Source organism: Mya arenaria, chromosome 6, assembly GCF_026914265.1.
Source record: "Mya arenaria isolate MELC-2E11 chromosome 6, ASM2691426v1".
Taxonomy (NCBI): Eukaryota; Metazoa; Mollusca; class Bivalvia; order Myida; family Myidae; genus Mya; species Mya arenaria.
The window spans coordinates 5050076-5111023 of NC_069127.1; the positions used below are offsets into that span (position 1 = coordinate 5050076).

A 60948-nucleotide genomic window follows, 5' to 3' on the forward strand; every position below is an offset into this window, starting at 1 on the left:
TGTTTGCACGATGTTACGCAACAGTGTGGTCTTGTGTTGTGGGGGAAACCGGAGTACCCGGTGGAAACCGACTTGTCAGGCTTGGTGACCACAAACCAATTTCTTTGCAAAAACATAGATAAGGAACTCTTATTTTAAGTACAAATATCGTCTCAAAGTTCGTTCAATTGTCGCGATTGTTCTTCACGCGCACAAATGTGTTATATTCTATCATAAAGTGGGTTTTGTTAGTGGGTGGCTATTTCCGTGCTGAACGATTTTCAAATTGAACTGTTTAATTTCCGGGCGGTCGGGCATTCGTCAAGCTGGTGTATGTAAAGTTATTAATTGTAAAATGTTGCGTTTCTTAATGCCAAACCCTTTTACATACACCGCTAATCGTGTTTATGAGTTGTTTTGTTAGTACTTGCAATACGCTCTATAAACTTTGTTATGTTTCGGGTCTATTCAATTTTTACGTATGATGTTTTTATTTGTTGAATCACTAATGTTTAATGAACTTTCTTATTGAATTAAATTCATCTTCAAGAACATGACATATCTGAAATTTTCTCGGCTTCCATTAACAGGTGTAGAGTAAAATTTATGCTATCTACCGGCTATAATCCAATCTAATCTATGTGATGAAAGTCTTAGTCTTGTTAATATTGTTTTTTTTTCCGAAATGTTCAACATCAACTTCATACAAGTAAGTTTGTAACTTAACTGCAATAAGAACACACGTTTTAGCTCTGTATAAAATATTAAACTCTGCAACCCAATTATGTACATATTATACATCCTCGAATATCTTTTTCAATTCATATAAAAACATATTCGCATCTCCAGCACCTTGAAATAACCAAACAGCATAAAATCCTAATGACTGTAGTATGTCTCTTACCGTGACGGTGTGTCAATGATTAACATTTGAGTGATCTACAGTATTTTAAAATCTGGAGAGGAACCTTAGATCGAGGATTGCATTTTGGAGTATATAGGGTCAAAGTCAACGTCGTTGTTATTTGAAAATGACACCAGTTACCGTTCATTAATTTATTCGTGATACTATAGCATGTTCATGTGGAGACTAACAGTATTATTTCATTTTGGGTATGGTGGGTCATGGTCAAGGTCGCTGGTTTAGAAAAAAACAAAACAAGTTTCCACAGAATAACGTTATAGTTTACTTATCAGGTTCACGTGGAGGGGTACCTTAATTGGGATTGCATGTGGGGTCAATAAGATCAATGCCAATGTCCCTGTTACTAAATATTAATTATTCGTGGTACAACTTTGTGAAAAACAAGTTCATGTAAAGATGTGCTTTCGGATTTCATCTGGGGTCAGTTGGACCAATGTCAAGGCTGTTGCTACTAAACCAGAAATGGTTTCCGATCAGTAACTTGAGTATACAAAGATGTAAAATAATGAAGCTTAGTCTATAGCAAGGCACTGTTGAGATGTACCTGTGATTTAATTTGGGGAATGTAAGGTCACGGTCACTGTTACTTAAAATAGAAAATAATTTTCGCATTATAACTTAAGTTAGGAATGATGTACAGTGATTGCATTGGGTCCGTATCCGTACTGTATGAACATGCAGATGCGGATACATGGAACAGACCCAACAATGTTTGAATATCCCTTTTCTAACGGTACACGGCTTAAGGATGCCGGCTGCGGATGCGAACTGTGTGCAGATGGAATGCGTAGGTCTGCGGCGAAAAATGGATGACTCGATATTTGTTAGTACATATGAGAATCTAAAGGGCATGCTCAAATATTAATGAAATTGCAAATACAAATGTACTCTCGGAATTTGTCGTCCTACATTTAAAACTGTTGATTCAAAATCCGCCATTGAACTCGCGGATACGTAGACATCTGACATACCTACCCGAAATATATGGCATGTGTCCGGCCAGTCTGAGTATAGTTTTGTTGCACTTAACAATGCTTCAAAGGTTTCTCTTTACAGTAAGTGGCTCGTAAACAAACGCCCGATGTAGGATATTGGGCCCACCCGATGATGGTTGCCATATTAATCAAAGCCAAGTTTAAAGTATAGTTTAAAGCACCACTCTCTACGCATTTGTTTATTTTACGAAAAAAGATACAAGAAAAAACAGCTCTGGGTCGATATACCGTTGAAATATGCCTGTTGAAAGCGTGTCATCTTTGTACTTCGTACGGGTTGAATACCGGCTGTCCATAATTATGATTTGTTCTAAAGTATATTCACTTCTATAACAAAATAGCGAAATGTCACGGTACCGATACCTACACATGTGGTGAGGAGGTGTGTAAGCGGTCCGGTAGCTCACGGTCGGTACTAGTAGAGCACTCGCCCTGAGAGCGAGGATTCCCAGGTTCGAGCCCCGGTCAGGCTGCACATTTTTCTCACCCTGTGACATTTGGCGCCAAACGAGGAACCGTGGCGGCATTGGTTGGCAGCATAACGCGCTCTCATTGTTAATTATGTATATCTTATGCACCAGTCAATTGTAACCACGGCCCCCAGGTCCGGGGGTATACCGGGGATAGCCGGGGAAATGGGCCGTGTTTTTACCTCCCAGGTGACTCCACAGTGCTGGGTGAATGTGGTGATTTTGTCTTCGTGCCAAATTTAGCGGGGGATGGGCTTAACCAGGAGTCCCTGGGGTGCGGGGGCATTTGGCAGGGGTTTCATCAGCAGTTCGTCCCCGCAGGGCGGAAATTTTGCCCGGGCTTTGCTGGACCGAAAGTCAAAGTCCCCGCTATTCCCCGGACCTGTTGGGGCCGTGGTTATAATTGACTTGTGCATAGCCACATAAGATGATTTTTTGCATGACTATATTCGGTTGGTGTTCCGATCGATAATACAAACCGTTTTAAGACTGGACGTTTTTGACAGAAGGACGCGCATGCGCAGTGATTATTGCGTAAGTTCCGGCACGTTGGAAAACATGGCAGAAAAAGACGACCAAAAAGCAGCGTTGCTTCCTGCTGTGTTCGACTTTATCAGTCGGCGATGTAAAGAAGTTCTCCCCTTTATATCAAAGTCGCCATCGGTAAGTATTTTTTATTATCTTTCGGAATGTGTCGTTGAAATATCTATGTTTTAGAAGAAATCCGTCAACACGTGTTTGTTTCACCAGGGTGGTGAAACTTTATAATGCTTGATATGGCACGTGTTTTTCACCAGGGTGGTGAAACTTAACATTGCTTGATCTGGCAATAATGGCCAGATCGACCAATAATGAAAAAAAAAGAAATATTTTATGCATTGTTTACAAAGAAGCAACAATTAGCGATGTTTTGCCCAGTCAATAGAGATGTGTCTAAGCGAATGTAGGACGAAGTGAACCACTTCCTAAGTGAACCAGGACTAAGTGAACCACTTGGTGAGACGAAGTGAACCATCTATATGTTATATAGGGAATATTCTCTTAATGAAATATTATGTTTCAGAGTTTATTTTCCTGAGTACAAATGATTTAATAGATGGGTAATTCTATATTTTAAGTGATTTTCTCAAATTTTATTTACAAATTTAAAGAAATAAAATTCCACACTAAAAGAAAGAAAGTTTGCTTCCATTAACTATTCTGAATATTGAAGTATTTGTTGCAGAGCACACTTTTGACCATTAGTGCTAAAATGGAGGTGGAAAATATATGACGACCGGACAAAATGTCATTACCGCAACATATTTCAAAGTACGAAATATTCCCAGATTTTAAAATAAAATGTCCATTTTTTCTTATTGTTATGATATGGATAAATTGTTAATCATATCGAAGTGTTTATTTATTAAAATTATGTATTTTGATATACAGTAACAATGTTTTGAAAAAAGGAAAAGAAAAATGAAAAACAAAATACCTTTTTATTTAATCCTTATAATGAATATATTATCAATACATCCTACTTTGTTGAATTTTATTCCATATATGTTCAAAAAATTTCTATGTTTGTTATTTACACCTCAGTCATGTACCAAAAACAAATAAGTGTGGGTGTTTCATGACATTTCGGCTGGATCCATCTGCATTTCGCTAGCATTTTAAAGATAATCTGAGCCTATGATATAATAATAACAAAATACTGAATTTTTAAACACCTTAGTAATAGCCAATAATGTTGAATGCATCAAGTAATAAATATCATAATGTTTATGCATCTCTTGTATTTATGTTACTATCATAAAATAGCTACTATACTAATTGTCATGAAGCTTAAAAGTCAATTTCTAACAGCTAAATAAACATCTTTAACAGTGTAGCAAATGTGTGAAGTCTTGCATTCAAATGGCTATAATTACTAGTTATTATCACCTTTCGGGCAGTGTGCCATCACATAATAGCCACTATATAATACATATGTGGTTCACTTGGTCCTGAAATGGTACACTAAGGAACTGGTTCACTTGTGAAATGGTTCACTTCGTCCTGCACCCTGTCTGAGCTAAACATTGTTCTGCCTGGATGGCATTTTTGAATGACTATGGCTTACAGTCAAAATAATTGTACGTAGACAGATTTTTTTAAAGATTTTTGATATGACAAATCCTTCATGTACAAGTTGTTTTGTACCAAAAGTGGTTAGTTATTAGTTATTATTATTTCAGTTAGTTATTTCCGATCGGGATTCCAGGTTAAAGTATATTGCGTCTATAAAATATCATAAAAACAAGAAATATTACCAGATAATGTTATTTTATATTAGTTCCATACACTAAAAATAAATATACAACAAATAATGTAGTTCTGGCTTCCATAACTTTAATGTTGATATATTTTTTTTTTGATGTTTACAACACATTAAAGTTATGGCGTAACCCCCATAGTAAAGTCAACCAGAATCAATTGAGTGTGATGATGCAATGCAATCACATGACCATGATGACGTCGATGGATTCGATTGATAGCATCGGATTCTCACTGTGCATTTAGTTGAATCCAATTGCAGTAAGGCTGTAAATACCTTTCGATAAGTAAAAACTATTTATTTATTCCAAATTTGTTATTAATTATTTATTAATTATTCGAAATAGAAAAAAATAACAGCAAAATAAACACTAGGTCACATGGGTATTTTCTGAAAATCTTGGTGTCGCGTGATTAAATTTGAACACAACTATGACCTAGATAAGAAATGCTTGTAATAGGATTTATTAAAATGCTAAATCAACTATCTTTAAAGCGTTTTTTGGTTTTGAAAATGAGTTTGTGAACTACATTTTACTTCATTTACCTAAGGATACAGCTATTTTGTCTGTACAATGCATACAAGTGAAATAACAGCGTGACATAAAAATGTCACGAATTCTGGTAGGGTTTGGATACGGTGTTCTCTTCAGCGAACACGTCCAAAAAGGTAATATATAACGTGTTCGCTGAAGTTCTTTAGCTACAAATAATGATGAGTTTTCTTCATTTCATTCTGTCAAAACATAACAATATTTATATAAGGGGCACATGCAAGGCTGCAGCTCACAGTTTTACAACAATAGGACCACTTTGGCCATGGTCGAGTTGTTATGCCCCCACAAAGTGGCGGCATATAGGGTTGCCCTTGTCCGTACGTACGTCTGTCTGTACGTATGTACGTCCCGAAGATTGTTTCCGATCTAATTCTTGAAAACCGTTTGTCCAATCCTCACCAAACTTTAAACACATGTTTGTGACCATAATATCTTGATCAAGTTCGATATTCATGGAAATCGCTTTAGTCGTTTAGGAGTTACGGCCCTTTTTTGCCAAAAATACTTCAAAAATATATGTTTCCAATCTAATTCTTGAAAACTGTTTGTCCAATCCTCACCAAACTTTAAACACATGTTTGTGACCATAATATCTTGATCAAGTTCGATAGTCATGGAAATCGCTTTAGTCATTTAGGAGTTACGGCCCTTTTTTGCCAAAAATACTTCAAAAATATATGTTTCCAATCTAATTCTTGAAAAGTATGTGTCCAATGTGGATCCAACAAGTTTTTTCCTGCCTGAATGGCGCCATATAACCTATACAGTCTTGCGATGCCGTAAAACCCAACTCAACTCAACTTATCCTATATGTGCAGATTATCCTGAATAATCATTATGGCTTATTTTCTGTGACAAAAAATCGAAGTGGGGGCATCCGTGTCCTATGGACACATTTCTAGTTATTATTGTCTTTACTAGGTCTCGAAGTTGAAATAACATTAAAATTCTTAAAAAAAATCAATTTTTTTGTAACTGCTGTCAAGGAGTTATGTCAGAGTAATTGTCAATTGAAATATTCGGAGTAAGAGTACTGTACTTCCCAATGGCCGTATGCATACATGCCATATCCCCCGGCGGGGAATTTCGACCCATCCCCTGGTTCGCCCTCGGCGGATCCATATTCCCTGGAATTAAAAAAAATAAACAATATTTTTTTATTTATTTTATTTTCAAAACTTGCTTAAGGTTGATAGTGGAAAGCATAAATAATATTATGAGTGTGAAATTCCATGAAGGACCATGATGACTAAGTCCAAAAATTATTATAATTTGAGTGTATTTCTGTATTTATTCTTATATCATAAATGGAGATATTGCGCAAGTTTTCGCCGCGTAAAAATTCCCTGGTGTAATATCAATATATTCTGGAATTCAGACCAAAATCCCCTGGGAAGCCTCTCAAAAATATGGCATGTATGCGTATGTAGCTGTAAATGTATCTTGATACAGATGCTGAATGTCGCGAAGTCCATGTGTTTTGACATACTTAGTTGAATAAATGAACATTTTATGGTACATCTGCTTTTCAGTCACAAAATAATGTATGTGTTTTAAGGACTTCTGTGTATTTTTCAACATCTATGCATCCCCCAATCTACGCTATTAGGTTTGGCCCAGTATTTTCTGTATATCATAAATCTTTGATCACTTTCACAACAGTCTAAATTCTTTCAAATAAAAACATGGCTGTGGCAGAAATGCGAATGCTAAAGGACTAAATTCTCGGGCTGAAATTAAAAGTCATTAATTGAATATGTACTTACAATAATTTCTCTAAATTTTCAGTTCAAGAAAGTTGCAACTGATGGCTCTCCTAAGCTGGAGGAAGTATTTTCTCACTGGGAAAAGTAGGTGTTGTATTCATCTGGAGAAACTTTATAATTTTTGCTTTCATTTTATTAAATATATCAACATTTTAAGATAATCTCTAAATATTGTATAATATAATTGAGACAATAAAACAAGTCTGAATTCACAACGAAGCAGTTATATAATTGTGTGCATACCATTAATTAAAACAATCATCAAAAAGAAGCGTGATACACCCTTAATACCTGATTATACATACCGTTCAGTAAATTATTTTGAGGTTTGTATCACATTGTAGAACCTCGGTAAAACGGAAGGAGCCGCCATCAGGAAGTCCAGGAAAGGAGACAAAGAGGACGAAACAGGAATCTTCTAGTGACTCATCTAGGTAATCTGAAATACATTTGTTAATGAAAGTGTTTGTAAATAAGTAGGGATGGCAACGAGTAGTGAAATTGGTACTTGAGTACTCGGACAATCTTCGGAAAACTTGAATTGGTTTTTACAAGTGTTTGTACAGTGGAAACTCACTAAACCGGATCTCCACAAAACCAGAATCCTCGGGATATTGGACATTTTCCCCTTCTATTTTCAATGTAAGAAAGATCCCTACAAAACCGGAACCCCGGAATTCCGGATCCCGGACAAAAAATCGAGAAAATTTGTTAGTTGTCAACGTAATTTTACCTCACAAAACTGGACGTTTATTTGTTCAAACATGTCGAAATGATTTTGTGTATTAGGAATTCGCGACTCGCGTGTCACTTTGTTTTGACAGCCTGTGCGTCGTTAAATATTACACCTGTGATATTGTGTTAACTCGATAATGATGATTGTGCTGTGGATTGACTGTCGCGCGATAATCAAACTTGTGAAAAGAAAATTGATTGTAACATTAATTTGTTTGTTGCAGAAAATAAAGAACTAGAAACGGTTATTTAGTAATCATTTTGGAGGGTGCTATATCTAAAGACTTCTATGATTCAATCAAATTAGAGCGGTGCGTTAATTAAACTATCAAACATACAAAACAAGCATTAAATTACGCGAGTTGTTTTATTTCAAGACTTGGAAAAAAGATGATTATAAAAACGCTGAAATGTTTAATTATGCTTATCACTTTTGCAAGTGCTTTAATCATGTCTCAACCTCTGTCTAAACGTCGTAGAATTGAACTGTCCCTAGAGGACAAAAGCCTTTAAAGGTTAACTCAGATAATATTTTGAGTAAACGTACATCAAATCCTCACTAAATTGGAATCCTCACTAAACCGGAAATTTTGTCCAGTCCGGACCTTGTCCGGTGTAGTGAGTTTCCACTGTATATATTGGCCATTTTAATCCATCATTTAGTCTGTCATTGTGTTATTTATACAGAAAAACAAATTTAGTCTTGTAATCCCCGATGTAGACTTTGCGAGCTGCATAATTAACACTACAATCTACTGCGATATATGTTCATTTGTTTACTCTACAAAATATTATTTTTAAGGGACAATTCGTCATATACTGTAATATTGTTGTTAACATTATTAATATTCATAATTCCAGATTAAAAATATCCAGCAATCAATGTGATGATCATTGCAAAAAACGCTCATTAATGACTGCTGTCCCTAGTTTCCTCGTCAACGTCCATTGTAACATCACATTTTTATAAAACAGTGAATGGTTATTATGCCCCCCTTCGAAGAAGAGGGGTATATTGCTTTGCACAGGCATGTTGGTCGGTCGGTCCGTCGGTAGACCAAAGCTTGTCCGAGTGATAACTCAACAATTCCTAGACGTATGGTCATCAAACTTCACATGACGGTTGGGCCTGACCAGTAGATGACCCCTAATGATTTTGGGGGTCATCGGGTCAAAGGTCAAGGTCACAGTGATCTTTAATGGTAAAATAATTTTAAAGCTTGTCCGAGTGATAACTCAACAATGCCTGCACCCATGGCCCTCAAACTTGACATGGAGGTTGGGCCTGACCAGTAGATGACCCCTATTGTTTTTGGGGGTCATCAGACCAAAGGTCAAGGTCACAGTGACCTTGAATGGTAAAAGGTTGTCCGAGTGATAACGTGACAATGCCTGCACCCATGGCCCTCAAACTTGACATGGAGGTTGGTCCTGACCAGTAGATGACCCCTATTGTTTTTGGGGGTCATTGGGCCAAAGGTCAAGGTCACAGTGACCTTGAATGGTAAAAGGTTGACCGATTGATAACTCAACAATGCCTGCACCCATGGCCCTCAAACTTGACTTGGAGAATTGGCCTGACCAGGAGATGACCCCTATGGTTTTTGGGGGTCATCTGGCCAAAGGTCAAGGTCACAGTGACCTTGAATGGTAAAAGGTTGTCCGAGTGATAACTCGAAAATGCCTGCACCCATGGCCCTCAAACTTGACTTGGAGGTTGGGCCTGGCCAGAAGATGGTCCCTATTGATTTAAGGGGCCATTGGGCCAAAGGTCAAGGTCACAGTGACCTGGAATGGTAAAAGGTTATCCGAGTGATAACTTGACAATGGCTGCACCCATGGCCCTCAAACTTGATTTGGAGGTTGAGCCCGGCCAGAAGATTGTCCCTATTAATTTAAGGGGTCATTGGGCCAAAGGTCAAGGTCACAGTGACCTTGAATGATAAAAGGTTGTCCAAGTGGTAACTCAACAATGCCTGCACCCATGGCCCTCAAACTTGACATGGAGGTTGGGCCTGACCAGTAGATGACCCCTATTGATTTTAGGGGTCAAAGATCAAGGTCACAGTGACCTTGAAAGCAAACTCGACAATTCTTGGACCTATGGTCATCAAACTTGACATGAAGGTTGGGCCTGCCCAGTAGATGACCCCTATCGACTTTGGGGGTCATCAGGTCAATGTCACAGTAACCTTTAACGCAAAAAAGTTAACAAATCTTCCCCCACTGATATCTCAACAATGCCTGAACCTATGATCATTAAACTTGACATGGATGTTAAGCCTGACCAGTAGATCACCCTTATTGATTTAGGATTCATAGAGCCAAAGGTCAAGGTCACAGTGATCTTGAATGGTAAAAGGTTGTCCGAGTGATAACGCAACAATGCCTGAACCCATGGCCTTCAAACTTGACTCGGAGTTGCATCTGACTTGTAGATGACCCCTTATGATTTAAGGGGTCATGGGGTCAAAGTTCAAGGTCACAGTGACCTTGAACGAAAAAAACTTGTCTTGTGATAACTTGACAATGCCTGCACCCATGGCCCTCAAACTTGACATTTAGGTTTCTGGTGACCAGCTGATGACTCTGGATTTTGAGTTCATAGAGTCAAAGGTCATGACAGTCATAACACACTTTATCCTCACACTTTAATGGTCATAATCTTAAAACAGCAACAAATCAGCTGTCATTTCGGTCCATGCATATTTCATTCATTTGTCCATATAATCCTGACAACATGGCGCTCAGGGGGGGCATAATGTTTGACAAACATCTCTTGTTTTACTTAAGTCGGTGTTACCTGCAATACAGCTTATGCTTTATATATGTTAATTAACTGTAGAAATTCAAAAAAATGTAGTGATAGTGTTGTCCAGAAAACTGACTGTAGCTTGCTTTCCATGTTAAGTTCCAGTGAATCAGATGATGAACCAGTGAAAAAGCCAGTTTCTCACAAGAAAGCACCAGTGGCAACCAAAGAAGCCATAAAGCGTATTCATCAGTCCAGCTCCAGTGACAGCAGCTCAGAAAGTGACTCGGCCAAACCTGCAGCCAAGAAACCTGTACCACCACCTGCTAAACAAGCTAAGAAACAAGAGGCTTCAAGTTCAAGCAGCGAGTCATCGTCCGAGGATGAAAAACCTGCAAATGCCAAGCCAGTTCAACAGAAAGCGCAAGCACCAGTTCAAGCCAAAAAGGCTGATAGCTCAAGTTCTTCAAGCGAAAGCAGTTCTGAAGATGAGAAAACTGCAAAGAAACCAGTGACAGCTGTCACTAAGTCCACTCAGTCTCCTGCAAAAAAGCAAGTCCAATCAGTTGTTAAAAAGGCAGACTCAAGTTCTAGTGATAGTTCAGATTCTTCTGAAGATGAGAAGCCAGTAGCCACAAAAAAGCCAGTAACACCTGTAAAGGGTGTGAAACAAGTCACTAAACCAGATAAGGCTGATTCCTCAAGCAGTGGAACTTCTGATTCTGATGCAGATTCTGAGAGCACTGATGATGAAGGTGCCTCTAAGAAAAACAAGATATTAACAAAGAAGCCGTCAAATCCAGGTAAAGCCTACAACAATGTTCCACCACCTCAGTCAGTAAATACTAAACCTGCTTCAAAGAAAGCAGAACAATCCTCTGATTCCAGTAGTAGTAGTGAATCCAGTGAGGATGAAGCAGTGAAAAAGACTACAGGAAAGCCCTCAACAACAGCAGCTTTGCCAGCAAAGACAGCTACTAAACAGGCTTCGAGTAGTAGTAGTGAAGATTCTAGTTCTAGCGAAGATGAAAAGCCAACAGCCAAAGTAACACCTGGAAAGCCAGTGGCTTCCAAATCTCCAGCAGCAAATAAATCTACACCAGCAAAGAAGGCAGAAAGCAGCAGCAGTGACTCTAGCTCCAGTGAAGATGAAGCACCAGCTGCGAAAACTCCAGCCAAACAGGCACAGCCTGCTAAAGCTACACCAGCAAAGAAGGCTGAAAGTAGCAGCAGTGACTCTAGCTCCAGTGAAGATGAAACACCAGCTGTGAAAACTCCAGCCAAACAAGCACAGCCTGCTAAAGCTACACCAGCAAAGAAGGCTGAAAGTAGCAGCAGTGACTCTAGCTCCAGTGAAGATGAAGCACCAGCTGTGAAAACTCCAGCCAAACAAGCACAGCCTGCGAAAGCTACACCAGCAAAGAAGGCAGACAGTAGCAGCAGTGACTCTAGCTCCAGTGAAGATGAAGCACCAGCTGTTAAAACTCCAGCCAAACAAGCACAGCCTGCTAAAGCTACACCAGCAAAGAAGGCTGAAAGTAGCAGCAGTGACTCCAGCTCCAGTGAAGATGAAACACCAGCTGTGAAAACTCCAGCCAAACAAGCACAGCCTGCTAAAGCTACACCAGCAAAGAAGGCTGAAAGTAGCAGCAGTGACTCCAGCTCCAGTGAAGATGAAACACCAGCTGTGAAAACTCCAGCCAAACAAGCACAGCCTGCTAAAGCTACACCAGCAAAGAAGGCTGAAAGTAGTAGCAGTGACTCTAGCTCCAGTGAAGATGAAGCACCAGCTGTTAAAACTCCAGCCAAACAAGCACAGCCTGCTAAAGCTACACCAGCAAAGAAGGCTGAAAGTAGCAGCAGTGACTCTAGCTCCAGTGAAGATGAAGCACCAGCTGTTAAAACTCCAGCCAAACAAGCACAGCCTGCTAAAGCTACACCAGCAAAGAAGGCAGAAAGCAGTAGCAGCAGTGACTCTAGCTCCAGTGAAGATGAAACACCAGCTGTGAAAACTCCAGCCAAACAAGCACAAACTGCGAAAGCCACACCAGCAAAGAAGGCAGAAAGTAGCAGCAGTGACTCTAGCTCCAGTGAAGATGAAGCACCAGCTGTGAAAACTCCAGCCAAACAAGCACAAACTGCGAAAGCCACACCAGCAAAGAAGGCAGAAAGCAGCAGCAGTGACTCTAGCTCCAGTGAAGATGAAGCACCAGCTGTTAAAACTCCAGCAAAACAAGCACAGCCTGCTAAAGCTACACCAGCAAAGAAGGCAGAAAGTAGCAGCAGTGACTCTAGCTCCAGTGAAGATGAAACACCAGCTGTGAAAACTCCAGCCAAACAAGCACAAACTGCGAAAGCCACACCAGCAAAGAAGGCAGAAAGCAGCAGCAGTGACTCTAGCTCCAGTGAAGATGAAGCACCAGCTGTTAAAACTCCAGCAAAACAAGCACAGCCTGCTAAAGCTACACCAGCAAAGAAGGCAGAAAGTAGCAGCAGTGACTCTAGCTCCAGTGAAGATGAAACACCAGCTGTGAAAACTCCAGCCAAACAAGCACAGCCTGCTAAAGCTACACCAGCAAAGAAGGCTGAAAGTAGCAGCAGTGACTCTAGCTCTAGTGAAGATGAAGCACCAGCTGTGAAAACTCCAGCCAAACAAGCACAGCCTGCTAAAGCTACACCAGCGAAGAAGGCAGACAGTAGCAGCAGTGACTCTAGCTCCAGTGAAGATGAAACTCCAGCTGTGAAAACTCCAGCCAAACAAGCACAGCCTGCTAAAGCTACACCAGCAAAGAAGGCAGAAAGTAGCAGCAGTGACTCTAGCTCCAGTGAAGATGAAGCACCAGCCAAACAAGCACAACCTGCTAAAGCTACACCAGCAAAGCCGGTGCAAACACCTGTGTCTCAAAACAATTCTGTAAATAAAGCACAATCCTCTAGTAGTGATTCAGACAGTTCAGACTCAGATAGTGAGCAAAAAAGCATTTCCAAAACTCCCAAACAAACTCCTAAAACTGTGAATAAAAGCAAGGCAAAGAAATCAGACTCTAGTAGTTCAGAAAGTGATTCAGATTCTAGTAGTACTAAACAGTCAGGTCCTAAAACCCCAGGACTTACACCAGTTTCTGGGAAAAAGCAGAAGACTAATGCAGGTATGGTGACCTCAACACCCAATTTAAAGGTCAACGGGCATGTTGAGTCGGATGATTCCGGAGTGTCGACTGGCTCGAAGGAAAAACAACAACCAGTATCGAACAAAAACCAGCGTGTAAGTATGACAATGACACAATTGTGTTTTAATAGAACATTGGATTTGTTTGCTTTGAAATGTATTAATATTTCATAATATGAATTTAATTGTAAAATAGCATGGCTGATTGCTCTGTCAAAGTATTAACTTGACAATGCCTGGACCTATGGTCATAACGCTTGACATAGAGGTTGGGCTTGACTAGTAGATTACCATTATAAGGTCATGAAGATAAAGGTCAAGGTCACAGTGATCTTGAAAGTGAAAAGCTTGTTCAGGTGATAACTTGACAATGCTTGTGTCCATGGCCCTCAAACATGACTGTAGATTAAAGTAGATTACCCCTATAGATTTTGAGGTCATCAGGTCAAATTGGTTGGCATTTTGGTCCATGCACATTTTATTCCTTTGTCCAAATATCCCTGACAACATGGCGCTCATTGGGGCATAATGTATGACAAAGATGTGGTGTTATAGTTTGAAATATTTTTAAGTAAATATGTCAATTATTCACGACCAGGGTCGAAAGCACTATAATTATCGTTTTAATAATATGATGTGTGTTCAACCCACAATGTAAATTACATTACAAGATAATTATACAACGCATGTTGATCAGTCATTACCTGTTACAGAGGAAGAGTAGTCCATTCCGGCGGGTGAAGTCCGATGAGGTCCAGGTGGATCCAAGGCTGCAGAACAATTCCTTCGATGCCAAGGTCAGTAAATGCTGTTTTTTTTTGAAAATAATCTGCAAGCAGTGTCTGCAACATAGTACCTTAAAATCCTATTAGAAGTGCAAGGGTTGTATTCATTGGTCTGCTTTCAACTCCAATAGATGTGAAGCCATAGTCCGTAGTTGATATTTAAGACTTTAAAAATGACTGGTCCATCAAATTTAGAAGATTGGAAAAATTGCTGAATGGGGTGAAAATGTTCATAAGGGTTTTTAAAAAGACAATCGTTAAAAGTTGTTTATGGTATATGATTATTTCCAAGTGTAAATTTTTCATGAAAAGAATAAATAAAAATTGACACCCATGATGTTTATAAAAAGTTGTTCAGAACTTAACAAACTTTGAGGAAATATTCACAACTGAGGTGTCAATTCTCTCTGTTTTGCATGTTTATGCCAATGTATATCGACCGAATATATATGGTCAAGTTATTGTAAGAGATTTCCTCTAAATGATATGCAATTCTATATGATCTTTTGAAAAATTATTTTCGTCCAATTTTAATTGATAGATATTTAGAAAAAAAATAAGGGGGAGGGGTGCAGTAGATTAAAGGTAGAGATCATTGTTTGCACTTTGCAATGCTATGTAGTTCAAAGGTCAAAATCCTGACTTCCCTGAAAACTAATTGACTACAAATGTACTTAATAATTGATGCATTTCTTTTTCTACCCGTATTTAATCTTCCACATGTGTTTGATGGGGGTATTGAGGGGCAATCAGGGGGCTTGATGATTAAATGATGAACATCACTTGTTCCTTTTGCATATTGTTTGACATTTCTGTTTCATCTCAGTGATTTTGTTCGTTTTGGAAAGTTTTTGTAAAGTAACTATCTAGTATACTTGTAATAAAACAAAGGACAAAAGAACCTACCATAGTTAGTAAATAGGCCGTTAATATATAAAGCTTCAGACATTATGTATGAGGTAGATTATAGTCTGCCTTTCCTGTAAAAGGAATGTCATATCTGTACACAAACATGTAATTTCAAAACCCTGAAATGTTTTTTGACACCAATGATGTTCAATAAAAGTTGTTCAGAACTTAACAAACTTTGAGGAAATATTCACAACTGAGGTGTCAATTCTCTCTGTTTTGCATTTCTTTATGCCAATGTACAACGACCAAATATATATATGGTGAAGTTTTTGTTAGAGATTTCCTCTAAATGATATGCAATTTCATTAGATCTTTTGAAAAATTATTTTTGTTCCATTTGAATTGATAAATATTCATGCCCTGTTTAGAAAAAAAAATGATAAGGGGGAGGGGGTGCAATTGATTAAAGGTCAAGGTCATGGTTTGGAGTGTTATGGAGACGGTGTCTGCAGTTAAAAGGTCAAAATCCTGGCTTTCCTGAAAACTAATTGACGACAAATGTACAACTGATGCATTTCTTTTTTTTCTACCTGTATCCACTCTTCCACATGTGTTTGATGAGGATTTTGAGGGGTGCTCAGGTGGCATGATATTTTAATGGTGAACATCACTTGCTCCTTTTGCATAATATTTAACATTACTGTTTCATCTTATTGATTGTGTTCGTTTTGGAAAGTTTTTGTAAAGTAACTATCTAGTATACATGTAATAAAACAAAGTACAAAAGAACCTACCATAGTTAGTCAATAGGCCGTTAATATATAAAGCTTCAGGCATTATGTATGAGGTAGATTCTAGTCTGCCTTTCCAGTAAAAAGGAGGTCATATATGTACACAAACATGTAATTTCAAAACCCCAAAATGTTTTTGACACCAATGATGTTCAAGAAAAGTTGTTCAGAACTTAATTATATTTGAGGAAAAATTCACAACTGAGGCGTTGTGTCATTCTTGCATTGTATGCATTAAGAATTTGTATAGATCTGCTATAAGTTGAAGCTATTCTGAAAATGTACATCAGGTTTTATTCACACTTTCAAACATAATAGTCATTTGTGAGGCCTCACCATCAGTTTATACTGTGTCTTTTTCAATGTTTACCAATCCTACTTAGACAGGCAGTCAGGGCCTATGTTGTCATGTGCCTTCAGAAGTTGCCAATTATACATGTGTATGATTCTGTGTTTGCAGATGGGTGCCAGGGGTTCATGGGGAGAGAAGGCTAGCAGGGACTTGATTGTGACAAAGGGGAAGTCATTCAGGCATGAGAAGACCAAAAAAAAGCGAGGAAGCTACAAGGGAGGGCCCATAGATATGAACGGGGTTTACTCCATCAAGTTTGATGACTGAAGCCAGCCAGCATGAAAAAGTTCATGCAGTGGCAAGAGAGCATAGACACATGTGTGGTCCACTCCAAGTTTGGTGACTGGAAGTGCACTGTCTGTCATTGTATGTCAGAGGCAGTGTCACACTTAAAATCTGATGGAGGTGACCCTAGAAGCTGGATTCATAATGTTAAAATGACAAAAGTATTACAATCTCATCCTCAAACATTCGGATATGTATAGAAATAGTGATTTTTTCCCTGCTGTTCATTCCTGCATTCAGTTAAGATGTAAAATTGTATTGTTAAAGCCAATAAAGGATTTATAACAATACCAACTTTTGTTTTTGGATGCATTAATTTAGATAGTTATATTAAATGGTGGCACAATTTATTGCTTTGAATTCTTGAATGCTAGTTTATTTGATAACTGTTGATATACTAGCAGTCAAAGTAAGATTGTCTAGTTTATATATTGCCTTATGTCCTTCAATAAATGATTGTTTAATACATACAGATGCTTTAAGGAGGGATGACCATGTTACATACAGTTTATCATTTATGATGTTAAATTTTTAGTTATCAAATGATTTCAAATTGCATAATGTAATCATCAGACTGTAATGGTATTCAATTTCATTTACATGCGTTCATACGTATCCTATGCTTGGTTATGTGTTCAATAAAAAGTTGAATGTTTTAGTATTGCGGTTCATTGGTCAGTGCATGGATAGTGAAGTCCGAAGGTTGGCTTAATTCTCCGTGCACTGACTAAATGTTTTTATACACAGATGAACAGCATTTAAAATCATTCAATGTTTATATTTTTATTATTTGCAAAATTTCTCTGGGATAACCCTACAATGCTGAAAATAAAGCCTCCATGATGTAGGTATTATAAATATGGCTGAACAGTGGCCACTGCGATAATGATGACACTTCACTTGCAACATCAACATAACATCTATTTAAGGGTGATCAAACATCATATGACAATTCACTAGCATCATTAATTTACCTTCAAAGTATTGCGAAGAAGTTGCATCTTCAAAATACGAGTGCAATTGAATTGATATGCATAGATCTAAGGAGTGTAAATATGTGTTAAATGGTTATTGAATATTTGTTATACATGTATGTGTTGTGTTTTGGTAAAGTATTTTACTGTGCCATTAAGCTGTCTGTTAGCAGCCCATTGTATGAAAGTTGGATAATTATGTTGTGCCCACATCTTTTTAGGCTAGTTTACACAACAAATAGATTTGTTATTAGCAATCAATGGATATATATTGACCAATCAAGAATCATTTTGGCCAAACCAACCATTTTTGACATCTACACAATTGACTGAAGTTGTTTATCTTTATAGTACGGGCTATTCCATTTAAACATATAATCTCCGGGGGGAAGGCACTTTTAAAATATACCACCCCCCTACAGAAGCAAATTTACCCTTTCGGGGTCCAAATTAGTGAAAAAAGACACCCTACCAGTACCATATACTATTTAAATAATTGCCTTCCCCCCGTGGGTTATATGTTTTACTGGAATAGTCCTAAACATATTGAACATTTTCTACTGGTTTGGAATAATAAGGTGTACAGAAATCTATGTTTGTGTTAAACATTGGATAATCATTAACAAACAATTTAGGTGTCAATGTGAAAAATTGTTTATGTTACTTATCATTTTTTTTTGGTGAGTAATGGGTAAATTTGACATTTTCCTATTTTTGTTCTTCTATTAATCATGCACTCATTATGTTGAGCGGTCAGTGTGGCTCATTTATTGTTACTGAATGCACATACACATTTATTTGCCTTTTCACGAGATTCACAATCATTTCTGATATGTATGTTTAAATTGCCTTCGAAAGGTTTTCCTGTTAAATAATGGAAACAGTTGTTAATATAAACATTTATTATGAAAGTCTTATGTACTAAGAATGACAGTTATGAAAAAAAATATTTATGAATAAATTTTGAGAGATATTACCGAGTTATGAGCTTGTCTTTTTCTTTAAGATAAAAAGCCCAGGTATAGCCTCGGTTTTGTTGTGCGACAAAAACAAAAGAAGTAAGCTTTTGGTCAGTATTTCAAGTAGTATCATTAGGACAGGCCCTTGCGTTCACTTCATCAAATTGACCTGCAAAGCTGCTTTTTCAGCCAACATCATGAGGAACAGTCCTTTTTTAAGCTTGAACAATATAATTATGTCTCCCCCATGGGGAGACATTTTGTTTTTGCCCTGTCCGTCAGTCTGTACGTCACACTTTGTTTCCGCTCAATAACTATAGAACGCTTACACACAGGAACTTATACTTGGTATGCTGGTTGGTCATGACTAGTAGATGACCCCTATTGATTTTGTGATCAGTAGGTCAAAGGTCACGGTAAACTTGAGGTGATAAAAACAGTTTCGGCTCAATAACTGAAGATCCATTGGGTCCAGGAACTTCATACTTGGTATGCTAGAAGATGACCCCTATTGATTTTGAGATCAAAAGGTCTAAGTTCAAGGTTGCAGTTACCTTTAGATAAAAAACTATGTTGGCAAGACCTTAAGCTTAAAAATGGTTTTTGCTCAATAACTAAAGAACGCTTGTACCCAGGAACTTCATAGTTGGTCATGACTAGTAGATGACTCCTATTGATTTTGAGATTAGTAGGTCAAAGGTCACAGTGACCTTGAGGTGAAGAAACGGTTTCCGCTCAATAACCAAAGAACTCTTGCACCCAGGAACTTCATTCTTGGTATGCTAGTTCTGGGATCAGATGGTCAAGGTTGCAGTGAAAAAACAGTTTCCGCTCAATAATGAAAGAATTCTTGCATCCAGGAACTTCATACTTGATGTGCCAATTGGTCATGACTAGTAGATAACCTCTATAAATTTTAGGATCAGTTGGTCAAGGTTGCAGTGACCCTGAGGGAAAAAACATTTTCCAATAATTACTAAAGAACATTTGCACCCAGGAATTTCATATTTGGTATGCTAGCTGATCATGACTAGGAGATGGCTCCTATTGGAATTGGGATCAATAGGTCAAAGGTCAAGGTCCTGGTAAAGACTGCAGTGATTGTCAGGTAAAAAAATCTGATTAATTACTGAAGAATGCTTGCACATAGGACATTCATACTTGGTATGTCAGTTGGTAATGACTAGTAGATGACCCCTATTGATTTTCAGGCCAGTAGGTAAAAAATCATGGTGACCTTGAGGTAAAATAACGGTTTCTGCAGAATAACTTATGAACACTTGGGCCCAGGAGCTTCATACTTGGTATGATTTTGATTTTTAGGTCAAGGTCACAGTCACCTTCAGGTGAAAAACAATTTGTTGGAAACCAGTCCGTCTGTCCCACTTCTTTCTGCTCAATAACTTGAGAACACTTGGACCCAGAACTTCATACTTTGTATGCAGGTTAGTGCCCAGTCCAGTAGATGACCCGTGTTTGTTCATATCCATTCCATAAGTACAAATTTCAATTCCATCATTGATTTTTTCACACTTATGACCACACAATGGGGGAGACGAGCTCTTTTTCAAAAAAGTCTCTAGTATTGAAGTATTTTTAAGTTATTTGGCACACACATGAATTGATGCATGTTATAGCCACTTTATATACATTTAGAAAGTCTTAATGATGTTCTGGATATGTTTTGAATGGCAATGTTTTATAAGTGGCTGCAAGTGATGGCTTGATTGTCTGCTAATATATGTTATAGAAGATTTGTGAACGATATTTAATGGATGGAATTGCTTTTATGGTTTAAGGTCCTATTACTTTACACTGAACAGTCTTATCAAATCATTTATGTATCCTCTGTGTACAAGAAAAACTTCACTTGCATTGTACACCAATACCTATGTTGGGATTTGATTTGGGCACTTTGGGTCAAGGTGGATAACAGTCTTTATGGAATGGCACCATAAAGTAGTAATCTGACCGTTCGTCAGTAAATTTTTTCCCAGCAGTTTCCGATCAATAACTAAAGAACACTGAGGTCCAGTGACCTCAAGCTTTTTTATGTTGGTTGGTATGAACAACAGAGGAACCCTAACATTGGTGGTTTCAAGGTCTGTTTCAGGTCAATAACAGAAGAATGCTTGGGCTCAATGACTTCAAACGTTGGTCATGAATAGCAGATAAATTCAAAGGTCAAGGACGTCGTGACATTGAGCTGTAAATCCGTTTTCGTTCAATAACTGAAGAGCGCTCGGGCTCAGGGATCTCAAACTGTAGGAATGTTGGTCATGACCTTCACATGACCCCTATTGACTTGGATGTCAGTGGGACAAGGTTGTCATAAAAGTATGATAGAAACTGAAGGCTATCTTTCCATGCATGGCTATCTGTCCATCGAGGCCTTAGGGAGACTTTGTAACATTCCTGTAACTGCTCGTTTAAAATTACTTAGTTAGGTAACTGAAGTGTACATTATACTTATGGGTACCATATGGCTGGCTTTATACAGTTCATTCATAAAGGAAGTACCAGTGACTTAAAGACAAATATAATTGAGTTTCAAGAAACTAGGTTGTGGATGGATTCGCATCAGATTTTCATTATCTAACTCACATTTGATGTTGTATGAGTTACCTATTCCAGGTTTCCTTTTTTTGTCAAAGGGCAAATGAAATCAACTTTCTTTTTTTAATAAGTTTGTCACCGGAAGTGTGCCGCAACTTTGATCATGGAACTTGCTCATCAAATATGAACACAGTTTTTGTTAAATATAGAAGGGAAAACAAATCTAGTTGTGATTTGTCCTAATGCCATTATTCATTGTGAGCTATTGTGGAAGGTGGCTTGTCCTTTGTTAACATTGAATTGGTTTGTTAACACTAGAGGCGCAATTGAAGACCAATGCTTTTAAAAGAATGATTGTCTAGATCTGGGACAAGTTTGAATCTGATTCATTACACAGACTGACGGTTGACCATGCCAAAAGCAATATCTCTCCCTTCAGTGGAAGCAGAGACATACTTATTGTAGGTCTTGTTACTGAAGATTTAGATTTTACTCTGGAACTTTACCAATGAAATTTCAATAACCCACAGAGACATGGTCAATTTTTGAAAAATCAAGGGCCGTAACTCCAAAGTGAACGGAGTGATCTGACTAACAAACTTGGCAATTAAAGGGCAATTACCCCAGAACGAATAGAGTGATGTGGCGGTTGATGGAAACTAGAGGACCGATAAATATGAAACCACGTTTTGTAAATGATAACTCAAAAAGTCTGATCTGGCTGTGATTAAACTTGCTGTCAACAGATTATGCCCTGTCATTGTCATTAAGTTTGGTAAAGATTGAAAAGAATTGTCAAGTTAGGGAGTTGACAAACTTGGTTGAATCTGAATATTCAAGAGCCATAACACTAGAGAGAAAAGTGTGATTTGGCTGTTTATCAAAAATGATCAAGATATCATACCCATAAACATTGTTACGAAGTTTAATAAGGTTGGATAAGAAATGCTTAAGTAAGGCAACATACATGAACATGTGCCACCACCAGACAACATGACCACTGTATGTCTGCTATACTGTCAACTTGTTTACAGTAAACATTTGAAAACAAGGTAATTAAGATTTTGTTTGCTCCTCATTACAACATTATGTGATTATTGATGACTATGTTACATTGCATAGATGATTAGTAAGATGACTAAACCATGAGAAAAAAATGTTATGTTCGGATATTTTATTTTGAAATCAATGCAGTTACAGTGTCAAATAAACGTTTAAAACAGTAAACAGAAAACAGCTATACACCATATATGATAAATCCTACTTTATATCAGTATTGATAGGAATGTAAAAATATTTTGAATCTAAGCTACATTTATGAGACAATATACCATAATAACAGACATAGAGCACAGTCAGGTATTCAACAATCATTCTCATATAATCATGTATCATATAACTATGTACTGGTATTGTAAAGTCATAGTGTACAAGAGCAGAACAAATATCACAGACCAAAATTGTGTAAAATACAAACATACAATATACAGAAATAAAATGATAACATTTTTATTCAAAAGACCCACACTAATGTATATTAGGTACTGATTTTTCGACAGATTAGATGATGACACTAAATACTTCAACTGAAACATTTTATACTTCATAGTAGGCAGTTAAAAGTTCTGTAAAAAAACTATGACAACAGCAACTTTGTCATGACTTAATGTTTCACTAGTCATGAAATTGACCCATAAATATATTCTTTTCAATATTAATAATACAGCAATTTATATTTGGCAGTAATCTGCTTCTTCTTGAATGCAAAAACGGAAAACACATCACACAATAGTAAACATGTAACTTCATAATGAAAGCATTTTAAAATACTGATCAACATCAATGTTATTATCACATTAAACATTTTCTCTGAAAATACACTTTTTGCATAAAATAACTAAATAAGATAACATTAAAAACAATAAATACTTTTTTAATCATCACAGTCTTTTACTAAAATGCATGATTTTGTAGACCATAATGCTAACGAACTGACAATATTAACAGCATTAAATACACAGTTTAGTCCATCAGGTCCATCAGGCCATTTTCACCCTCTGTAAGATGGGCGCCCCCTTGATTGGGGAGGAGACTGCAGTGGTTTTGAGTCGCATGTTATCCAGAATGTAGTTGGTTTTCTCGCGACGGTAACGTGGGTCAGGATGGGGGCCCCTCATTGGTCGAGACGAGATGCCTCGGGGTGGTGCATACTCTGGCAACACACCACGCACGTTGTAGCTCCACTGCATGTCTGGCGTCTGTAGGGTCGAATGTTGTTTTAATTATCATGTCAGTGTAATAACACAATGAAGTTCTACAATGCTGCATTTGTTGGGCCTTTAAATATTGGAGTAGAAAATGATTTAGACAGCGATTCTCATGTTTAAATATTACATTCAAATAGGCAAGTGTTATTTTCTGCTAACTAAACAGACAATAGTTATTAATATTGGAGTAGAGAATGACTCAGACTGCGATTCTCATGTTAGAATATTGCATTCTAACAGGCAAGTGTTATTTTCTGCAAACTAAACACAATAGTTTTAATCAACATTCATGTTCGCTGATCAACAAAAAGAGGAACTTTTAATTTCAGGTACAGCTTACTCATATATTTTACACATTTAAAATTCATTGGTTCACCTACTTGCACAACTAATTTTCCTGTGTATATTTTCCCGTATACAGCTGGACAGAATCCAACACGGATGAGTGACCCGTTTGTGCCAACAGGAAGTAGTTCCCCACTGGATGGGGTCACGCTAAACTCTGGATCACTCCCAGCTGTGAAGTATGCATTATATGATACAGGGTGCCTGAAATACAAAGTTATGTATACAATAAATACTGGTACTTAAGAAATAATCAACACACTGTCAATATTCAATGTGCAATATACTTGTGAAACAAAATAACTGTATAAATAAAATCTGCCTCATATGTTCCAGAGACTTTTGTTTTAATGTTGCTAGGCTCAACAAATTAAACTTTCATTGCAAATCTATTAAAGAAGAGAAGTATCTCTTAACAAGCTCCAATTTTGCGAATGAAGACATCTAAAAAAAAATCATTTCTTGAGAATTTTTTTCACTTGCACAGATAGTTCACTTATTCTCAATTATGATCTCAAACAAATAATTGTCATTGTTACTCAAGTACACCAGCTTAAAAGGTAACTATTCTTACTTGGACTGGCTTGTGAGCCGGAAGCCCACGTAGGAGTCCTGGTCAAGCCCGGAAGCCTCAATGTCGAGAACATCATCCTCAGGGGGCTCAAGGGCGAGGAATCGGATCGGAAACTTCCACACACCACCTTGCGATGCTTTCACCTCTAGCGTCACCCCATGGCTAAAAAAGTCAATAAGTTTGTTGAGTACATATTTAAACATAAAGACCCCCATCTACAAATTGCGAAATATTCATAAATTTTTGTTGACCTTGTTACAGTTAACAATTTTTGATTTTGAGTTCGACAAAATGTTCTGATGCATTTATATATATTTTAAAACTGGCTTAAAGAGTCCTATGCACTTACTCCATAGTTCTGAAGGGGTTAAAAATCACATTGAAGACCAGCACAACAAGGCCAGATGCCGTGTCCCGATGTTGTCGTACGAGCTGCAGGGCCACACTGTTCTGTAAGTCCTCCTGGCTGTCCTTGCCTTTGTATGTCAATGTGTATGTGAACTCCTCAGCAGTGGCTAATGCTGGAAACAGAAAATAAGAGTGAGAATACTTGGGTTAAAACTAAACGGTTACACCTGAGCGACTTGCGATTTCTTTTAATACTACAAAGAATGGTTCAGTATAGAAATATATATTTGCAAGTAATTCTTAATAATACATGCTTAGTTACAAGCATTCAGTGTTTATTTCATGCCAATAATGTTTCAAATAAAACATGAACTCAACCGCTTAGTTGAAATACCTGAAATATTGATAACATGCACCACTTACATTCACCAACCACAATGCCATCAGGCAGTTTTGGGGACTCGTTCTTGGGTGTGATGGAACGTGTGTATATGGACTTCATTGGCCCAGAGGTGACAGGCGCCACCCCCGCAAGAGTGACCTCCAACCTCTCCTCAAGGCGATCCCGGGCCTGGCACTCGATCATCGCCCCGTATGACTCCTTGATTGGGCGTGACTCTGGAATGCCCTGGATGGGGAACACCCACCGAACCTCCCTAATGCCATCACTGCCGGTCCGAGACAGTTGGTACCTGCAGGTACATTAGAGTTTGTTGTTTTTAATGTAGAATTTTTACTCAATAACCTTTTTGGCTGAATATCTGATAACCCCCATGTGGTTGAAATTCAACAATTCATCTACAAACACTTATAATCAAGTTTATGTAGATTTTAACTAAATAGCATGACCAAAATGTGTTAAAATCTACATGTACAAAAAAGCAATCTACATGTACATCAACATACTATGTTTAAATTAGCAACAAAAAACTACTGTGAAATCATTTATATTCGTTGGCATGAAATTTCGTGGTTTCCCGAAAAATTACAATTTCGTGGGTACTTGAATTCGTGGTTTTTCGTTTTTGAAAAAAATAAAATAATCGAAAATCCGATAGTTCTAGATTGTCTGCATTATCTCCACGCACAGGCCTGTGATTTCTGTCTTCTATGTCATTTATGACACTCGCTAAAGTGGTACGACATGCCAATTAGTGCATATACCCATGTCAATTATCGATTTAATTGGAAATTAAGGTCATAAAAGAAGATGTACCCTGATCATAAATACAGATAGGCGAAGCCATTGAATGCCAATTAAGAATTTTGCAAACTGTCAAAACACCGAGAAGGTCCGTTTATTTGAGTGAACAATCCCTAAAGATTGCTGATGTCTGCAAATTCAATCACTTTTGAATATCATCTCATTTCAATATTTATTCACACGTTTTTGTTTAATAAATATATTGAACGCGTTGTTTTGTACATTGTCATGTTGGAAGCTCAGTAAACTCCAATGTAATCAATTAATTATTTCATATAACAAAAAAATTGAGAACCGACACTCATCTCTCACATCTTGTAAACTTGAGAGATTTTCATGAACAGCACATGTTTAGGCACATGCTTCAGTTATTTGGTTCATAAAAACATATTAAAATGATTTGGTTTATTATTTGTTAAAGGCTGATATAATTAATGATAAAACAATGAAAGTAAGATATACAGTGAGACGGATATTTACGCTGTATACTCTGGCCTCTGTAACGAATAAACTAGACAATGTACATAACATGGCAATTGAAAAAGTGAATAAAGGGTTTATATTTCGTGGAATCTTGAATTCGTGGATCACCCAACCCACGAAAACCACGAACAGTAATGCCCCACGAACATTAATGATTTCACAGTATACTTCTTTCAAAAATAATATTGAATTCAATCCCCTACCCCTGGCTGTCCCTGGGCACATAGTTCCACTTCTCTCCATCCTCTCTCGTCACTATCACGGTACAGATGGCCTCAAACATGGTCATCTCAGTGGGCGCGAAGCACACAGGGATGTCTAGGGTGGATTTTGGGCCAACACGGATGCTGAATTTACGCTTCAGGAGCAGACAAAACGGGGAATTGTTGTCAGCATCAGCCTTGCCTTCTAGGGTCTCCTCCAGACTAGAGTTCTTATCTAAAAGGAGGCAAACAAAACAGAATATTACTACATTGTATTTGTGCATTATGTATTTTGTGCAAAGTTATCATACATATATAAATGTTCTCATGAAATAATTCAAGCATTAATTATATTTCAAATAGAAGACCTGCAAGATATGAAATTTAATGCTTTATAAAGCTACAAAAATCACAAAGATGTCAGCAAGGATGTCAACAAAGCTAATTATGTATTCTCTATTACGGTATTACCCCAAACTTTATTTCAAATAGTAACAGAACCAGAGATATTTGAATGGTAATGCTTTAAAGACCTACACAATTGATCTTACTCTCTGTTTTTATCATATTACTTTAGCAATTTTTTTTTTATTATATTAGCTGGACAAAGAGTAAAGAACATGACTCCCAAGACCAACCCCCTCGCCTAACATCTTCATACTATTTATAACTGTCTGACTTAAATAAAGATCATCTTATCGTATTTTACCTCTGAGCATCACCTCACAGAGGACTGCTGTGTCCATGGGGTTCCTGAAGGGGATGATAAGCGTGGTATTGGAACCCGCCACAGTGAATACTGACACCGGGTCCTGGGTCCCTGGTAACAGTCCTGTGCCCGAACCAACAAACACCCACTCTCCCAACTGGAATCATTGATAAAGTAAATATAGTATGATTTGTAAATTTATCCACATGATGCATAGCCCAAAAGCTACATGAGTTCATTGCCATTGTCAATTGGTGTTTATGAGACTTGTCTCTGTAAATTTATTCTCCATCAGCATGTCCATCGAAGCAGAAGATGACTTCATTCACATAAACAATTTTAAATTATTATTTAAAAGACTCTCCTTAAGAGTAGACTGTACAAGACATTTCAGTCCTTAAGTTTGTTTAAACAAAGTGTCTAAAGAGTTCAGGAATGAACATTCTCCTATAAAATAAACACTACACTCCACAATACATTTGCGTGTACAGTAAGGAAGGTATAGTTAGTTTCCTAACCTGTTCACTAAAGAAGGTGATCTTAGCAAGGTGGTCTCCCTCCCCAAGAGTTGAGGGCATGAAGTGTAAGGGCACCTCCAGACTCGAGTGTGGGGCGAGCACAATAGGGCGCTCGTTATCGCGCTCCAGGCAGAAGTTGTTTGTATTAGAGATGGTCGGAATCAGCTCCAGCATCTCCTCTGTTGGGTTCTCAAGTACGATGTTCTGTTTTGTCCATCTGATAAACATTGGTAAGTTTAATTGTATTTTGCATATGATACTAAGTAGTAAAACATTTATGATGTTATTAAGCATTAAGGGATTGATAACTAACAAGGTGTAACACTATGGCCATAGGCCAAACTGTTGCTATTCCTTTTATTATGAATTGTGTAAATAATTAAACAAGGCCATGCTGTTGGCATTTCAGCAATAACTTGTCTTAAAATAAATATAAAATCTTTATCAAAATCAATTGTTTCAACAGTACTTTAAAAAATGTCTAATAAAGGACATGTAATAAGTTATGCTTGTCTCTTGCAAGGACATTGCTATATCTTTGTTACATGTTCATTAAACAGAATGCAAGATTTAACAATACATTCAAAAGCAGAAATTCAGCGTAAAAGTAAAAGTGAGCGTTGGTTTCTTACCTGCCGAGTTCACACTCCATGTGTGGCAGAGTGGTCTGGGAGGGAGAGTCTGCCATCAGCTTCAACATGTACCAGAACTCTCCAACCAATTCATGGTAGAATATCAGGCTGGAATAGAAGTTAAATCAGTGTGGTATTGGTGTCCACTGCTTAACCATGAGGTCATAGGTTCAATTCCCATGAGGGACATTCTATCTTGTTGTCTCAAAAAGGACACTATAATTTTTGTCATACCCAGAAATAAGTATAAACTAACTATGAAGTTTTCCAAAGAAATCAGTCATTGAAAAATTGTAAATAGCTTTTTCATTACATAACATTCTTCCACAGGGGACAGAAACAGATTATGTTATTTTTTTCTAGCCTATACAGTATACATAAAGAATATGTTTTATATATATAAAATAATTTGTTTCTGCCCCTTGTGCATTCTTCAAAGTAGACATAATAATTGTAAAGCAAGTTTTTTCACTTTAAACAGGAACACCAACTGGTACATGTGCATCAAGAGATACTGCTTACCTGCCCTTGGTTTGTCCTATGACAGCAGGAGCATACTGCAGCATGTATACATCCTTGGAGCCGGCTGGCAGTGTTATAGATGGAGCACCTGTAAGGTCACGTCCCTCAATGGTTGCCTCCAGGGTAACATCATTCTGAGTAGGGTTGCGAACAATCACCTCGAGGAGCTGTTTCTTCTGGCATGCGCATGTGACCTCAATAATGCGCTCTGGAGGTGCGGGCTTCACATGTATCTCAATTGCATACCAGACACGGTAGCCATAGAACTGGCGCGTCTCATCATCTTCGTCTGGCATCTCATCCCCATCACTGTCAACCTCTCTGCATAAACAAACAACATTATGTAAAAAAGGAGGTTTTGTTTACTCTTGGATATTTCATTAAAGCAGTTCTATAGTACGCAGAATACCTGTAGCTGCATCATTTACATGTATCATACATAAAGTTGATAATAACCATCAGTGGTCTTTACTTGCTATTAAAATACCCTTCTAAATAACAAAATAATTTATAAAAGGAAATTTCATCAAAATAGGTTAACAGAGAAAAAAATATATTAAATAAATTTATAACAGAAAATATTAAGTGAGATCAATAAGCTATCAGAAATAGTATTACGTACACAACAGGGTTTTTGCCAGCAATGAAGGCTATCACTCCCTTAAAAACTCCGCGTCGAATGGGAGCGACATTCATCCTGTAGATGGCCTGTTTCCCTGGTAACACAGTAACGGACATGTCGCCACTGACAATGGGGAGGTCAGACTCCACACGGTAACACAGCTTCTTGTGTGTCACATTCGGGATCTTTAGGTCATAGGTCAGTCTGAAAAAACAAAGTCCAGAAATTATAACATACCACATGTTTATGCTGTATCTACAAATTGTACCTTTATATACTGTGAAATCATTAATGTTTGTGGGCATGAAATTTCGTGGTTTGCCGAAAAGAAACAATTTCGTGGGTACTTGAATTCGTAGATTTTCATTATTGAAAAAAAATCGAAGATGCGATCGTCCTAGATCGTCTGCATAATATCCACGCGCTGGCCCGTGATTTCCGTCTTCTACGTCACTCGGTTTATGACACTCGCTAATGTGGTACGACATGCCAATTAGTGCATATACCCATGTCACTTATCGATTTAATTGGGAATAAAGGTAATAAAAGAAGATGTACCCTGATCATAAATACAGATAGGGGAAGCCATTGAATGCCAATTCAGAATTTTGCAAACTGTGAAAACACCGAAAAGGTGCGTATATTATCACGTTCGGTGCTTAGTAACCTTCAATGTACTAGTAGTCGATTAATTATTTCATTAAATAAAAAAATCGAGTATGGACACTCATCACGGACATCTTGTAAACTTGGAGATTTTCATTAACAGCACACGTTTCACCACGTGTTTATATATTAACAGAATAATGATCGTAAGTTATACAGTGAGACAGGTTTTAACACTGTATACTGCGACCTCTGTTAAGAATATACTAGAGTATGTACGTAACAAGGCAATTGAAAAAGTGAATAAAGGGTTTATATTTCGTGGGATCTTGAATTCGTCGATCACCCAACCCACGAAAACCACGAACATTAATGCCCCACGAACATTAATGATTTCACAGTACATGACTATATTTGCATATGCAAAAATACAAAATATGTTAAAATGTGTTATAGTAAGATGATTAGTGGTCATAAAAAAATGGTTACTTCTGTTAGAACCATTTTGTATCAAAAAGGGTTTGGATATGATTGGGATAAACTGTTGATAAACCCAATTTATTTTTATATCAATATGTTGAACATATGAGAGATCAATATAAACAACAAAATGGATGTCACGGTGTGCACTGAATTCATAGAACTTTAATGGATTACACACAATTTAAGATAGAGCTGAAAATATATGTTTCGTATAGAATGTGATGTTAAGAATACCGAATTATTCCGGTAAAAGTTCGTTCTTCATCTCACTGCTTCATGATTGAAACTGGTAAATCTGAGTATATGTTAAATGTGTATGGGATTGAGGTTGTACAGCACAATATATCTTGACATATGCCAAACATTACTACTGTTACTTTATCTTTAGACTTCCCTTGGTCTGAACATAATATTATCAAAAGTTACTGTCCAAATATTGGGAATACTCACGTTTTCAGGACCTGAGACTTGAGGATGATATGCTCTAGTGCAAGAGGCTTCTCCGCTGATCCATTCAACTGGAAAACATGCTCCGTGCCATCCTCTGTGTTCATCAGAACCAACCGACCCTGCAATTCGACATCATGAAGACATGTACAAGGCTTGGCATTAGGTTGTGTTTACTCGGTCATAATTGGAAATACTTACATTTTCCCTTTCCTGTTGAGAGCTAACTTCATTTTGATGAGTAAATATGAGAGCGATTAATAAAGAAGGTTATACACATTAAATTCTAAACTCAGCTTTTGACATAACATCCATGTTTTTAATTCATGATCATTGCCTTTAAACGTTTTTTTTAAAAACTGGTCAGAAGTGCACATTCTTATACATGTAATCTGCCCATGATAAAATGTCACTTGTCATACTAATTTTTATAAATTAATATGGAAACAAAGCTTACAGCAACAGGGTTCTCATTCTGTGGTCTAAACACGAGTGGGTATCTTGTGGTTTGAAATGCCTTGGCCAGTATGGTGCGGGGGCCATGGAAGCCTGTCCCTGTGATGTGGGCCTTCAGAGGCCAGTCGTTGTTTGTCATGTTAACCTGCAGATAGGTCATACAGTTATCATTCAAATTGCATAGTTAATGTAACTATCAAAACATATTATTATTTACTAGAACTATTTCATAATAACATTCTGAATTTATGAACAAAGCAGGATAGGTCAGAAACAGAGTCGGTACTTGTCCAGGGCACATTATCTTTGTACCTATATAATTTCAAATGAAAATCAGCTTCTAACTGGGTAATGTTTTAGCTGTTTCCATTAATTCCTTTGTATAATATAACAGCACAAAGTTTCGTACCAGTGGTATTTCCTGTGTGACATTCTGGTGCACTGGAGCTGTGAAGGTAATCTCGGCTGTACTGCCCTCTGGGTTCACAGTGCATTCAATTTGAAACACACGAACGTCATCAGTCCCGCGCAGCACAATCTCACATGGGTAGTGGCCAGGCTCCTCTGCCCTGAAGCGCACAGGGATATCCAGGTGACCTTGTCTGTTCGGGGATGCTGAAATCAACATATGGAGTCATGTCACATAACACAAATGATTTGTTATGTATTTCATTAGTACAGACTACAAATGTATAATATTATCTTCTGCATGTACTGTAAATAGTGTTTTAAACATTTTAGTTTAATCAGTATCATTTCACACAACTACTGTATATAGACTTATAGCTTCGGATTAAGGATGAAAAACATGGCTTCTTCAGAGCCCCTCTCACTTCAAGTGACTTATTTTCAGGAACATGACATTTATTCACCTTTTTCAAACGTACCAATGAAGTAAATGGCCAATAATATTTGTTTGAATAAAATGATAAATATCAAGGTCAAAAACTACATATATCATTGTGACATTCTTTTCTGAGCTCATAACCTGAACACAAAAAAATGTAACTATGTATATTCTCCCTATCGGGTGTGCCTACCTATGTAGACTTTCTTGCCGGTGGGTGCACTGTGGGCCCTCTCCCCGGAGGGAGGTATGAAGATCCTGTCAGGCAGTTTGTAGTGGGCGGAATCAACTTCCACAGTGTAGGTCTGACCCTGCGGGCGTCGCTCCTAGAAGAAGGGGATGGGTGTTTAAGATGGTGGGGCATGAATTTATCTGCTTCTTTATTTAATGTAACTGAAACCATGCTTTTATTTAAAAAAAATGACATTTCAAAATATTTATTAGGGTATAAATGATAAATCAATTTGCAAGTACATAGTTTTATGAAATAATGTAATTATACAGGTTAAAAATATAGGTTTTTTAAATTATCTTCAATATTAATGACTGTTTTTATTGTTTGTTGTAGAAATGTTATATGTGAAACAAAATAGGAAATACACAACATAAACTTGCATTGGTATAGTGAAGGACTATACATTTATCTGTACACGTGTAAATATTAAAATGCAACCATGCCAAAAACTATATGCAGGTGATAAACAGAGTTTGCATCTTACTTTGGCCTTCTGTATTGCCTTCATTGGGTCACTGCACAGTTTAGTGATGGTCTGCGCGGCAACAATGCTTGAGTTTAGAGTGCCAGTGGTCAAACGCCGTGAAAACTCGATGTTGGACATTCGCTGGAACACAACAGCCACACATGCAAGTGTTTACACAATTACACCAACAAGTGTAGACAAATGACCAACCACCAAAACAGCAAAATTGCAACTTGTGGGGATAAATTTGTTGATTTTTTTTCCAGTTAATCTATTGGACAATGCAACAATGACATTGTGTCCTAATAAAATTACAAAATAGAGTCCTACTATTGGCCAAGTCATTGATGATTGACAACTGGTGACTGGTCAATTACAAATGCCATGGAAACCAGTTTAAAGTCTTTATAATATAACAGAAGCAACATAAGCAGATTGCAAATTAATCCAACTATACAAGTGTTTTGCCAGCGTGAATAACACAACCAGGTTTTTTAAGTTACCAGTATGTTCACAAGTAAAATATTTTCAATGACTCTGCCATTGCAAACAGCACTGAGCCTATGATATTGCTTTTACTCTTTTCTTTGACAAATTCAAAATCTAATAATTGGAGTTTTAAATTCAACCATGAATTCCATGACATTTTGTGTTATGCTTACATAACTGAAAGGGCTTAAAAGTCACAGAATGTGTTCCTGATATAACAAACAAATTGAAGCTGCACCACAAGCTTACAAAAGATGCTATGCATAACACTAGTGTATAATACGCAAAACATAAAAACAGTATCAAAATAATATGATAAGCTGTGTTATAACAATATAATGTACAAGTGTTTCACAATATCATGCAGAACAATATTATTGCAGGACGTGTAATCGGGATACATATGTATAAATAACCAGACAACATGATTTACCCTAAACATGAATAGCTGCAGTGAAGAAAATAAAGTTTATCATTAAATATTCATTAATACAAAGTTTTCATTTTACTGTTTGTATTTTACAATTTTTTGTTCAAGACACAATCTGGAGAACCAACAAGATCTTAAAAAGTGCAGGTAGTGTATGACCACAGAAAAAAATCATCATATTGCACCCCATCCACCGCTTGAACATTAACCCTAATGCAATGCGTACCTGTTGTGATGCGACCATAAGGGCGCGCTCACGGGGGTTGTTGTTGTAGGGCACAGTGAGGTTCTCCTGTAGTTCCTGTCCGGCCTCACATTTCCAATACACAACCCGCTCATCTCCACCAAACAGCCCCTTCCCAGTACCTAGTATGATAAAAGTTGCATTGATTACAGATATAGTCACAGAAATATTAGTGATGTCCTAGCTAAATCGGGCGTGAAGGGATTATAATTTATTTTAATGTTGACAATTATTTTATTTATTAAAAGTTGTATGTTAATTTAGAACGATATTAATCTAAACAGTACACAATATAAATACCTTTTCGCTGATTCTCAATAAAACCAAGCATTTCAGTTTGGAAAAAAATGAAAAAAACAATAAGTTATATTTTACAACTATGTGCATAATGTTTAAATTAACACATGTACAGACAGTATGTATACCTGCGGCAGCAGCACTGCTGATCCTCACACTGTGAGTGGTCTTTACAAAGGGCAGTGAGTCCGGCAGGGGGAGGGTTGCCTTCGCCTCAATGGAGTACAGGAACTCTCCTATCTCCTCATTCAGGAAGATGACGGAGCACTGTCGTTCACCAACATTGAACGGAAGGAAGTGGATTTCCACTGTTGTTGTGGCATTGGCATCCAGGAATATGCTGGAGACCGGGCTGTAGAATGCGCTCATCATGCTTTCATCATCTGAAAAGAAAGTATATTGTTCAGATTCGCTATGTATAATTAAAATAAGACCCCTGCAAAAGTTCAGCATAGGAAAAAACTGAAGAAAATCTTGAAATTGACATGACAATAATCTACCCTGATTTTGATATCTATAGCCATTCAACCAACAGAAAACATGGAGAGGCCATGCACAAACTTAGATTGATAAACTATTTTAGTTAACAAACTAAGTAATTACTGAGGTTGGATAAGATTTGTTTAGCATCATGCCAATTGTTTGACCAATCATTTGAAAGGTTATCAATGTGAGCAAGTACCATACCATCTTTCTGCATCTGGAGAGTATCAGCGATCTTGGGGGGCGGGGAGGGTGGTGTTTCAGGCCTCATAATTCCAGAATCAATCTTCGACTTGATTCTCCTCTTCTTTTTCTCCTTGCGTTTAAGCATGGCTGCCTGTCGGCCAGGGTCCAGGAGGGCGCCGCTCGCCTCCACAAGGACTATGCGGAACTCTCCACCTTCGGAGAAGGGATTGGTCACTTCGATGTTGATCTTCTCCAGCTCATAGCAGGGGGATTCACATTGAAGGACCTTCTGCAATAAGACACACACATTGGCTTAGATAGAATACATTAGGTAATTATCTTGTGTTAAGTCTGTATACATACACCCGAATAATAAGAAACATGCACAATTCATCCTCCTCAATCAAGTCATACAGATCCATAAATGCTTCCAAACAGTACGTGAAGTGATGTGTATTTTTTTAACAGCTTTGAAAAACATCTAAATGATAAGTTTGTTTTACAATTTGAATCAGATTACACATGTATAACTAGTAAATGAACCTGAAAAAAGAAGATGAAAAAAGGTATAAGCTTACTTTTTAAGTGTTACAACATTTATAATAAAATCAAATATGTATGAATATATTAAAACAAGGATTAGAAACAACATTAATTGTTTCCTAGCTAATTTACACTAACATGTTAAACATTGAACAAGCTTAACTTTAGCCCAAACACGACCTTACCTCTGGGTCTTTAAATTTCTGAAAAGTGGCGGCATGTAATAGAATGATAATGTGAAACAGATGATACAAAACTACTTCTGAATACAACATAGGTGCAACACATGTATTTAAATTTTTGTTGTCTTTTTAGTCAGTATGGAATGACATCAGATGTTTTCAAAGCAGATACTGCAAATTAAATTAAGTGAGCATTACAATTGCAATCTAGTGAAGTAGCAAGACAAAACATCATGTGCCAAAGAGATCCAGCACTAGGGAGAGCAGTGCCAGAGAGAGCAATTGCCCAAGAGAGCAAGCTCCACAAAGAGCAAGCTCCTGAGAGCCCAAGTGCTAGAGAGAGCAAGCTTCAAGTCAGTTAGAGTCAAGAGAGCAAGTGGCTGAGGAAAGCAAGCTCCAGAGAAAGCAATCAACCAAGAGAGCAATCAACCAAGAGAGGAGCAATTGACCAAGAGAGCAAGCTCCACAAAGAGCAAGCTCCTGAGAGCCCAAGTGCTTGAGAGAGCATGCTTCAAGTCAGTTAGAGTCAAGAGAGCAATTGGCAGAGAGAGCAGAGACGAGGAAAGCAAGCTCCAGAGAAAGCAATCAACCAAGAGAGCAATCGACCGAGAGAGCACAAGCGCCAGAGAGCATAAGAGCGAGTTCCAAGTCAGTTAGAGTCAAGGGGGCAAGCGCCAAGACAGCGAGTTTCTATGACAACAAACTAAAGACAACCGTTAAAAACTTTTAAAAATAACCCACCTTGGGTGCGATGTTTTCCACTTGCGTCCTCAGACTGAATGTGAGAGTAGAGCCGACTGCTGACCCTTGGCGTCGACCAATCAGCACAAGGACAGCCTCGGCCGGTCTGAGGAATCGGCTGGTGAACTCGACACCAAGGGGCAGGGAGGACTTGGGAGGGATGGTAACAAACTCGCCCTTGGGAACCCGGAAATCACGGGCATCATGACCAGCAACCAATACCTGATACACCAGTGGCTTCCCACTTGGGTTTCTTAGCTTCACCTTAAAAAGACCAAATATTCAGTATATAATAGAGTTGAATGAAAAAAGATATTATGTTAATGTTAATATTATTTTAGTGATACAGAAAGTGATAAGTCCTTTTCGTTATTACCTCTGTATGCAATACTTAATAATTGCTAAAAATTGAAAACTATTTAAAGGTTATCTCCATTTGATATACCGGTACATAAACTTGAGTACATTCCAGCCCTACCTGTCTGGAGACTGTAGCATGTAGTGGCGCGGAGAACTCCACACTGGCTTTGGGCAGGTATTGGGGCAGGCGTTGGTACAGGTGGGAGCATAAAAGCAACAGGGCGATTGGGTTCGGGTCTGTAATGTCAATAGCCTGGATGTCGTAGTCTATCCCAGCATAACGCATGGCGTTCACCACCTTCAGGGCATTGTGCAGGCACTGCTCAGCAGTGGCAGGGTGCGTGTACATGTCCTGTAGGTGAGTCTTAATCTGGAAATAACAATGAAATCATCTGGAAATAAGTGTACCGGTAAAAATATTTATAATTCATACATTGAAGCAGTGCTTATTATAAAGCTTGCTGTTGCAATCTTGTACAAATAATCACAGCTTGTAATATTTTATGTACAATTTGAAAAAAACACATATATCTATCAGTGTAGCTAACATCTCACACCACATAACCAGTCATTGAAATATGAATTTGGATCATGAAGCTTTACATTAACGAACCTGGCTGTGTAAAATGAAAACTTTAAATATGTCAGTTAATCATTCAAAAGCACAGGGCTTTTGCAAACCTCTCACACTTCACAATAAGAACATGATCAACTGTGCAGGTACCTACCAAGAAAGGCATGTGGGCCCCGATGACTGCGCCCAGTACCAGGCCGTCCAACAGGTCAAAGTCGTAGTTTACAATCCAGCGGGCCGGGGGAACTCCACCTGAACATATATATATATAAACCATTTCTGTCAGATCATTCCATTCTATAGCCTCAATAATATAACAAAAAAATAAACAGTGCAGTACAATTACCAACACCAGTTTGTGGTCAAAATGATCACAAACTATGATGTGAAAATGTTTGTAAGGCTTGCCTAAAATTGAAATTTTACAAAAATGGGGTTGTTACAAATTTATGCTAAGAAAGCAATGGGGGGAAAATAATCTAATCCTAAATTAGAAGATTGTTTATATATATACCTGTGGTATGGTAAAGCCTTAGAGATACATGGGCAATAACTTTGCCACTGATGATGCCAAGTGAATCTCATATCAAATAATGTTTTCACTACAATAATTCAATATATAGATTATAGTGCTTAATGTTCCTCTTAAGAGACAATGACATGCATACCATTAAAACCTAATTTTTAAAAATTCACATGAAGAAGAGGCACCTTTAGTACAGTTCTGCCATACAATCTTCCTGTAGTGTTCATAGTGATGGTTCACCCAGGTCAGAATAATCCTCTCGGCGCAGCTGTAGATGTTACTTGATAGAGGGTCAGGGTTCACATCTGGCATGAACACGTTCTGGTCTGGGGAGGCAGTGTTTTTGAGGGAACGTGGTGTCACCTTTACCAACACTAGGGTCTAAAGCGAAAGAAAATATGGGAATGCCACTATAGTCATAATAGATTTGGTGAACAGTTTAACATGTTATTTCTGAAGAAACATTTTCGAATTTATTTTATACAGGAAACATCATACATGAACTTTTAGTTCTAGAAAATATTATAGTAGTTTAATGATTGTCATATTAAGCTCAACAAACTTTTCTGTGTTGACAAATTCTTCATACATTCAATCGAAACATGTGTCCAAATATTATACAGCTCATTTGACAATAGACTTTGTTTGCGGTATTTTGGCCTACCTTGAGTATCTGTAGGAGTATGTCGGTCCAGGCGCGTTTGGAGACAGCCTCGAACACATCATCATCCAGCTCTTCCTCTGCAGATGACAGTGCCGTCTCTGCGAGGGCGGGGTTCATACGGATCTCCGTCTGCATCTGCTTCCACAGGTGGTAGTCCCTACTGTCCATCAGGTACTCCGGCTTCACTGAAGCCACACATGCACCCTGACACCTGCAAGCATACAAGTACATAGTCATACATTTCTCGAAGAAATCTAAGCGGAATTCCTTTTTTTATTCTCTTTCAAACAAATAAAATTATATGATGAAATCACTACTGTTCATTAAAATTTATGAAATGTGAGAATGTTGTCATATAAATGTTCATTGCAGTTTAACCAGTAAGAGGACTTAGTGTCATACAAAACAAATCTTGAATTTACATCCCCTTTAATAAAACTATTTTGTGAATGGACTCATCTTTTAGGCAAGTCAGTGTTAAACTAGGCTTTATGTCAATTAAAATGGAAATTGCTATCTGGTCATTTTAACACATTAAATGCATGTGTAAAGAGCTCAGATTCTTAAGATTTCTCAATCATTTGAGATGCTTCTTATTACATCTGCTTTTTGCCCTGCATGGGTTTCCTGAAGAGGGTGAGAAGTGTTGAGTGCTGCATGGGTTACCTGAGGAAGGTGAGAAGTGTTGAGTGCTGCCAGTACACCTGTTTTACTCTCTCAATGGGGTCAGCTGGCAGGTGCCCATTGAGGGGAATCCCGGGTACTGGCCGCCCAGCCAGATGGCTTATCATATCATATATGGTCTTTATCTCCTTCTTCAAGTTGTTGGTGTCCCAGCTGCCTGACTTTGGGCTCTTTTCTTCGTCTACTGGCTTACGGCTGATACCACTGAAATACACCAGGGAAAACTGTCTTACAAGTTGTTTAACTTAATATTTGTATTATTATGAATGGTTTCACCTCTTTGTTTACTTTTTAATGTTTCTCTCCTCTTTAATTTTGTACTAATACACTTTTGTAGGAGCTTTTAAAAGGCAGCTTACTTTGTCCCCAAAAATAAATGAAAAGATACCTAAATTAACTGTATGGAGTAAAACAAAATTGCAATCGGCCAAATTACACCCACAAGTTACAACAAGTTAAAAAATGATTTTTTTTTTCAATTTCAAGATCAAAATGATATATTTATATATGTACTGTGGTAAAAGTGCATACAGTTTATGTAGTATTCAATTCTGAAACTGGGCATTCCATATGGAAATAAACTTTCCAAAATTGGTTCATTTTTCGATTTTCTTTCAACTTTAGCACTGATTACCGTATTTTTTTCAAATTTACAGTACAAGAAATGAACGATTTCTGTTAGGCGGCCTTTAAATGATTTGCAAAAACTGACTAGCACATTTATTTCAACACCTTTATATTTGTTTCTACATCTGTTTGTTAAATTAATTAAAAGCATCGAAATTCAAAAGTAATAATCTCTGATTACAAAATATTTAGCTTTCAGAAATTCTTATCAAGTGTTGCATGCTGCATTATACACATGGTACTCTACAAAACTCTGTAGCTGGATGTAACATTCAATGGACAACAAATAACATTTAGAAATTCTATAAACCATGCAGAACCATGCAGAAATACTGGAACCTGTAACAGGGGGTTGGGCATGCCTTGATTGCCATATGCAAATGAATACACACAAGCATGAAAATAACAATTACCTCTTCTCTATTGTACCACAAAGTAACCTAGAAATTTGTGATATCACACAGAAATGAACATGAGGTGAATAAAACTGCAAACTGTGACAATCTAAATCTACAGTCACTTATACAACACTAGACAGACTCTTACACTACAGGGAATCAGACAGCGAGGAATGGTATGAAAGTAAGTAATTTTACTGCAAAATCACATTGTTTTCAATGTATAATCAAATGCAACACTAGAAGTTAAAAAATATGTGAACTTGAAGAAGGATTTAATAAATAGTGTTTTAAAATATTAACTAATAACTATTAAGTCTCCTTAGTTAACTAGTTGATTCAAATTTACCATATGAGTTAAATGTTTTATGTAACAAAGACCTTAAGTTAATTAAAGCTTACATAGCGCTATAAAGTACATTTCATACAACACTGAAAGACCATGATGATATACGGTAACTAAATATAGTTTTATGTAGCCTTCTTTTACGTTAATTTCAACACATTGATCAATTGAAAATACTTAAGCAGAGAAATGTTACTGCTTGTATAACATGTTTATGACAGCACACACACGAGTGGTGGTCACCATTATCTGGAAACACTTACGTTCTCAGAGAGTTTGGTATGGCAATGGGGAAGGGTCCACCAGGCCAGCCCTGACTGGAGAACCAGCGCTGGACGGCCAGCAGAACCTCCATATGGAAAATCCCTTCTTCTGAGTCCTCATCTGGGAACATGGCCGAGCCTAATGAGCGTGAAGCCAAATCGTTCTGTCGGGAAAACATCTGATGGTCTGATCCAGATGGTGGCTTGTTCTTGGCTCCATCTCGGTTTACAGGTGTGCTGCCGTCTGAAGAATCTGTTGAGGAAATTTATATTTGTGGCATCTTTTTCTTGAATATGTGAGTAAGAATCAGCACTCTTGTCCAAAATGAAATGATAATCTCAGTGTTAGCTACTCTTGCTTTTAAAATAATTTATATTAATTCATATAATATCAAACATACATATATACATAAACACAAATCCTCAAAAGGCAACAAAAGATACCTCCAAAATCATTGTAAAGATTTAAGTAACCCTCAGAATAACTCTACTCTTACCTGTGACACTGTCAGAGGACTCATAGCTGGATGAGGAGACCTGGAAGTTTGAGCTTGTGGCGCTAGTGCTGGGGCGGGAGTTCATGTTGGGCGTCTGACAAGGGATAAACACTGCCTCTCCCAAGTTGTTCAGGCTCTCCTTTGACACCATCTTATGACCTTTGGGAGATCCACCCTTTAACAGGAATAGATTTCGTACTGACATGTGCTAATTGTCTCTTATACAACACTCCTACGTATTTTAACAATGTTCAACCTTAAAACTAGGGTAACAAGAGCCGTCGTAAGACAGCGCGCTCAACTACGCCGCTTTGATTTAGAATACAACAACGATGTAATAATACCAAGTTTGGTCTCTTTATGTCAAACCTAACTAAAATTATTCGATATATAAGGTGACTTTGATGCTGCCCTCCCACCAGCCTGCCCAAACAATGACACAAGTCATTCAAATAACTTGATTTCCCATTATGAAAATGTGGTTAAGATTAAACAAATATGCCTTTCAAAGGAAATAAAAAAAAAAAAAAAAAAAATAATAATTCAAGGGCCATAACTTGTATTTAGGCATAAAACGGAGTTATGTTTCTCGTTGTAAGATGGTCGTAAATGATTTTGAATTTTATTAAGTGCATTTAATGAACGACATAGAATTTTTTTTATTAAAATCCCAACTTGCCCTTAACTTTACTTGCCTAAAACTTTAACCTAAGTCAATCAGGGGCCATAACTTGTATTAAGGATATGGAGTTTGGTAACTTTAATGAAGGGTATAGAAGTTATTAAACAATATCCCAGTCTGCCCTAAAACTTAAACCTAAGTTCCATAGTCAATCAGGGGCCAATTTGTATAAAATATAATATGGAGTTATGTGACCTCATTGTGTGATGGTCCTGAACAACTGTGTGAAGTATTTAGTCAATTGAATGAATGGTATTGGAGTTTTAAGTGAAATTCTCAACTTGCCCTAAAACTTTAACCTAAGTTTCATAGTCAATCAGGGGCCATAATCTGTGTAAAGAATAATATGGAGTTATCTAACCTCATCATGTGATGGCCCTGAACAACTGTGTTAAGTCAATTGAATGTAGGGTATTAGACTTATAAGTGAAAATCCCAACTTGCCCTAAAACTTTAACCGGACGCCGACGCTGACGCTGGGGTGAGTAGTATAGCCCACCTATTCTTCGAATAGTCGAGCTAACAAGGTATTTTTTTTTAATGAACAGTAAGATCAATTGACCAAGATTTTGAGATCACCAGGTCTTGTTTAAAGGTAAGGAATTGTGTATTAGATTGAATATGGGCAGGGTACCTGTTCACAGACTATCTGGTGGTCAGTTCTATGCAGGGCCAGGAACGGATAGCAAGTCATGAGGCAATTATCTGCAGTGGCAGTCACCAAGAGGGTGAACGCTAGTCCACAGCCATTGAATGTGAAGCTGACATTCTTGGCAAAGGAGACAGGGCGTGGACTCGCAAAGGTCACCTTGCATGGCAGGCTGAAGGGTTCAACCTGACCCTCATCTCCACAGCATGGCTTCACAACTGTTGGGTGAAAAAAATATATATATAGAAATATATTTATAATGAAATGGTACATTGGATCTATGCCAATACTCTTCTTTTTTTCTCAAATGAAGGGGCATACTTGATATTCAACTTGCATTTTACTCAGGCTATACATGCTGCCTCCCTACCCCTATCCCCCATTCCCGTGAGTACCTACCCTGTCCCTCAGGAAAGGAGACTTTGAGGGGGCTGAGTTTGCTGCCATCTTCACACTCCACCTCTGGGGTCTCAACCTCAATCTTAGTCTGTCTGTAACATAACAATAATGGAGCATGTGAACAACAATATACCAGGTAAGGTTCAAACTGGTAACACAAGTCAATACACTACCTCAATATAAGCAACAATAACTTTAATGGTTTATACAAATTGAAGTCAGGTTAACATTCTAAATTAGTTCAAGGTTGACATCGCCTCACCATAGTTTCATCCAACGGAAATCATACAATTTCTAACAGTTATTCACTTGGTGTGTGTTGCATAAGAAGTTTGCTCTGTAGCAGTGCTCTGTAGCAGATTTCTGGCAAAAAATTGGTTTACTTGCTAAAAGAGTTTCTTTGTTATATGGCCTTTTTTGGAGGGCTGTCACAGATAATGCACTGCTTATGCAATTTGCCCTGGTACTTACTCAGTGAACTGTGCAGCAAAGAGTGTGAACTCTGCGCTGACCTCAGTTAGAAGAGGCACCGGGGTAAGGACGATGGCGAGTGGGTCGAACCAGAGGCGCGGGGCCTTGTACTCCGCAGCCACCTGCAAGTACTGGTATGGCTTGTCAAACTGCTCATTTAGGATCACCTTGAACAGGCCCTCATACTTCCCTGGGGTCTCTGTGAAACACAAAAGGGTATATTAAAGCAATGGGTAGATACTGGTAGGAGACATTACAGAATGGCAGACAAAGTTTACTGCCAAGTTCATTATCCTGAACGAAAGGATAAATTGATTGTTCTTCTTCATTTTTCCTCTAACATGTCTAACATTGAACCAATTCCAGGTTTCAGTTTTTTATCAAGATACAAAAGTGATAACTTGCAATTCGAGTTCATCATTACCCACATAAAAGTACAGGTGTATCAAACCTAACTTGCATACAGAACAATCATCTCCTGGTAAAATGTTTAATTCTCTTGAAATCATTTTTATCAAGCTAGTACAATTTTATTCATGTCTTATTTGATTATTTCCACACACTAAAAATTAAATTCTTACTTGGACAGAACATGACTGCGACTTGTTGTGTTTCCCCTGGCTTGAGGGAGCCCTCGATGTACCCCTTATCCTCACCTCCGGGGTCAGTAAAGGGGGCACCAGATGGGTGGATAAACTTAAATACACCCTCCTCAATTGCCTTGCTGTTAACGCGCAGGTCAATGGCCCATGTCAGCTCATTGTCACTATTGTTCACCAGAATCGTGCCCTGGAATAATAACAGGTATTCCAGTTAAACTGGCACAACACTGAACCTCTCTGATATGAATCATTACCATTCAACAAATGAATAGATTTATTTGTCACATGATATTCTTGGAGTCAAACAAATGCAAATGGACATGGTTTCAAAATATTTATTTGTTTAACAAAGTAGGTCATCAGTGAGGGCAATTAAAATCCAATTTTAGGGTCATATCAATTATACACCAATTATAATTTTCTAATAAAACAACATCATTCAATTAAATAAACTAGTAAGTGAAACTCTCCCAAATATTCAATTTCCTCTTTTCTATTCTTGAATAATTTGTAGAATATAACTGTATAATTATTCTCACAAATGCTTACTTCTGTAGCAGAGTTCGACAATATTTCACCACTTTTGTTCAAAACAGAAGCGTGTGCATACCTTAGACTGCATCTGTCCGGACTGTATGGAGACATCATGGAACGAGGCAGGAGCAAACAATTCTATCTTGTTCGTTGAGAGCTGGAGAGGCTGGCGTAGCGCTGTGGCGATAACATGCTTTCTGGGTGTGTCAACGGTAAACGGCTGGGGCTTTGGGTTTATGATGTGCTGCAGGGCATTCTTGTTTGAAGGGGCAGGAGTCGGTGGGAAGGGGGTGGGGGCAGGGGATGGGGCTCCTGTGTGGTTGATCATCACTGGCAGAGTGAAGTCATATGCTGCAACCTGAAAAACAAAGTTTATCAAAAATCAATAAATTATATTTATGTTAAAAAAATAAAGTGCTAATAAAAAATATTGTTACAGACATATAAAAAGAAATCCTTAGCATAAATGGTAGAATTCCTTTCTTCTTTGGCAGATAAACTACATGTAGAAATTGAAAATAGAAGGAATCAAAGCTTAACTAAAATATTGTGGCTAGCCTTCAACATTTGAATATGAAGTCAAGTGAACATACCTCAGTTGGCATGAATATCAGCTCTCCCTCCACAGTCTCTTCAGAGTTCAGGGTCACAGAAAACATGCCCGGGTTCAACACTTGGAATGTGTAATCATCTGAGAATGCAAAATCTTTCATATTATCTTCACTTTACATTTTGAACATTCTTTTAGTTTTTAGAAAAGATATATTTAAGTAACTTTCTGACACATCCATTTGAATTACAACAATCAGATATGGGTATTAACTATTAAGGTTATTATTTTAATTTTCAGATTTTGTATCCTATCAAATATGTTCTAAAACCAAAATGAATTGTAAATTATAATCATAAAAGTATCTTACACTTTAAATACACATCACAAAATGGGAAGCACAACTTTATTTTTAGTCAATGACACTATGATGTCATATTGTATGCTTATGTCATATTTAGTTCCATTTCTGTTAAAAAACAGTTCCATTTAAAAGACACTTATTTACATATAAAACTTATCTACATGTATACCTTGAGTTTGGAAACCGGGGAAATTGAGGGTGAAATCCTTAAACCTGGATAAGTCAAACTCAAGCTTGGCCTTCGACATCATCTGGAAATTACAACAATGTATGACACATTATTGTCACGTAGCTTGAGAACACCAGTGAAATGGGTCATTGATGTTATGAGTAAATGTCGATATGTTCATGCAAAAGGTCGTGGGTTTGATCTCCACTAGGGTCAATCTCCCTTTGGCTTTCAAACTGGACATTTTTACTAAATTTCTAGAATGATTAAAAAAGAAACTCAAAGATCTCTTAACATTCAAGCTAAAATAAATGGTATAAGCTAATCTAATGCTTTCAAAATAACAAAATAAACAAGACATTGATCTTTAAGGGTTACTAAAAAATATTCCTTTAAATACCCTGTTAATGAGCTTGAAAGGCATTGTAGATCCGGACCCACAGAATACACCTCCAAAATTGAATGCAGGCTGAAACACAAAACAAGCAGTATGACCTACAAAAGTCTTTCATCAATTGATATGACTAGCCAATAATAATTATCAAGAACTTATAAGGTTAAGTTTGAAAAAATTTTAGCAAGTACTAGTCATTCTGATATTGCTCTAAAACTTATAAGTGCTGAAACTTGGCGAGAAAACTGATAATACTTTCAAGCCAAGACTAATCATTCCCGATGCCTTAACAGCAATCAAAACTAGCACAAGCCCGCAAGCCCACAACTGTTAAAGTACTTGCTTGGCTTGTTCTAAATCTCAATTCTAAAGTTAACTTAGCAGGGCATGTGACAATTCTTTAAGACAAGATGCAATTAAACAGTTGGAGCCTGTTGATCCCAAAGTCTTATTTTGATTTCAAAGGCTTACCAGATCAATGTCAACCGTGGGTGGCTCCACCGTCCCGCCCATCCGCAGCTCAATGTTGCGACCTCCCTTGATCGCCACCTGGACCCGGGTGTCAAACTTGAGAATGGCATCCGGGCTGAGCTTCACCTGTAGCTCTGCATTTCCCCCAACAGGCACTACTCCATGGAGCGGGCTCACCTGCAGGCCTGGGAATGGGTTTGGGTCATTCACCTTAACAGATAAAAGTTATCATGTTATAATGTACACATATATGTTGTTGAATTCATGTAAGAATAAGTATCATTAAACCTCATTTGCTTCTTTATAATTAAGCTACTTTGAAAAATGGCAAATTATCTCCCTTTTTTAACTGACCTAAAAATACCACTAAAATTCCAAGAGGTTACATAAGTCTACTTAAATTTACTTGCAGGTTATAAACTATGACAGGTAAGACAAACACATTCACACTATACTGACCTGGAAGTATGCATGGTTGATTCCAGTATTGGCCAGAAGGATCTTGCGGGTGGTGCACAGATTGACGGGGACCTGACCAAAAATGATCCGTCGTTCCACAAACTGAACATTGGTCGGTCCCAGCTGAAAACACAGCAGTGATTGCTTACAAAAAATCTTCATTACTATTTATAACCTGACAGTGATAACTGAAACAAAATCTCCACACGAAAGCTTAGCATTTCTGAAATGAGTCTGTTATACCAAAATGTCAGTTGAAAGTCATGTATAAGATATTTTGCTTCAAAGCTTTGCCTAATAGTTCCATCTGAATTAAAGTTTATCACTAAACAGCATAATGTTTTACTTCTTAATGATAAAAATGCTGTATGTTTTTTTATACCTCTGCTTTACACCTGAGCTGGAGGGTGTTGCCACTGTGTATCATGAGTGAGAAGGATCCGTCCTCTGGTGCGAGGTAAGATGGGTGCCAGACCACCTCACAGTCCAGCTCCTTGAAGGGGTCAACCACACCAGTGGCCGGCCTGATGGAGAACGCTGTCCCCTTCTCACCAAGGTTTGGGGCCCATGTAAACTCAGCTGGGTAGTTCAGTTTGTTTGTCAGGGTGATTATGCCTCGGAAACCTAGCATTAAATAAGAACACATGTTTGAATACTTAAGTCAGTGGTTTGAATTTCAAAAACATTTATATTTAAGGTCGTATATCATAAGACTTAATAAAATTTAAATTAACAATATTAAAACATATTGGATTAAAAGGAGAGGGCTATACATCACAAAAAAATATGCCATATGAGTTAAATCTCTAAATCTGAGGGAGAAGTTTGCTGCACAAACTTTTGCCATCAGACCACCAGCTAGACCAACTGACCATATTATGACTCCAAAGTAACCTCTTCAAACTTTGTTGGGGTATAATTATATGATTATTACCATTAGTCAAAATAATAATAACAAGTTTGTGGGTCTCAGAGTTGCAATGCAAAGCTTTTGTAGCATAACCAGCACACTACATACCGGCATCTGCAGGCAGGCCGAATGAAGGCTTGAGTAACAGCTCCTCTGTGGACAGTTGCAGGGCCACAGGCACCACCTCCGCCAACACTGTCACATGGTGTTTGTGGTAGTTATTCACTGTGTACGTCACGGACCTGCAATCACAGACAGTTAAACATCACATTGAGGACATTTGACAAGTCTTTCCAATGATTATAGTAACTTTAATTTAATTGAAAAATGTTTTCAAAATTCTAACTCCTTGTCTGCTCATGTATTTAAACCTGAGTATTCTAATCTCATCAAACCATATTAACTCTTTTTTCCTACGAAGTTAGGCTACCAATCATTGATATTCTAAACTTTTAGTATTGCAATCATCTGAACCTATGCAAGATAAAAAAAAAGAATGACTTTTAGATCATCAAATATGATATACTCGGCCAAAGCAATTATAACATGCATGCTTATGTAGAATTGATTTCTTTATCAAAGAATATATTCTACGGGAGTACCAGTAAAAACCTTGTGAACTAATTGGACCATTGCAATGTTACCTCTGGAACTTCTGTTTCTGGTTCGACTCAAAGACGATGGGAATGCTGGCCTTAGATTTGGCAGGCACCACTTGGGATAGCGGGCTGCTCTGACGTAACTCACGACAATCAATCTGGAATGTAAAAGACAAGTTAATCTCAAGATTGAATGTGTTTTCTCAAAGGTCTACCAATTTCGAGTATGGAACCATTGTAAAGGGAGTTTGTACATATTTCAAACATTTCAACAAATTTATATATTGTAGAAAGAAGTGCATATATCCCTTTAGCCATAATTCAGAGTGTAAACTAATATATACTCCGTTTTAAACAGACAAATTTTGCAGTTGAATCTCAATAATACCTCAGCCACCACGAGGACATTCTGGTCAAGGTTGTTAACAATCTCCAGATTCTTGGTGGTGATTGACTTCAGGCAGACCTGTCCAAAGTCTAATAGGGCGGGGCCTAAATACAACAAACATAACTGTACTGAATTGGAATATTGTATGTAATAATAACTTTATACCCAAATGGGTCATTTTTGTTATGTACTTTGTTTTTCTCTCAGAATTATGCTAAATTGTTTTTGCAGAAGAAAAACCTAAACACATCATTCCGAAGATAATACATGTATTTCTATGTATTCACACTAAAAATACTAAAAGGTAATCAGAAATACAACTTTAAAGCACAATACTGCCACAGTATATATTTCATTTGTGCCATTATAATATATTTTTGGCTAGTAAGCCTTCAACATGGGTTGTACAAGAAGACAAAAACAGAAGAATTGATTTCAAGGTCAAACATTTTGATCTCAAGGTCAAACATAAGAACATTATTTAGTTATAGAACAACAGCTTAAGGTAAGTATTTTACTCCCACAACTCCAGTACTCACCAATGACAACCTGGTGTTGTTCTTGTGGTGTTAGGAAGCGGGCACAGTCTACTTTTTCCTGGCTTGTAGTGGGCACTGCATTCAGCCCATCACGTATAGGTTTGCCCGTTACCTTGCTCATAGTGGCCGACAAGCTCTTGCTGCTTAATAGCTTGAAGTCAGCATTGGGAGGGGTGGGGGCTAAACAAAAATTTGTGAGAAACATTAGTGTCTTCAAACATGGTTTTACATGTATACAAGCTCAACTAGAAAGTGTATAAAAATGTGTCGAGTTGTTGCAGCTTATACAATTTTAAAAGTTATGTTTTGTTCAAAATAACTTATGTCTTAATTCTGTACATATTTCATCTAAGTTGTGTGTGCATATCAAAGACACACATATTGTGACATAGAGGTTTTGCTGTCTATGAAATTTGATAACTTGCATTACAATCTCCATACTGAAACTAAGCCTGCAACTTACGTCTTGGGTCGGGCTTAATCTCATCCAGCAGCAGTTTCTTGGGTCTAATGCCTTTAGCAGGCTTAATACCAATGTCTGTTGAGGTGTTCGTCGCATTGAACTCCCTGTGAAATAAAAGTCATTTGAAGCATTCCCCAGTAATATATAGTTGAACTATTAGACATTTTGGTTAAATCTATTTCACTGCATGAAATTTCATTTTCATTGATGAATCTACAAAAATGTCGGCATATTCAATAAAAAGTCTGTCTGCTCTATAACAATCAGAGTCAAAAGATTTTCAGGGGGTGAGAGTAATTCCATTTTTAAATACTATATCCTCACCTTGCTTTCTTCTTGTTGAGTCTTCGGTCCTTCATTTCTCTGATTAGCTGGACGTAGCTGTCCCGATGCTTCCACTGCTTTACATTGTCATCGTCAATATGGGCATAATCTGGGTCAATGTACGTGTGACGCTTTGTACGCGTAAATATAGTCCTGGAAATGATTTATATTTCCTTAAAAGATTTCTTATACTGAAGTTAGATAAAAATAACTAGCCCCGAACAAAACAAATTTTATTGTTCAATTACATCAGAGCATCTTGCATGTATTATATCAGAATTGCATTTTTTAAACATGAGGTATGCATTTAATTTTAATGCAAAGAAACATTATCATATAATATAGAATGCTAATTACATAAATTCTGTATCAAAACCATCAAAAGATCCCATAACCTTCACTTCTAACACACAAAACCCTTAACCTCAAAAACACTTATTTTAGAAAGCCATGTGCAACTGCCAGATATGAATTCTTTATCTTTTTGTGCGATGCAACATGAGGCACAGTGCAGTTTTGTACCCTGATTACACTCCCACTCAGTGCACATGATTTACCCTGACATTGGGGCGTTTTCTACTTTTTCACCAGGAATTTGTTTGTTTTTCTTCAGTAATGTATTGAGGCAACATGGACACTTCAGCTCTGTCAGTTTTACTTGGTCCGACCACACAAAATCTTTGAAGCTAATAAACAATAAGTTCTATACACATGTGTGTCTGACAATAGGACATTTTACATAGCAGTCAAACCATGACAGTATTTTTCTGCATAGTTAGCCCTGATGATATGTACAAATTGTGAAAAGACTAAATCTAACATGAGATTTTTCTTTTTTAATATACTAGATCAGTAATTTTAATATACTAATTCAGTAAATGTTCATAGCCTTCATTAAATAAACGTAAAAGCTTGACCTACTTGTACGACTCATTCCTATCACTGGGCCTAATGCTGTGGGCACGGTCATTGGGGAAAGCGACCTTAGATTTGAGGTCATCCTCTGTGTTGGACGTGGTAAGGCGGTGTAGTTTGGCCGATTTTCCACCCGCCACAGCATTGCGGGGCTTGTCATTGAGAGAGGCAAATGTTGTGTCCACAAACATGCCTACCTCATTGCTGATATAGGGGGTTATACCTGAAAATGAGTCCAAATTTAATGTCAAACAATAGGAAAGCAAACCATTTGAATTTCGAGATTATATTAACTCCTATGCCAACAAAATTAAAAAGTTACATGTCTGTTATTTTTCAAAACATGAGGAAAAAGTTATAGTAAAACAGATGCTATTATTTATTACCCACCAGGTAACTCAACTTTAAATAAAATACATCCTTCAACTTAAAATTGATTAAAAATATTATCATACCAGGGTTGAACTTTGAGTTCCTGTGTTTGGTGATGGGGTCACTGCGGCCAAGAAAATGTATAGGAATGGTGTGGATGACTTGTAAGTGGGCCAATGTTGGGTTGCGGTTGTCAGCCACATGCCCGATCACATCTATCATTTGTTGCGGCTTAAAGAAACCTTAAATAAAGAATGTTCAAATTATTGGCAAAATTTTACATATATCATATCTATATGACAAGCCTTCCATTACACAAGTGTACATGATTCTAGCTTCACTTTCTCAACCGAAACTCTAAAATAGAATGATGATAATGAAGATATCTCTCAACAACAAAAGTAATAGAATGAAATAAAATGTATGTATATGCATTACCTGCTTGATTGGGAGCAAAGGAGAAAATGACATCCTGAGTACCCAGAGGTTGGATCTTGCCATTTGGAGGGTGAGCAATAAAGTGAGCAATACGCCTGAACTGGAACGTTGTGGGGAGCACGTCCGAGCTGTTCTTCAGGGTACAGAGGATGTCTGCATGCTCCCCAACCGGAACCTCACCGAAGTCATACTTGGTGGCTGGTGAGATGTCCAGCAGAACAGGCAGAGCTGTGCCTGTCATTGCCACCTCAATACACTTGTCATCTGGAAAACAATGTACAGGATAAGAATTCAGGTTTCTAAGCATTTTCAAATCTGATTCTCTTATAACAGAACTAGAGTTGTGTACACAAGAGCGTATTGTTGCTTCTAACAAGTGTATAAAGCTAAAAGATAATATTTGATTGTTTTCACAATTCAAACCCTACTATAAGCTGTGTAAATTTCAGTGAACATACCAGCCTGGCCTGCTGCCTCACTTGATCCGATGATCTGCAGTTTGAGAAAGAGAGCAAAGTCCTTCCTTGGAGGGGGACCAACCTTGTTCTTGAAACCAGCCTTCGAGGCATTCCACCTGAGATTTATAATTTTTGAAAGATATTATTCATCGCACACTAAAAAAATATGCAGAACTCTAATCTATTTACAATACGGTAATAGAATTTAGAATATGAATGCAACTTTTCCTTTCTGTTAAATGACAATATTGAATAAAAAATTAAATATAATGGGTATTGCTAACTCCTTCTTATTGCTTTTACCTTGGGCTGAACCTGAAAAAGACAGGTATTCTCTCGTACGGCTGGAGTATGCCCTGGTTGGGGATGGCAGTAACAAGGGATGTTAGCTCATTTGTCTCCCCTTGGACCTGACTTGAGTCGCCATGGTCTGCAAGGGCTGCCAATGTGTTCTTGGTCAAATCTATACCCTGTGAAATGAAAAAAAAAATCTTTGAAATTACAAGACTACTTGTGCAAGATAACTGGAATAAAACATAATTGACCATACAATTTTAACATTTGTGTTTCAAATAGGGGCAAAGTAATTTAAGGCGCACAATTAAGGTTGATAATTTTTTTAATTTTAATGCATTACCATGTTTAACTCATTTGACATTAAGGATCAATACAAAAAAATGCATATTAGCGATATTTTGGCGCTTTTTCAACTGTGGAATTTGTGGCCACATTGCTATGAATTGAAAAAAATAATTAAAGGCTAATATTTTTATCAATACCTAGATCATATGCATATATCTTTGTTTTGATCATAAAAGTCCAACGTGTTAAACATATTTATGCATTCAACTCATCAATAATGCATCAAACTATATTGTGCGCATTTAAGCATATAATTTTATCCAATGTTATCAATTCTTTCCAAATAATTAAAGCAAAAGGATCAGAGTAAAATATCTGATATAATATGGACATAACGTTCTTATGAAATTATAGCATAGTTTTACCATTTCCTGTGCAATAGCATCTTCATCAAGGATAGCTACAAAGTTGACAGGTTCTGGACCATTATTGCACAGTACAGCACACTCAGTCTTGTCTGATCCGTAGTAGGCATTTCCAAACTGTATACAGTTGATGGGTTCCTCTGTCTCCAGGGAGAGAACCTGAAGAGCCTGCTGTACGCAGTTTGCTCGGATGGTCAGTGCTTTCGTCCCTTCACCCTCCAACTTAACCCTATAAAAAAACAATATAGATTATTAAAACAGAATGAATAATTGAAAATCAAAAAGATTATTGTTTATTATTTATCAGATACAAGATTCATGGATTATTTTTTATTCTTTTAACAAAATGAATTGCTTTCAAACCTTATTCAATATATATAAATATATTTATATGAAATGTATGTAAAACTAAGAAAAAGAATTACATTATTACAAACTCACTTTACAAGTTCTTCAATTTTTCCAGCATGCTTGGTAACGAGCTCAATCTGCAAGTAAAAATTACAATTAAAATTAGTGATACATATTTATCAAAATATAAATACATGTTATTACATAACTTAAGTGGAATAAATTTTTAATCACTAAATAAATACATCCAATCTAGACTGGCAAAGAGTTCTCCACTTGCCTTTATCAGCTGTACACTTTTAGGTGGCACAGATCCACTGGTTGGCATGATAGCAATGGGCTGATCACCAGCATACTTGATTTTGAATTCTCCTGATTTAGACCCATGGTTTATGAGGCTAATTTCCCTTGCTATTGTTTTGCTATTAGCTACCACATGCCCAAAATCAATTGTCTGATCAATCTCCAATATTGGTTTGGTTGGATGTCTAGAAAAAGCAAACATGTGTTGGCCTTTATTTATGATACAAAACAAATATCTCAGTCATGAAAATTAGCAATTAAGCAAATGTGGTTTAAACTTGAGTATAACAAGCAATAACATACAGACTTACATAAATTAATAGATGCACTCTTACCCCAAAAAAGATTTTCCACAATTAATACAATTGTTGTAATATACCAAAAAGAATGAATAAATGTTGAAAACAATGATTCTTATAAAGGATACCGAGTTTAATTTGAAAGAAAGGTGCAGAAAACACCGTATTTCTACCTTATGAAATGACAGTTGATCACTGTAAATCTTTTAGCATTCACCAATCATTTAATATTTTTGAGTTATCAGCTACTAAATTCACGGTTACAATCTTGTTATCAGTAATTAATTTTTTCCATAAATGCATTATTTAGTAAGTTGTTGAAGATTTATCACTCAAAATTTATGTTTGTTGCACATGTGTATGTATTGATTTTGAATTAGTGTCCCTTTAATGATAACACTAAGTCTTACAGGGTATTATGTTTTTAACCTTATGTTACATGATGTATCACTAAATGTGTTACTACTTCACCTGAAATATATCAATATGATCTTTATCCATTTACTGAAATATTGTGAATCTTTGAAAAATCAAACATTGGCACTTACGCAACAATTGGAATTTCCACGACTTCTCCATCTACAGTGACTACAATACGATCTTTAAACTCGCCTTCTTCAGTGCTTCTGTACTCTATGATGGCTGGCACACTCAGACCTGGTGCAACAGGCTTGTCTGGATTCTTAACTTTCAACTTGAATTTCTGGAGATGAAAATACAAAAACATATTTTTTCTTTACAAGCGTCTTACATGTTAAAATATGGCATGTAATTCAGTTCAGATTGGTACAATTGTTTTCAGATTGAAATGTATCATGAGTGAGAACTAGCAGCCTGGTAAGCCAAGTTAGTAGAGCAGTGTGCTAGTGTTCTGATGGTTGGTGTGAAGACATATTGAACATATTGTTGTCCATATTGTTTTGGAAGTCTTGAAGGCGATTTATAAGCCCCGCATCAGCCGCATATTTCATCCCAGGATGACTAAGCAAAAATGTATGACTGTGCATATAAAAAACATTTTTTTGCGTATTCAATAAATAGATGGTCTTCGTTCAGCATAAATGTTCCATAAATTAAGCATGATTAGAATTACTGAAAATGTTGTATTCATGTATACAGTCCGGATACTACCCATGACTACGATGATCTCTTTCTCATGCAATGAAAACACTAGGTAGAAACTGATGAAAATGTATTGTATATCTTACCTTTGTTTTTGGAGCATAGTATCTGATACTTTTGCTTGATTTACTGATGTTGTAAACAGTGACATTCAGCTGTTCAATACTATCCGGGGTTGTGTCATAAAACGCCACATTTGCGGGACTAATTCTAATTCCCGCAACATCCTTATCTTCCATCATTTTTATTTCTTTTACGCGTAACACATTTATGGTAACAATTTATTTGACTTTTATCACATTTTAGGTAAATTTGCAATTTTCACATATCGTCCATATTGTTTGGGAAGTGTTGCCCGGAGTCCAGGTAGCACAAATCTTTTAGCCGATTGGTCGAATTTAAAAGTAAAAAATGTTTTTAAGAAATAAAAAGAAGAACTGGAATTTAAAAGTAAATCAATTTAATTTTGTTAACGTTAGTAAAGGTTATTCGTCATATACATAAACCTAGCATCTCCATTAAATGGGAATATTATCAATTCGATAATCCTGCGAAACAATCATTTGCATAGCTTTGTTTGACTATCGCATAGCAACGGACGCCATTATCATTGAATGTCCACAGAGTGAAAATGGGAGTCGATTACTACAATATTTTGCAGCTCACAAGATCAGCAACGGATGCTGATATAAAGAAAAGGTAAACCAACATTTATTTAATTATATTGTTTTATACATAACTGTATTTTTACTATTGATATAAATGATATGTTTTCTTTTCATCTTATTCAAAACACTACCAACATTTATTTAATTATATTGTTTTATACATAACTGTATTTTTACCATTGATATAAATGATATGTTTTCTTTTCATCTTATTCAAAACACTGACAACACTGAACTTTATAAGACGAACAGAACTTACTGAGTTTTTATAGTTATCAAATGTAAATAAACTATAGATAGGGGAAATTCAAAGCGACTCAACAATTAGAGAAAAAAGTTGGCAGAAAAGCAATATAATTATATTGGATTTCCATAACCTTTTCATCAATTAAAATATTGGTGCAGCATATTTTTGCATAATGTAAACCTTGAACAAAATTTGTGCTGTGTGTGGTCTTAAACCAACAACTGCCGGAATACTAGCTTGGCACTTGCACCAGCTGAGCGACTAGTTCTTACCCCAAATAAGAGAATTTTTAATGAATCTCCAATAATTTTCTCAACAATAATTGATTGAACCAGTTCTAAATTGAAGAGCAAGCATTTACTGAACTGACAATAACTCATAACAGATGAAACTAAAACTCAGAATATCGCTTTTTATTTAAAAAGTATTAATTAATGACTTCACACACATGTTCATGCTAAATGATAAAATGCTATTCACTTGTCTTCACTGGACTCATTTTCCAATAATAGTTTAAAAATGAAATAGGACGACAGAAAAGACAACACTTCTTTAAGGGAAAAGCATATTTACTCTCTGGCAGAATTTATAAAGCTGAATGTGTCATAAGGACATATGTTAACTCAAAATATCAGTTTGATATATTAATAGTTGTCTTTTTTTATAGCTACCGAAAGTTATCCTTAAAATTCCACCCAGACAAAAACCCAGGGGATCAAGTGATTGCAGATAAATTTAAGCAAGTCGCTGAGGCTTATGATGTACTTTCGGACAGTAAGTTGAAAAGAAGTATCAATTTAAAAAAACAACAAGCATTTAAATGTATTTTATCTTGGTAAATTTAAATGAAATATGATAAAATATTGATATCTATAAACGTCCAAAGCATACAATTCATGTATTTAATTTAACAAATGTACAATAGAACATAAGTACAAGAGGGTCTCTATCTTCTTTTTTTCATGGTAGACATTTTATATAATAATGAGTTAAATAATTATATTGACTCTTCAAACTTTATCAAAATGAACATTTTACTTAAGACATAAACCTCCTTATCTTTATCAGTTCACTTTAATTTCTTTTAGCTCGAAAACGTGCTGTTTATGATCAGTTTGGAGAGGAAGGTTTGAAAAATGGCGTACCAAGTGGTTCTGTTGATACTGGAGCATGGACACAAGGATACACATTCCATGGAGATGCAGACAAAGTATTCAGAGACTTTTTTGGTGGAGATAATCCATTCCAAGGTAAATTTCAAAATAAACTCTTGAGTTGTTCAAGTACCAAGTATCACGTCTTTTGGTTTTTTAGACAGACATAATTATGCTGGCTCAACATTCAATTTAATACTCATAATTTTATTTCATTTGCAGTTTCTTCAAAATAGAAAATTATCTGATCAATGAAAATAAACAATATATCTTATTGAAGCATTATGAGATTTCTGAAATAATATCATAAGTTCATTCATTAAAGCATTCAAGTTGTATTACCTGTAAAAATTAGTGTTTCACTGAATAGTATGCTACTGATACTATGAATCAAATGTCACTGTTGGTACGTATTAGCATAAAAAATTACAAGAAGTACAATTAAAATTTGTAAATTGTCCTCTGTTGTTGCAGAATTCTATGACCGTGTGGATGGAGACCTGAGCATGTCATTCGGGGGACTGGCTGGGCGGGGCAGAAAGAAGCAGGACCCTCCTATTGAAAGGGACCTCTACCTCTCCCTAGAAGAAGTATTCCATGGCTGCACAAAGAAAATGAAAATATCCAGAAGAGTAGGTTTAATTTCTTGATATTACCTTACTTATGATTGTAACAATGTGAATTTTTACATTTACTAGATATATTTCACATTTTGCTTTTTATACAAAACTAAGTCAAATTGGTTTTTAAAACAAAAGGAAAAAAATGTTTATCCAGTAATTTAATACTTTTATGGTTATTTTTCAACAAATAGAATTTTCTAACATGTCTTACATAAACCTTCAATGCAGGTAATGAATGAGGATGGGCACACCTCCAGTATAAGAGACAAGATCCTCACAATCACAGTAAAGAAAGGCTGGAAACCAAACACCAGAATCACATTCCCTGAGGAGGGAGACCAGGGACCCAACAATGTGCCAGGTATTCACACTTGCAGTTTTTAGCTCTTTTGAAATTTCTAAGAAAAAGTTTAGATATTAATTTATTATTAAGTGCTTTTGTTGTTATGGTCAACAGTGATGTGCAAAAACATTATGGTCTGATAAAAAATATCTAAGCTATTAACATGGAACTTCACAATAACTATATTCACAAAAGTAGCCAACACTATTGCTCTAGCCAAAAAACTCATTCAGTTGTATACCTTGTTTAACTTAACAATATGAACAATGATTGGACTCCACTTTGGTACTATGTTTGAACCCCTACAAACAGCATATTTAAAGTACGTAAAAAACTCTTAAATCCATAAATGAAATTATTTTTATATGCAGTTTTAACTATTTCATGTATCTTTTTCAGCTGACATTGTGTTTATTGTGAAAGACAAGGTACATCCCAGATTTCGCCGTGAAGGAGTCAACCTGATCCACACTGCCAAGGTGCCCCTTGGAAAGGCACTTACAGGTTGCACAGTGGACATCCTTACCCTCGATGAGAGAACACTGCACATTCCCATCAACGACATTATCAAGTAAGGGTCATCTTGAAGACAGATATACAGTACATGTTGTATTTCACATACAAGTGTAGTAAGTACCCCAATAAATGTCTGCTCAGTCAAGTCAACCTCCTAATAATTCATTTGTATTATAAGAGTTAGCGGGCTAAATAGCATGTGTTAATACAGACTTCCCAGGCTAGCTGCATGTATCCATAATCTATGTAGGTGGTCTTAGAAAAGCTCTATTTCAAACTTTGATTAAAGGATTCAGTAATGACTAGCCTTGGGAAGAAATATAAAGACAATTATGTCCTTAATGTTACAATGAAATATGATTTTTATTTTCTGCACAATAACAGCTTTGGTAAACTTCTGTTTGCTTGATTCCAGGCCTGGATATCGTAAGATGGTACCCACAGAGGGCATGCCACTGTCCAACAACCCCACACAGAAGGGAGATCTGATTATTGAGTTTGACATTGAATTCCCTGCCTCACTCACCCCAGAGAAGAAAGACCTTGTCAACGCTGCCCTGATACATTAGACCTTGTGATAGTGACTCCCCTTATTGTGTATCTGTGATATTTTGAATGATGTCTGAATCAACTGATTTGTTGTATTTTTAAAGGAAGTTATGTTATATATTTATCAAAACGTGGATGTTATTAGAAAAATTAAAGACAAAAAATGGAAAAGCATTTATTCCTTATATTAGAAGCAGTAACATTTCAAACTTCCATGTTCATTCATTGTCTCATTTATGAATTATTTATCATTTTTCTGTCATAAGTAATAAATATAACATGGTAAACGTTGTTGTTAAACTAAGTCTTTCATTGCAAATTTATGTCTTGCATATCTTCAAAAGTATTTGACTATACAATATATATAATATTTTGTTCATATTAAACAACTGTACAATGTTAAATGCTCTCCGAGCTTGCTTAAATTCTGGATTTTAAATAGCAGGGCTTTTACAAAAAAATGATGCCAAGCAATTATTTAAAAATTCTGGCTTGTTCATTGCTGGAAAAACTAGTTTGATCAAGCAAATTTAAGTATTGATATCCCCAAACTCCCCTTCTGCACCTAATGCCTGATCATCTGTGAAATTAAGAGCCATAAATCTGGTTCAAATGGACACAGCACTAAATCCTTCTTTTCTGAACATCACTGTCCGGAGTTTGAAAAAGGTAAATTTTAATGTTGTAAAAATGCTATTCTAGGACAAGATGGTGAAAAGTGATGTATGTGTTACAAAGAACCGGTTCTGCCACCAGGCACATGTTTTTTTGTCCAAATTAGTTTTATCGTAGTTATTTTAAAACTTAAGAATTCACTTTTCCATGTCTGAAACTCTGACTTAAGATGTTAGTGAATACAGAACCTGTACACATGATTCCTGGTGATAAGTGATTGAAGCAAATCTTCCTTAC

General features: G+C 36.9%; 3 protein-coding genes across 6 annotated transcripts; 2 read left to right on the forward strand and 1 right to left on the reverse strand.

Annotated features, from left to right (window-relative positions):
- Positions 1 to 2875: 2875 nt before the first annotated feature.
- LOC128238244 (nucleolar protein dao-5-like) lies at positions 2876 to 18661 on the forward strand. The gene is made up of 6 exons (XM_052953942.1): positions 2876 to 3032; positions 7016 to 7077; positions 7338 to 7427; positions 10640 to 13745; positions 14363 to 14446; positions 16538 to 18661. Exons 1-6 carry the CDS (start codon positions 2886 to 2888, stop codon positions 16694 to 16696), a joined length of 3648 nt encoding a protein of 1215 aa, XP_052809902.1. The 5' UTR covers positions 2876 to 2885; the 3' UTR covers positions 16697 to 18661.
- Positions 18662 to 22368: 3707 nt separating this feature from the next.
- LOC128236992 (cilia- and flagella-associated protein 47-like) lies at positions 22369 to 56316 on the reverse strand. Of its 4 annotated transcripts, XM_052952158.1 has the most exons (56): positions 56023 to 56316; positions 55363 to 55517; positions 54493 to 54700; positions 54303 to 54349; positions 53862 to 54090; positions 53158 to 53324; positions 52855 to 52970; positions 52397 to 52660; positions 52042 to 52200; positions 51593 to 51809; positions 51229 to 51357; positions 50672 to 50824; positions 50348 to 50451; positions 49885 to 50064; positions 49346 to 49449; positions 49003 to 49115; positions 48467 to 48600; positions 47831 to 48072; positions 47449 to 47571; positions 46990 to 47199; positions 46525 to 46593; positions 46125 to 46206; positions 45635 to 45732; positions 45118 to 45399; positions 44487 to 44694; positions 43906 to 44104; positions 43435 to 43526; positions 43021 to 43253; positions 41705 to 41879; positions 41208 to 41460; positions 39556 to 39777; positions 38890 to 39100; positions 38411 to 38606; positions 37854 to 37951; positions 37244 to 37495; positions 36766 to 37029; positions 36028 to 36045; positions 35318 to 35588; positions 34759 to 35013; positions 34316 to 34455; positions 33189 to 33311; positions 32663 to 32795; positions 32032 to 32237; positions 31624 to 31767; positions 31170 to 31288; positions 29631 to 29834; positions 29009 to 29329; positions 28487 to 28594; positions 27855 to 28071; positions 27337 to 27493; positions 26628 to 26862; positions 25161 to 25429; positions 24739 to 24910; positions 24390 to 24551; positions 23851 to 24019; positions 22369 to 23461 (listed from the first exon to the last, which is right to left on the reverse strand). In XM_052952158.1, exons 1-56 carry the CDS (start codon positions 56176 to 56178, stop codon positions 23243 to 23245), a joined length of 9786 nt encoding a protein of 3261 aa, XP_052808118.1. In that variant the 5' UTR covers positions 56179 to 56316; the 3' UTR covers positions 22369 to 23242. The 4 variants fall into 4 exon arrangements, with proteins under 4 accessions (XP_052808118.1, XP_052808121.1, XP_052808119.1 ...); XM_052952161.1 differs by lacking the exon at positions 51229 to 51357; XM_052952159.1 differs by lacking the exon at positions 36028 to 36045.
- A 173-nt stretch (positions 56317 to 56489) lies between these two features.
- LOC128236993 (dnaJ homolog subfamily B member 13-like) lies at positions 56490 to 60323 on the forward strand. Its single transcript, XM_052952162.1, has 7 exons — positions 56490 to 56635; positions 57519 to 57625; positions 57940 to 58101; positions 58480 to 58637; positions 58857 to 58989; positions 59371 to 59542; positions 59903 to 60323. The coding sequence occupies exons 1-7, from the start codon at positions 56568 to 56570 to the stop codon at positions 60054 to 60056; spliced, it is 954 nt and encodes a 317-aa protein (XP_052808122.1). The 5' UTR covers positions 56490 to 56567; the 3' UTR covers positions 60057 to 60323.
- Positions 60324 to 60948: the final 625 nt, after the last annotated feature.

Coding starts and splice junctions, on each gene's coding strand:
- LOC128238244 (XM_052953942.1), top strand. CDS start 2,886: ATGCGCAGTGATTATTGCGTAAGTTCCGGCACGTTGGAAAACATGGCA. Junction 7,428..10,639: donor TCTTCTAGTGACTCATCTAG/GTAATCTGAAAT, acceptor TTCCATGTTAAG/TTCCAGTGAATCAGATGATG. Junction 13,746..14,362: donor TATCGAACAAAAACCAGCGT/GTAAGTATGACA, acceptor TACCTGTTACAG/AGGAAGAGTAGTCCATTCCG.
- LOC128236992 (XM_052952158.1), bottom strand. CDS start 56,178: ATGATGGAAGATAAGGATGTTGCGGGAATTAGAATTAGTCCCGCAAAT. Junction 49,116..49,345: donor ATGTCCTCGTGGTGGCTGAG/GTATTATTGAGA, acceptor TTTACATTCCAG/ATTGATTGTCGTGAGTTACG. Junction 25,430..26,627: donor GTGCCCAGGGACAGCCAGGG/GTAGGGGATTGA, acceptor ATGTACCTGCAG/GTACCAACTGTCTCGGACCG.
- LOC128236993 (XM_052952162.1), top strand. CDS start 56,568: ATGGGAGTCGATTACTACAATATTTTGCAGCTCACAAGATCAGCAACG. Junction 58,102..58,479: donor TGGAGATAATCCATTCCAAG/GTAAATTTCAAA, acceptor CTGTTGTTGCAG/AATTCTATGACCGTGTGGAT. Junction 58,638..58,856: donor AAATGAAAATATCCAGAAGA/GTAGGTTTAATT, acceptor CCTTCAATGCAG/GTAATGAATGAGGATGGGCA.